At 37.8% G+C, this 68700-nt stretch overlaps 7 protein-coding genes and 3 long non-coding RNA genes across 21 annotated transcripts; 2 read left to right on the forward strand and 8 right to left on the reverse strand.

The window, feature by feature from the left end:
- Nucleotides 1–4678: 4678 nt before the first annotated feature.
- LOC124204986 (flocculation protein FLO11-like) lies at nt 4679–11249 on the reverse strand. Its single transcript, XM_046602253.1, has 3 exons — nt 10623–11249; nt 9819–9989; nt 4679–7400 (listed from the first exon to the last, which is right to left on the reverse strand). Exons 1-3 carry the CDS (start codon nt 10732–10734, stop codon nt 5140–5142), a joined length of 2544 nt encoding a protein of 847 aa, XP_046458209.1. The 5' UTR covers nt 10735–11249; the 3' UTR covers nt 4679–5139.
- A 5442-nt stretch (nt 11250–16691) lies between these two features.
- On the reverse strand, nt 16692–19539 carry LOC124204987 (fidgetin-like protein 1). Of its 2 annotated transcripts, XM_046602255.1 has the most exons (12): nt 19314–19539; nt 19078–19220; nt 18841–19019; nt 18607–18789; nt 18323–18536; nt 18066–18254; nt 17943–17987; nt 17765–17882; nt 17594–17708; nt 17422–17528; nt 17138–17351; nt 16692–17064 (listed from the first exon to the last, which is right to left on the reverse strand). In XM_046602255.1, the coding sequence occupies exons 1-12, from the start codon at nt 19484–19486 to the stop codon at nt 16942–16944; spliced, it is 1803 nt and encodes a 600-aa protein (XP_046458211.1). In that variant the 5' UTR covers nt 19487–19539; the 3' UTR covers nt 16692–16941. The 2 variants fall into 2 exon arrangements, with proteins under 2 accessions (XP_046458211.1, XP_046458210.1); XM_046602254.1 differs by having other exon boundaries at nt 18607–19019.
- Nucleotides 19540–19719: 180 nt separating this feature from the next.
- Nucleotides 19720–20329, forward strand: LOC124204993 (NADH dehydrogenase [ubiquinone] 1 alpha subcomplex subunit 6-like). The gene is made up of 2 exons (XM_046602271.1): nt 19720–19908; nt 19988–20329. Exons 1-2 carry the CDS (start codon nt 19773–19775, stop codon nt 20230–20232), a joined length of 381 nt encoding a protein of 126 aa, XP_046458227.1. The 5' UTR covers nt 19720–19772; the 3' UTR covers nt 20233–20329.
- A 27-nt stretch (nt 20330–20356) lies between these two features.
- Nucleotides 20357–20668, forward strand: LOC124204994. The gene is made up of 2 exons (XR_006879179.1): nt 20357–20551; nt 20613–20668. It is a non-coding gene; the product is annotated as an uncharacterized LOC124204994 (long non-coding RNA).
- On the reverse strand, nt 20579–21934 carry LOC124204990 (tRNA (adenine(58)-N(1))-methyltransferase catalytic subunit TRMT61A-like). Its single transcript, XM_046602267.1, has 4 exons — nt 21450–21934; nt 21098–21364; nt 20852–21036; nt 20579–20788 (listed from the first exon to the last, which is right to left on the reverse strand). Exons 1-4 carry the CDS (start codon nt 21802–21804, stop codon nt 20657–20659), a joined length of 939 nt encoding a protein of 312 aa, XP_046458223.1. The 5' UTR covers nt 21805–21934; the 3' UTR covers nt 20579–20656.
- A 300-nt stretch (nt 21935–22234) lies between these two features.
- LOC124204988 (brefeldin A-inhibited guanine nucleotide-exchange protein 2-like) lies at nt 22235–29089 on the reverse strand. Of its 8 annotated transcripts, none has more exons than XM_046602259.1 (22): nt 28769–29089; nt 28523–28710; nt 28318–28464; nt 28076–28255; nt 27872–28001; nt 27518–27806; nt 27215–27449; nt 26800–27148; nt 26604–26736; nt 26225–26542; nt 26008–26155; nt 25836–25944; nt 25227–25778; nt 25007–25129; nt 24818–24945; nt 24340–24745; nt 24161–24270; nt 23970–24099; nt 23481–23895; nt 23040–23416; nt 22576–22961; nt 22235–22513 (listed from the first exon to the last, which is right to left on the reverse strand). In XM_046602259.1, exons 1-22 carry the CDS (start codon nt 28893–28895, stop codon nt 22373–22375), a joined length of 5121 nt encoding a protein of 1706 aa, XP_046458215.1. In that variant the 5' UTR covers nt 28896–29089; the 3' UTR covers nt 22235–22372. The 8 variants fall into 8 exon arrangements, with proteins under 8 accessions (XP_046458215.1, XP_046458218.1, XP_046458217.1 ...); XM_046602262.1 differs by having other exon boundaries at nt 25242–25778; nt 28769–29087; XM_046602261.1 differs by having other exon boundaries at nt 25227–25775; nt 28769–29075.
- Nucleotides 29090–29791: 702 nt separating this feature from the next.
- Nucleotides 29792–31036, reverse strand: LOC124204991. Of its 3 annotated transcripts, none has more exons than XM_046602270.1 (5): nt 30678–31036; nt 30528–30614; nt 30256–30449; nt 30189–30201; nt 29792–30115 (listed from the first exon to the last, which is right to left on the reverse strand). In XM_046602270.1, exons 1-5 carry the CDS (start codon nt 30739–30741, stop codon nt 29943–29945), a joined length of 531 nt encoding a protein of 176 aa, XP_046458226.1. In that variant the 5' UTR covers nt 30742–31036; the 3' UTR covers nt 29792–29942. The 3 variants fall into 3 exon arrangements, with proteins under 3 accessions (XP_046458226.1, XP_046458225.1, XP_046458224.1); XM_046602269.1 differs by having other exon boundaries at nt 29792–29882; nt 29918–30115; nt 30189–30449; XM_046602268.1 differs by having other exon boundaries at nt 30189–30449.
- Nucleotides 31037–31330: 294 nt separating this feature from the next.
- LOC124204989 (transmembrane protein 104-like) lies at nt 31331–34571 on the reverse strand. Of its 2 annotated transcripts, XM_046602265.1 has the most exons (12): nt 34275–34525; nt 33990–34140; nt 33820–33927; nt 33633–33754; nt 33384–33546; nt 33126–33314; nt 33031–33061; nt 32758–32963; nt 32598–32691; nt 32392–32531; nt 32089–32317; nt 31331–32014 (listed from the first exon to the last, which is right to left on the reverse strand). In XM_046602265.1, the coding sequence occupies exons 3-12, from the start codon at nt 33856–33858 to the stop codon at nt 31554–31556; spliced, it is 1674 nt and encodes a 557-aa protein (XP_046458221.1). In that variant the 5' UTR covers nt 33859–33927; nt 33990–34140; nt 34275–34525; the 3' UTR covers nt 31331–31553. The 2 variants fall into 2 exon arrangements, with proteins under 2 accessions (XP_046458221.1, XP_046458222.1); XM_046602266.1 differs by lacking the exon at nt 33990–34140 and having other exon boundaries at nt 34275–34571.
- Nucleotides 34572–35217: 646 nt separating this feature from the next.
- On the reverse strand, nt 35218–36304 carry LOC124204995. Its single transcript, XR_006879180.1, has 3 exons — nt 35961–36304; nt 35524–35888; nt 35218–35450 (listed from the first exon to the last, which is right to left on the reverse strand). It is a non-coding gene; the product is annotated as an uncharacterized LOC124204995 (long non-coding RNA).
- Nucleotides 36305–38281: 1977 nt separating this feature from the next.
- Nucleotides 38282–40012, reverse strand: LOC124204996. The gene is made up of 3 exons (XR_006879181.1): nt 39781–40012; nt 38517–38696; nt 38282–38428 (listed from the first exon to the last, which is right to left on the reverse strand). It is a non-coding gene; the product is annotated as an uncharacterized LOC124204996 (long non-coding RNA).
- Between the last annotated feature and the right edge of the window lie 28688 nt (nt 40013–68700).

Genomic DNA, 68700 nt, shown 5'->3' on the forward strand with positions numbered 1-68700 from the left:
TGGACAGCACAGATAGTGAGATTCAGTTAGTTAAGCCGCCTTCCGTCTCACCAGCAAAGTAAGTTCGTCCGGCTCCAAATGCCTGTTCAAATTTCTTTAGACAAAAGTGTGGAATCTGAGGAAGAAGACAATCATATGTCCAAGTAGAAGAAAACTAAAGGTTACCCTTTAAAATTCTTTTATAACAACACAGCTATTAATTTCCATTATCCTGCCATTTCAGGTACGGATAATGTAACAGAGACAAAGGGGAAACAATGGAAAAGAAATGTCATAGTTGAAAAAGAACCCGAATGTGAAATGTGTTGCCTCTACTCACAAGGAAAAATTGTTTATAAATTACTGAAAAGGTAACTTTTTTCGCCTTGGTCTTAGGACAACAACTTTTTCTCTGTTATTCGTATTTGATTCTTTACTCTTGGGCATTAAACGTTATGTCCGAACTATTGCCGAGTATGTTGTTGATGTGAAGCTAGAACAGCGAGATCAATGGAAAATTCTCGTAAGTCTTAAAGATCAAGAACGATCATGCTCCCAGCAACGATTCAAACGATGCTAGACCTAGTGGTCATAAACGGCGCCTTGTAGTGAATAAGGATTTGAATATGCCACCTCATAAGATGGAAGATTAAGTATTTGAACAACAATTTGATATGTCTGAAATAAGAAAAAATGTTGTAAGCCGCCGTGTGTCTTTGAATGCCATCAATGTATTATAAAAATGAATCTCTTTTCCTATTAGATCACTGTGTTAAGAGCGTTTGGAGGTGTCGACATAAAAAATAATAATGTGTCATACGTTGGGCATGGAGGGAAACAATGGAAGATTCCCTAACGGTTGAATTCACATGGGCTTGCCAACTGAAAAAAGGAAGCAAGAAGGAGACGGGTCTGTTTCTCTATAAATCTAAACTGCCGAAAACCATCTTCGGTAAATTATTTTGTTTTCAGCATTTATGTTTAAAATAGTTTTTTTATTATGGTTTTCTTATCGTGATTTCTTATATATATACATATTGCTCCAATTTTTTATTTAATTAGAGACTATGAAATATGGTGATTTTAAGGACGTCAAATTCTTACACTAGGGGGTATCAGCCGTGATTACGTAAGAAGAGTGGGAGATCGTGTGTGTTTGCCTGTTACCGTAAGCTACCGGCTTATTTGTTTTTGTTAATTTGTGTGTGCGGAATCTCCTGGCTGATTTATTTTTTTTAAATGTGTGTTTGTGTGTGGAGTCAAAAGACGGATTTATTTTTTTGAATGTGGGTGTGTGTGTGTGTGGATTCCCTCCGGCGAATTTCTTTGTTTTATGTATGTGTGTGTGGATTCCACCGGCGGATTTTTTTTCAATGTGAGTGTGTGTGAGGATTCCACCCGGTGAATTTGTTTTGTTGAATGTGTTTTTTGGCTTGCTGGAGTAAAACTCCCGGGTGGCACTGGGAGTTTTTTTTTAATTAAAAGTAGTAAAACTCCCTTTGCTAAAGTTTTTTTTTAAATCGAAAGTAGTAATACTCCCGGGTGGCACCGTGAATTTTTTTTTAATTGAATATTTATTTTTGAATGTTATTTTGAATTTACTTACAACTTCTAATTTAATTTTTTAATCGGACTCTATCTCTGCTTCTGCTAGTTCTAACTCCCTCCACTGTTGTTTGGAATGCTTACGGCTAACCGTTCCCAATTTCTCCAATAGTTCTGCAGACGTATTTTTTCCCCTGGTAATCTTTCCAAGCTTCCCTGAGCTCACTCTGCCATGTGGTAGTATTTAAAAAAAATATTTTTATGTTTTTTACCTTTGCCATGAAGTCAATTTTTCTCGCTTCTTCTTACATTTGATCAGATTCGGGGAATTATTAGCCCCTTCCAGCTTTATTGAGTTATGGTAGCCTAGTACATCCAACCGTAATTCAGATTTGTTTCTTATTTCTTAACTGTACTTCTAACCTTCACCGTTGTTGTTTGTTCGGCGATGTTGCATGCACATAGACCAACTGCGTGGTGGCCACACGGTGCTAGTTATCCAGGTGCTAGTAATCCAGTACAAGCTTCACGAGGAGATCGCTGTTGTTGGGTTGGCTCCTGGTGTAAAGTTTACGCAATTTCACTAGGAAATTGCCTTGCGGAACGTGTCACTCGAGGAGGGTGGGTAGGATCTGGACGAACCCTTTTGGCCAAAGGCTCGGTTGGCTGAGTGTCTACTTCCTTTTTTGTTTTCCGTTTGCGGCCAACAACACCAACCTGTGTTTACACAAAGAAAACTTGACACTTGAAGTCAAATACTTCATTGTTTTTCTTCATCTGAACGTATTCGGCAGGAGTTAGCCTCGAAGGCAAACAAGAACGATGAACCAACCTGTTGCAATCGAAAATTATTGAATACGTTTATTGACATAAGTTTTGTGACATAAATTAAATATAGATCCATAGTTTTTTATGTGGCCTGAATGTCGCCGGACAGTTGCCTGAACGTCTCCCGTGCAAAGGCACTTTCAGGCCCTGGCCTGAATGTTGCGGGCCTGAACGTCACGGGCCTAAACGTCCATCATCCATCGAATCAATAGTGCGTTAAAGAGACAACATAATAAAGACGACTCTGACAATCAGCAAAGAGACACCGAATTTGACAGCTGAATTCAAATTTTTTGAAATTTCTTGTCATAATATTGGCAGTTGTTGACAAACAAATGAAAATAAACTCCATAGATTTTTCTAAAAGTTAAATTAATGAAACTAACAATATATCACATAATAGTCTTATATCAGGGAATATGGTTGATATGAATGACGACTAAAGAAAATCTTAGTGATATCTTTTAGTTTGCATTATGTAGTCATCTTATAAGCCAAGGGTTCATATGAATGACGAATAAAGGAGATCTTAATTATAAAATTTTTAGTTTGAATTATGGTAGTCACCTTATAAGCCAACCATATGAATGACGACTACAGGAGAGCTTATTGATATCTTTTAGTTCGAATTAAGTAACCATATTCTGGTCTTAATAGTATCTAAAAAGTCATCTAAAAAGGTAACATAAAGACAGATTTTGTCTGGACACAGCTGTCTAATGAAGGACATTTTTCAGTCGAAAAAAGCGAAGTCGAACCAAAAAAAGTGACATTTAGGTCATCTTTTTGCTATATAAGCCGCAAGTTAAGCGCGGAACGTGGGTACTGTACTACAACTGATGAATTGTGCTATAATAAGCTTAACGCCGGCTCTGACAGAAAAGATTTTATATTGCAAGTCTACATACTTTCAAAATTGTTACGGCCGACCTGGCCAACCTTGGTTATATTATACGCACACGATGCAATACAGAAATACAACGCGATACTTAACCAAATGTTTACAGTGCAACACTGTACAATGTTTAGTTCTCTGGATCTGGTTCCTTTCTCTACCTCTTTCTTTCGACTCGCCCGTTCTCCATTCCTGCTTGTACAACTTTGCCTTCCCCGAACTCTCTTCTTTCTCGTTTTTTCAACGTTTAGTCCTCGACGTATGAGCTGCGTTACTTCACCCGACCAATCTAGTCATCTCCGGTCTCCTTTATGCGACCTCTCTTCCCGGCGCGTAACACAATGTAACAAGGAGGACGTTTGGTCTGTCTCTTGTTTGGTATACAATATGGGGTGTATATATGTTGAAGAATCCCACCAAAACGGGTCAAGAAAGCAAATGTCTACAGTGGCAACAGTAACACAATTCAAGACAAATAATGCGCAATAAATATATATATCATTCGTGTCTCCAGAGGACTTACATTTATATTTGCGGCACTATTCGCCTCCGAGTCTAAATCCAGCTTCTCTTGCGGTTCAAGAAAGCAAAGTCGAGAGATTGGGGGGATTGAATATATTGATTAATATAAAAGACAATTTGATGACGTAGTACTTCGCTCCTTCGGGTCTCTAATGTGGGCAATGTGACACAGTTCAGTTTGTCAGGCAAATCGTTAAGACTGATAGGACGACATTCTTTTTTATCAGGGCTGCACTTCACTAGAAGCCGGTCGTTCAAAATAGCTGCTACTTCACGCAAAAATTAAGCGTACTTGCAATCACCTCCTCGCTGGGGAAGCGTAGCTTTACTCTCTCCTTTGAAACATTCGATAAAGAGACATGAAGCTCATTCACTCTTATTAAACTCTCAAGAGCCCCTCTCATGAACCCCAAATGCGAAGCACATAGCTGCTGGAATTTCCATTTGATGACAAATGATAAAGTAGTGATAAAGTAGTGCTTACTGATAAAGTAGTGCTTCCGTGAGGGATAAATCTTGTCTGATCTAACTTACAGGCAAAACTAAACTCTTTCTTCACGCCTAAGAAATTGGCCCCATCATCAAAATGAATAAATTCTGGCTTGGAATTTAAGGAAAGGGATCTCTTTAGCATCAGTAGAAAATAATCAATTGAAAACGATTTCGCTAGGTTGATGACTTAATAAAAACACGGAATCCAGGAAACCAAGCTTCATTTCTGCGTCTTTTCTCGTCTTGGGCCAGAGCTCAATTACTGTGTCGTCCATTCGAGGCCTCACCCTGCCATATCAAGGGCCCCGTATGGAAGGGTCCATACTTATCGTATATAAAACGTAGTAACCCATATTATATGGCAAGCACGGCGGTGTTATCGGGTATAATATTAGTCAACAAACTCAATATGCTGTCACAAAGATTATAATTCGTTTTAACAAATTTTGAATCGTGACTACTTTTACACAAAATAGATTATCATTTATCATATATATCCCATTAGGGCAAATATTCTCATTATTTTATTTATATGTATTTTTTTGTTCATGTAAAACTAATAAATCTTATTGATTTTCTTTACGGTAGTGTAAATTTTTCTTGCTTTTTTTATAAATTGCAGTTAGAGATTTACAGATATTTAGAGTGACTGATTAATTGATGATCCGCGATGTTTTTGAGAATTAGCAAATTATTTGACGATTGTTAAATTATTTTTCAAGGTAACTACGTTTCAATCATTTAAAAAATCAAATCGTGAAAATGAAATTGGTATAATTTAAATCTTTTGTGTTCTTTTCATTAACCCGTTTCCGTGGTCGATCTGGCCGTAGTTGATTCGGCAACAGTCGTTAGTGTGGGGTTGGAGTGGATTCAGTTTATTCCGTAGTAGAAGGTGGGACAGTTGTAGTGGATTCGCTGATAGTTGTTGATGTTGGGGTAGAAGATGCAGTTGATTCCATAGTAGAGGATGAATCAGCGGTAGTTGATTCAGTTACAGTCATTGACGTTGTGGTAGACGATCCCATAGTTGAAGATGAAACAGTCGTGGTTGAGTCGCTCACAGTAGTTGACGTTAGGGTAGTGGATTCAGTTGTTGATAAAGTAGACGATGAAGCAATGGTAGTTGATTCAGTGACAGTAGTTGACGTCGATGAAGTGGATTCTGTTGATTCTGTAGTTAAAGATGGAACAGTGGTAGTTGATTCGGTGACAGTCGTTGAAGTTTGAGTAGTCAATTCTATAGTTGAAGATGGGACAGTTGTAGTTGATGTTTGGGTAGTGGATTCAGTTGGTGACATAGTAGACGATGAATCAGAGGTAGTAGATTCAGTGACCGTCGTTGTCGTTGGTGTAGTCGATCCACTTGATTCCGTAGTTGAAGATGGAACAGTTGTAGTTGAGTCGCTGGCAGTAGTTGATGGTGGGGTAGTGGATACAGTTGATTCCATAGTAAAAGATGAATCAGTGGTAGTAGATTCAGTGACAGTCGTTGACGTCGGTGAAGTGGATTCTGGTAATTCTGTAGTTGAAGATGGAACAGTTGTAGTTGGGTCGCTGACAGTAGTTGACGTTAGAGTAGTAAATCCAGTTGATTCCATAGTAGAAGAGAGACCAGTTGTGGTTGATTCAGTGACAGTTGTTGACGTCGATGAAGTGGATTCTGTTGATTCCATAGTAGAAGATTGATCACTGGTAGTTGATTCGGCGACAGTCGTTGAAGTTTGAGTAGTCAATTCTATAGTTGAAGATGGGACAGTTGTAGTTGATGTTTGGGTAGTGGATTCAGTTGGTGACATAGTAGACGATGAATCAGAGGTAGTAGATTCAGTGACAGTCGTTGTCGTTGGTGTAGTCGATCCACTTGATTCCGTAGTTGAAGATGGAACAGTTGTAGTTGAGTCGCTGGCAGTAGTTGATGGTGGGGTAGTGGATACAGTTGATTCCATAGTAAAAGATGAATCAGTGGTAGTAGATTCAGTGACAGTCGTTGACGTCGGCGAAGTGGATTCTGGTAATTCTGTAGTTGAAGATGGAACAGTTGTAGTTGGGTCGCTGACAGTAGTTGACGTTAGAGTAGTAAATCCAGTTGATTCCATAGTAGAAGAGAGACCAGTTGTGGTTGATTCAGTGACAGTTGTTGACGTCGATGAAGTGGATTCTGTTGATTCCATAGTAGAAGATTGATCACTGGTAGTTGATTCGGCGACAGTCGTTGGAGTTTGAGTAGTCAATTGTATAGTTGAAGATGGGACAGTTGTAGTTGATGTTTGGGTAGTGGATTCAGTTGGTGACATAATAGACGATGAATCAGAGGTAGTAGATTCAGTGACAGTCGTTGTCGTTGGTGTAGTCGATCCACTTGATTCCGTAGTTGAAGATGGAACAGTTGTAGTTGAGTCACTGGCAGTAGTTGATGGTGGGGTAGTGGATACAGTTGATTCCATAGTAAAAGATGAATCAGTGGTAGTAGATTCAGTGACAGTCGTTGACGTCGGTGAAGTGGATTCTGGTAATTCTGTAGTTGAAGATGGAACAGTTGTAGTTGGGTCGCTGACAGTAGTTGACGTTAGAGTAGTAAATCCAGTTGATTCCATAGTAGAAGAGAGACCAGTTGTGGTTGATTCAGTGACAGTTGTTGACGTCGATGAAGTGGATTCTGTTGATTCCATAGTAGAAGATGGAACAACTGTAGTTGATTCACTGACAGAAGTGGATATTGGTGTAGTGGATTCAGTTGATTCCATAGAAGACGATGAATCAGTGATAATTGAATCAGTGACAGTCGTTGACGTTGGTGTAGCAGATTCAGTTGATTCCATTGAAGGAGTTAGAGCAGTGGTAGTTGATTCGGTGACGGTCGTTGATGTTGAGATAGTAGATTCAGTTGATCCCATGGTAGAAGATGCATCTGAAGTAGTGAAAGCGGGTGTAGTGGTTGAAGGTGAATTAGTAAATCTGTTTGTTGTGCTTGAATGGGGTATTGTAAGAGTATTTGCAGTAGTAGTTGGAGATATTTCTGCAATTGTAGTGGGTCTAAACTGCTGTATAATGTTTTTTATTAAATTTGTGATAATTGTAGCTAGCGATCGTGGTTCAGAAATTAATGTTGATGGGTAAAATTGTGCTCCATGTTTACCTATATTACGGAAAAATTAAATTAGATTTGAGGTAAGATTGAATTTTGACAGAGAATACTTTTAAATACAAATTTTGTCGTGGTACAATTCTCACCCTTGGTAATTCCACCACCCACCCCCTAAATTATTGTTTAAAGCCTATTAAAGACTATTATTAGCCTAAACTACAGCCTGTTTTAGCGTTACAAAATAAAAATTATGTATTTCGGTTTAAGCAACCGTTTTGTAGAGAGCAACTAGTTTTTTCGTAGCCGTTGATTAAACAAAAAAAACACGTTAACGCGAAAAACTCTGGTGTAGTCTAGGTTTGCATTTTTACACGAGATTTACAGTAATTAAAAACAATTTTCAGTAAAATTTCGCGTTTTTTCTTAAGAAAGATAAGCCCGCTGTATCTTTTTGATTTTTAGTTCACAAATTGCTTACAATCATAGATATTATTTTTTTCATGAAATTGCAAGGAGGTAATTACAGTGTTTCAAAAAACATGGCTGACCCAGTAATTCAAACCAATATTTTTTTATTTATACTTATCTGAAATAATTGACAAAATCAGAAAGATACAGAGAATCTATTAAAAGTTTCCCAGGTGAGACACCACAATGTGTATCTCGTAGGGGATTAGCCAATACTTGGTCTATGGAGTGTAGTGGAGAAAAAGAAATCATTAAAATAAATAATAGTGTTTAAATAAAAGTAAGAAAGAAAATTGTAAAACAAAGCCATTCAAATAAATAAAGTGGAAGCAAATAAAGCATAAAGAGAGTAGTGCTTTTCCGTGCCCCTAAAAAGAATTGGAAATATTCTGAACAACCTTAATCCCTGAGGGTAATATTCATTCTTATGAATATACCGAAGGTTTAAAGTTTCTAAAGTGGCTTTTTTAGCAGCCTGGAAAGGCTAAAAAAACCTTTTTCGGATAAGAATCTTCAGATTGGTCCACTTTCATACCAACTGGTTTGTTTGTATGTAATTTGAGTTTTCTCTGGAAATAGTTATAAGTTATATCACTAGTTTTAAAAAACTTTTTGTAAACTTCTTGGCGTATTGAATTAAAATTCAAGAAAGGTTTTTTTTACTGTGTGATTATATTACTCATTTTATCTTTTAACATTGGGTTAAGTTTTATTCGCTCGTCCATCTTATTAAGCCACGAAACCCTTTCTGTGGCTGGGGGAGGTGGTGGCGAAGCCCGGTTGCATCCAAAACGCGCTAACATTCGTTCAAATTTTAAATGTTAAAGTTTGATGTGCTCTTTCTATAAGGTATTTTCCCCATTTTTAGCAGGTTATATTTTCCCGCTTTTGTTTGGGATCGTGGAAAATTATTACAAAATTTTCAACTTTCAGCAATTTCAAAAACATTTTTCAGAAATATTTATTACTCATTAGTCATTACCTAATGCCAACCTGATCCAAATTTTAACCCTAGTCCATGATTGTGGCATCTCATACTAGGCCAATAAGGCTAAATAATGACACTAAAATTAATAAAACTAAAGGCGATGCAAAACTGTAGTTTTTTTTGCGAACCTTGACCGGAGGCTTAGCCAGAAGGCATCTAGTTTAATGTAGGCTTGTGCTTTTCGATTGCTTTTCCATCAACGGAAAATATACTAACTACGAATTGGGTGGTATTTCACTATTCTCCTATGAGTGATAGAACTATCAAGCTATATTAAATATTATTTACTATTAGAAACTTTGCAACTGTCAAAAGTTTATTATGTTTTATGTCACATCTAAACTTATTTAAAACTTTTAAAATATATTGTCACGCGTGTAATTGCATAAACGTTAAATAGTCGAAGTATTCCTAAGAAATGACGCTAAACTGACGACTATTAAAGACGTATGGCGAGATATAAGATCACCTTGAATCCCTATGTAAATGAGCCCCCCTTTATTCCCGTGTGTGGTTGTTGTGTGCCGTCTGTCCCTCTGTTGAGTCTGTGTTTGGTTTGGTGTTGGGCACTGTCGTCCAGTCGCATACATGGTAACGACAGTGCAAGTACTTTTAAGGAGATTGGGCTCATAGAGTAGATGAGAGAAAGCCACAGCCTCATGAAACTGCACCACTGATTAGCAACAGCAGCGTGAAACCCACGTTCAAACCCGCTCCTGAAAACATAAGCTATTGTATATACTCTGCTGTGAGTTATGAGTATGGGAACAATTAAAAAGGGAAAAGAATGAGAAGCAGGAAACATTGAAGGAGTAAGTGGAAGATAAATTTATACAGCCCGAAATATTTTACGTAGAAAGAAATCAATGGCAAGGTTTTTTGTGATTAAAGGTAGCTGTCTAAGGACTTCCTAAGTAATCACCATTAATAAATTAATTTAAAATTAAAACTTACTTCTAAATTATTGATAACTTTAATGTTATTTTTCAAATATTTTTCACGATAAAATTTACCGTAATTAAAGTAGAATAAATCCATGGGAAGGAGCCTGTTGTGCTCAGTTTCAAAAGGCTTGCGAATATCAATATATGCATTTTGGTAACTAGAAGATGCCGCTGCTGGTGCCAGAAGCCATAACCATCTACTGTCGCCAAACAATTTGCTAGAAAATTTCATCCAGCTTTCTGTAGATTATATGGAAAAAAAAATTTAAAAAAAATGTATTTCATGTTATTCATGCTTCAAGGGGTGGATGTTTATTAATCGATAATCAATTTTTAAATATGTTGTAAGTCCGTTAATAGGGCTCTTCGGGATCTGTTTTCTTTAGCCGTTTTATCTGGCAACGCAGCATGGCTCTAGACTTTTTTTAGCGTGAGAACGAGGAGAAGAGGGAGAATGGGACGAATGGGAGGGAGGAGGGCGTACGAAAAGAAAGGGGACCCACGTTTCCTCTTCTCCCCCATTCGTCCCATTCTCCCTCTTCTCCCCGTTCTCGCGCTAAAAAAGTCTAGAGCCATGCTGCGTTGCCAGATGAAACGCCTAAAGAAAACAGATCCCGAAGAGCCCTATTATCCCCCTAAGCATATTTATCGTAATACTTTTAACTGTCATAGTTATAAACTGTTCATAAACTGTTTATAAACATAAATTTCAAAAAATATACTCATCAAGATAAAATAATCTTTACTTTTGTGTTTAAGTCTACAAGATATAAAAAAGGTATCGATGTAATGAAATGGCACCTACTTTTTAGAGACAGAGAAAAACTATTAAAATAAAAATGTCTTTAATAAAACCACAAAAGTTTATCTCACCAGAATTAAGGTAACCTGCTGTTCCCAGTGGAAGAAATTCGTAATAAGGCAATAACTGCCGGGAATCTTTGTCACCTGTTTGTCCAAGATATGTTGGTCTTCCATCTCCCATCCTCGGTGCTAACACTAACTAAGCAAGAATTTTTTATATGATAATTTCTCAAGGAAGAGCGGATGCCTGCAGTTCATTTCAAAAGAACCACTTGCGCATTCTAGGGGTTCACCACTAAACAAATATTCGTACCCCCTGCCAAAAGTACAGAAATATTGATCCAATCTAAACAAACGTAATTTAAGCAAACTACGCAGATTACGCATTTTGTAATCCAAAACCTGAGTGGTGAACTTCTCGTGTGCATTTTTTAAGAGTGACGCGCGCTGTGTAGAATATGTATCGTAAAAGATATAGTTGAAAAATATAGAACTTCATGACTTCACAACTTTTTTATTAATTAATGTTCTGTAATAAATCCGAATAAATCATTTTTCTCCAATGAATTTTAAAAAACAAATTCCCCCTTTTGGGTTAAACGCAAAACGTGAAAAACAAGAGACCTAGGCGAGACCGGACCCACCCTGGACGACAAGGTAGACAGCGTTTACAACACAAGTAGATATTTAACAAGCAATCCAACACTCAAGCGCACCAAATCCATAGACCCCCCTTTTTTCCCATTCCGCTATGGGACCTAAAAATCTGTAATAATTCAGGCATATCCAGTTTTCTACTCCGGATTTACCTGTTTTTGCAGAATTCAATTTTTTTACTTTTGCAGATGCCAAAGCTACGCTTTCCTGGCCTTCACTTTAGACCGGGGGACATACTGTAGGAGTGTAGGCCCTTTCATATAGTCTAGTGGCCAGCAATATGAAGCCCGAGGTGCAGAGAACTCGTATGCTTCGGCTGTCATCCACCAGGAACGCGAGAGAGAGTGATAAAATATGGCGACTAGGCTGGGTGGGAAACTGGTCAAAATTGCACTTTACTAGATTGGGAATAACTCGGCCAATCTAATCCGGAATGTAAATTCCTTTTGGATTGGTATTTAGGGATGGCCGAGCAAACTTTTGGGAGAATTTGTTTTTTTTAAAAGGTTAGCATTTACCCAAAAAGCGACACCAAAGACCCCCCCAATTTGTTAAAATTTGAAAAAACCCAAACTTTAACATTAAATATCTCCCGAACGACAGTGAATATTTAAATTCTGTAAAAACAGGTGATTTTGGAGTAAAAAACTGGATATGCTTGAATTATTACAGATTTTTAGGTCCCATAGCGGAATGCGAAAAAAGGAGGGTCCATGGATTTGCTGCTCTTGAGTGGTGGATTGCTTGTTAAAATAAAATATTTTAAATAGCGGGAGTGCAGTATTGACATTCAGGCACTAAACACTTTGTTTTCTTCATCTCTGAAATAATTCAAATAAAACTGCAAAACATGCGAAAAAAATCCCCTGCTCAGAATTTTTTATTCTATTAGGTTGCTATCTTAACTCTATAAATATGGAACGCGAAAGTGACAAAAATTTAACTGCTGAAAATTTAAAAATTACTGCTCAAAATTCACTCTACTCTCCCCCCGACTTCTAGCTGGCGGTCCAAAAAATTTCGTTTCTACGCCTCCTTCTGGGAGGAATCATAAGATATCGATTGAAATCCATGGTCGCTTAACAATTGATTTGCAAAGAGCAGTTGATTTTGAGCAGTTAATTTTTTTGTCACTTGGCGTTCCATAAACAAATATCTACAGTCCATAAACAAAATTTTTTTCATAGAGGATTATTCTCTCGATTTCCCCATAAGTGTTAAACGCGTAAACTGGAATGAACGGTCCTACACTCAGAATTTCACCAGAATTTGTGGTAACATATTTTAAGCATTCAATAAAAATTAATTTGCTTACAGATAGAAACAAGTAAGCTAATAAATATCATTTAATTAAATTCTGATCGATTCTGATTTTCTTATTCTTATTACCACCTTTTTCCCGCATGAAAAGGTGCGCTTAAATTAAAATTAAGTTCTACTATCCTTTCCTAAGCAAATTAAGCGAGTTTTTTTTTGCATTTTCTAATAACAATCCTCATTCCTACATAAAGAAAGCTGGAAACCCATACTTATACTAAATGCGATTTTTTATGAACTAAGCTAACTAGGTTCCCATGATTATTTTTATTTTGACTATAGTGTACGAAGATTACAGGCTACTCAGTTGCTGTGACCTGTTTGCAGCCCATATACCAACGTGACTAATATTAACCAATAGGCCTATAACATAAATAAGTTGCTTGATAACTTTACCAGTAACAGAAGAAACGAAATAACGAACATCTCTGATGTATTACTGACTTTGGGTTCCCGGATGTTCTAATTTGACGCACGTTTTCGAAGCAAACAACAAAACAGTGTACTTTAATCTTTTTAAATCTTATTAAACATTAAAATTGAGAATGGTAGTGATAAGGAATAGACGGTACGATGTCATCCGCTTCTACACTAGTCTTCGACTGTTTCGTTCATGGAATATTTAGGTTAGATTTATGTGTTTTCAAACATTGTTTGCATGTATTTTTTAAATATAAAGCTACGTGCTTCTACGTTGGTTTGAAATGTATTGCACGTTATAAGATGCTCCGAATATTACATGAATATGAGAGCATCGTGTATACTGGTTTGGAATGGTTATTCGTGTTTGATGCATGGCAGTACTCAATTTCCGTAATATTCTATAAAATTCAACAATGACATTGACATTTGTCGTTGAAAACAGCGTGAGAAAATCTTAATCCTAGTTCTCGACCAGCCAAAATTCTCTTGGAAATTGCCGGATACACGACGTGCAGAATGACGTGCTTCTTTTTTTTATTTCCCTTATAATTGTTTATTTATATTTATACTTTTTAAGGGTACGCGGAACAAGTTGGATGCTATTTCCAGTAAAGCGAACTCGGTCATCAGTCATTGAGTAAAACGGGAAAGATGTCGCAAGGCAATATTTTATCATTCTTTATTTTGTGGGAATCTGCTAAATAAATTGAAAACCTAGTCCAGTACCGGTAGTATTGTTCCGTTATGGTCGCATTTTTCTTTTTTTCTTTATTTGTTTTTCTATGCGTTTTATTCTTTTGCATAAAAAAAGTTATAGCATAATATTAAGCTATAGTTAGCTAATACATATGGCAATTGAAATGTCCCGGCAAAAATACTTGATCCACAGCCGGCCTGATCTCAGTCCCTAGATGATACGCTGCGTCCTTCTTTTATGTATATTTCTTTGCACTCTCTTCACATACACACGTCCACCTTACCTTGCAGAGTCTAGGCTACGGAGTATTACAGGCTACGGAAAATAAAGATTTCTATAAATGTGCAGAGCGGGAGGACAAAAACATCCAAAATAAATAATAAACAATAACAGAAATTATTAATTAAGCTACGTGATGCGTGAATTGGAGAATAAGTATAGCCTAGTGATCCTATTTCTATTTAAAATATGGTATTAATACCAAATTTACAATTTTTATGCTGACGAGTGAAACCGGATGGCAACGATTATGCTCTAAATTCTTGCAGATACGCGAGCGAGAGGCTGTTGGGATCCTATTTATTGGCTTGACGGCCGACCTTCGTGCTGTGCTCCAGTCCTGTCTCGTGTCCCGGTCCTGTTGAATTTGATTGAAATCTCTAGATTATTGAATCTCAGGCGTTCTCTTTCAATTCTTTTAATTTTATTGATTCGCTCAAATGCAAATCAGTTCTGGCGATCTCACTGGCCGAAAAGAGGTTATCCTTGAATTGGTCGTGGCTGTTGGTGACTCCTTTGAACGGAGAGCACGCACTGACCAATAAAAGTGTTTACTTTTTTTCTCATTTTCATCATTTTAAAAGTCACTTGGTTATTAGTAATATATATTTTTGATTGCATAAGTGGGTCCTGTGTATAAAGCATGGTAGAATATATAGCAGTGTAGAATCGGTAAAATTTTGAAAAGAAAAATGACAAGGCCACCAGGAGGTTCAATATAGCAAGTCTCGACACTGGAGTATCCTCCAGGGGATAGATTTTACCAAGATCTCTGGCAGAGGCTGGAAAACTGATAAAGGCACCTGTTGGAATTTAAAGTACTTGTTTTTCTTGTCGCTTCTTCAAAATTTTGATTTCTTCAACAGTTGAATTATCCGAAGTGGAATTAACTCTTTCAGTTGTGACATTCGACATTCACCTCCGATCTCCGAAGTCGCCTCCGAAACTATTATTGAATCCTGTACCGCTTCCTCCAACCATTTCTATTCCGCATCCTAAACAGCAAATGGCCCAACAGATGATGGGACTTAATCAGCAACCACCTCAACCAGATCCTCCAATCGCTCCACGCATTAATTCTCCAATGAATTCACCAGCTCCATCTCCAATGGTGAGAAAGAGGGATATTTTACTATTTGTTTTTGCATGTTTTTATTTAAATTTTTTTATATCAGATGGGCTTTCCCTCTCCTCAGACAAGTAATGGGGCTTCGCTACCCGTGTCGCAATTTAATCAAAGGAGTATCCAGGATGAACGCGGTGGTCAAGGCCATGGTGAACATCAAATGAACTTAGTTCCATCAAACAAAGAAAGGCATATGATGAGACGAAGCGTGGATAGACACCGTATGAGAAGGCAAATGGATGCTGTGCCCTATCCGTCCAAAGAGGCTTACGATTCTTATGTCGTGAATAATTACCGCAATACGATAAAGTTTATTGACATACACCCCTCATCCAGTATATACCACCTGATACCACCACGACTGCTGCCGCTCCAAAATACGAATACTACGTCCCACGTTATTGATTGCCATGTATTATTTTTTCAGGCGTATAAGTATAATATTTATGGATTTAAACCAGTTTCTTTGTTTAAATGTCAAGTTTCAGCTATCGCTGCCAGATCGCTGCTGTGGTCTAGCAACAGTGAGTATTGACTTGTTTCTCACTTGATCCAATTTCGACGACAATAATACTCTGGCCATAGCAACAGTGATATAGGTTATTCTATCAATATGTAAGTAATCCTGGTTACCATGGAAATGCATCAAATCAAAACTCTACAATGTGTTATACTATTCGGGTATTGCTGTTGGGTGTATAGTTTCAAGGTTGTTGTACTGTTTGCATCGCATGCGCAAGGATTAATCATGTTTCATTCCGAGTTCGACGCGTATCGCTAGAGATTTGTCAAGTTTCATTTGGTTGGTCAATGTCATAGTGACAAGATGGGTTTTAAATCGTTCATCTTTTCTTTGTTTATACTATCGTTGTTAAGGCCGTCATTTCAGCACAATGAACAACTTGTTCAGCTGATTCTCAGTTGGGAGGACGAAACTTGTCCTGGAACGGTTGTCGTTTTTGATAAACACTATTGGATGGAGGAGCACGCTTTGATTGACCAATTGGTTCTGCAATACTCGCGACCCCTTACACTTTTGCAAAGTTTCAGCAACTACGGACTGTTGCCGGATGACGATTCGTGGACCGGTGCAGGTGGGTCTCCGTTGGAAACACTCTGTAACAATATAATTATTTTCAATCGCTATCCGGCTGATTTAACGACCGTCTACCGCCAATTGACTGCTCGCTATCCCTACATTGGGCAAGTCTTGGTCGTAACCCCAAGTGCATCGGAGCAAGTCGAACGATTCCTTTATGAATTTAAAAATCACAAAATTATGTTGGTGATCAATCGACCTTGGCGTCATTTGGAATTACGCAACTGCTGTTGGGGTCCTGATCGTCGAATTCGGCGCGTTGATCTTCTGCCGGATTCAAGCGTTCGCTGGGAGGAATTTGGGCTTCGCACTTCTAGCAGGATAGCTGATAACGGACCGAAAGATGAAGATCAATTCACTGACCCATCTGTTTAGCTCTCTATTTAGTACTGAAAGAAGTTGAGTTCTGTTTGCACGAGCCTAAAAACAGAAACACTTGATTTTGATGTCTTAGTAAACAAATGTTTTATCTAGGTAGCAATCAACATTGTAGATGTCGCTGTTTATCTGAAAAAATGTATCGAGTATCTACTAGAAAAATTACTATTCAATTATATATTCCAAAGTTGATTATAAATACACAAAAAGAGACGGAAAAGATGAAGAACACGGATGAGAACGTAGAAGACGAGGTATTAGAACGCGAAAGAGGATAAATTTAATTAGATTGCGCGAAAAGGAGGAAACTGGAAGATAGAAAAATCCCTTCCAGAGACAGTGTGGCATAGTAATGGACGAAATCATATTTAATCTTTTTTATTGGTTTATTAAACACGAGGAAGGAAATATTTTATTTCGCTGCACTGCCGTAACGCCTGTTCCAGTCTTCGTAAAGGTCTAAATCTTGACTGGACACGCTAGCACGAACCTGACATAAGGCTGCGTCGAAATCTTCGTTGGTTATAGGGCGAACCTTAAATACGTATTATTTTCCTTTTACAAAATTGCTACGTTAAACACACACATTTACAACCGTAATAACAAACCTGGTCAGGAGATATGTGCTCAATATCACCCAGAGCAATGGAACGAATAGGTCCATAAGCAGCTTCTTTGCACAAGTGGGTCATATCTGCACAGGAATAGCCATCAGTGCGATTGCAAATATCAGCAATCTCATCTTCGCCCAGAACATGACGCTGCTCGGCCATTAAAAGATGAATAATTTGTTTTCTGGCTGTGAATTCGGGCAAGGGTATACTATTTAAAACAAGATTAAATTAAAGAAACTAGGGTAACAACGAAAGAGCAACATTCTTCGAATCCATACTATAATCGTTTAACTAATCGGCGCCGGGCAGCTTCGTCTAACTCCTGCGGTCGATTTGTTGCACCAACTACTAAGAGACGATCTTCCTGGCTCGTCGTTGCTCCATCCTTTAATTATAAAAATGTTGTGTATCACTTCAGCCTATAATGAAAATATTGGCAGGGAAATATACCAGTTGGACGAGGAATTCCGTTTTGATTCTGCGCGAACTTTCGTGTTCCGATTCAGACCGCTGCGATAGTAAAGAATCGATTTCATCAATGAAGATTACCGAGGGTTGATTCACTCTAAAAAAATTTCAGTTAAATAATCTGAATTATGACTTAAAATTTGTTTCGATAACCTTGCAACCGCAAATAGTGCTCGGACCATTTTTTCTCCCTCACCAATCCATTTGGATGTCAATGAAGATGCGCTGATACTGAAAAATGTTGATCGGGATTGACTGGCAATGCATTTACCTGTTAATTACCGAATTTTTAGATCTATCTATTTGTCTCTAAATAAGTGAATTAACGTACCGATTAAGGTTTTCCCTGTACCAGGTGGCCCGAACAATAAAATACCTGCAGTTTACATACTCTTTAAAAGCTGCCAAGCAAAATAAATGTCAAGTAGAAAAGGGAATACATAAAAAAACTTACCTCTGGGAGGACCTCTAAGACCAGTGAAAATATCTGGTCGCAACATTGGCCAAACAACAATTTCCTGGATAGTTTTCTTGGCGAATTCTAGACCGGCTATATCGTCCCAATTCACTGGCGATCCATTATCCATGATTTCATTCTCAATTAGCTCTACCATCCGTGGTTCAATATTTTTCAACCTTTCGTCTGTGAATAGTATCTAGTTAACTTCTAGTTTAAATAATAAAACAGTTTTTTAAAAACACAAGCTTTACCAACAACTTTTTCTTGTTCATCATTATTCCCAATTTTTTTCTTGTCTACACCGTTGTTTTCGCCCTCGTTTGATTTGGCATCTTTAATAGGAAGAATGAAAGGGCTATTTAAACCACGACGTTGGCCAAGAGACTTGGGACGGCAACCATAGGAAGGCGCATTCGAAGTCGAATTATTAGTTCCTCCCGCATTTTTTTTCTTTTGATCAAAAATCTTTGAGAATAGTTTTGAATTGGTTTTCATTAGTAATTTAAATTATGTAAGTGTATGTCAGTAAACTTACTAATTGTTCTTTGGCTGTACGGAATGGAATATTAGGTTTAACTGTCTCATCAACCTTTACTTCAGATTTCACAGGGTACCTGATCTGGGGATTTATAGTTGAATTTTTCTTTGCTGTAACATCCTCAGCTCTTCTTTCAGACACATTAAAACATTTCACTTGCGGATAAACTATTGGAGGTTTCTGTGTTGAATTGGATTTAAATTCTGGTTCACATGGCTTTAGTTTAGTAACCTGTAGTTGAGTGGATTTTTCCTCTTCATTCTTATTTTTTTCAAGTTGTACTGAAAATTCTAGTGTTTTCTCAAATTCTTGAATATTCTTCATTGTTCCTTCAGTTTTACTCAAGTCATTTTCAAGTGTCTGGAAGATACTTGTGTTACGAAGATCTTTTAGACTCCATTGTTTACTCTCTGAGATGTTTACTTAAAAAATTTAGTATAAGCTTGGAAACTAAAATCTTAGATTTACCATTTTTAAAAGAGCTTGCAAGTGCCAAAGCACCTTTTGAATAACTGTCTAATCCTCTAGAAAGGTCCTGTTCATCCACAATCTGGAAGTATTTGTGGATGTATGAGTTATACAGAGTCAAAGAAACTGCAGGATCTTCATCACTATAAGTATTTTTTAAAAATTAATTAGGTAACCAAATAAAAAATTAATTAGGTAACCAAATATAACCAATATTCTGAGATAAATAAACATACATATCTCCAGAGTTTGTTGAATAATAGAGCTGGGCTGCAATTTTCCGTTGTATGTCAGCTTTCTGGCTTGGGTTGAAATTACCACTTGTGGTTTTAATGTCTTCAAACATCAAAGACTCGAAAATATGTTGAAAATTTGCATTTAATTCACTCGTCTGATTCAGATTCGACATTGTGTCCACAAATTTATCCTGTTTGTTATGTTTCGTATTTTTGAAGCCGCATGGTTTTGTAACCAACGTTGCAATGTACACAACTGATTGAAATAACGGGACGAAATCGAATAAATTTTATTATTTTAAAAGTTCAAAAATAAATATATACATGTAATTCTGGGCACTAGTAAATTTTAATTATTTAAATTTTAATTCGGCAGCATTTGACATGAAACAAATTTGGTTACTGTTTAGAAACCACCTTCACTCCTTTAGATCACAACATTTCTGTTCTATTATCAAAATGGCTTCAACTGCTGGAACAGTTATTAAATCTGGAGTTAAACAAGTGAGACCACTGCTATCTGTCGACAATGCCGAAGCTCGCAAACGGGTCCTTAATTTGTATAAGGCCTGGTATCGTCAAGTCCCATACATAGGTAAATGATCTATTAACAAATTCGTCAATTCTATTGCAACAAATTATACCATTTGACTAAAACCCTGTAAATTTCGCAGTTTTGGAGTACGATATTCCGAAGAATGAAGCCCAATGTCGCGCTAAGCTGAGGGAAGAATTTGAGAAACACCGACATGCTAAGGATGTAAGAGTTATTGATATGTTGGTTGTAAAGGGCCAAATGGAACTTGTTGAAACTGTGAAGCGGTGGAAGCAAAAAGGACATGTTATGAACTACTTCAGGACACCCATCAATCCAAAACCCAATGATTTCTTGTCTAAATTTATTGCTGGCAGTGCCTGAGGATGGACCTGTCTGAGATACCAGAACATCTGTATAGCCATCTGTAAGGTGGAGTTAGTGTATAGATAATAATAAAAGAACAGCGATGTTGAAGGAAGAGAATTTTCATATTTTTCTTTTTTAGTATTAGATTCACAATATTTGCTGGCAATTATCACTCCACCACCATGTAAAATTTTTGCTGACAACATAGGGACTGAATTTCGGATAATAGAGAAACCTGAAATGGTTTTAAATGTACATGTCAATAATTGAAGAAAGGTCATTCAGTACTAGTTGTTTTGATTACAATTGGAATAAAAACCCAAATGCAATTGGAGTAAGTAAAGTATATTGATGTCTTTTGTAAGGTTGAATATTGATTGATGATGTATTTTCAGAGATGATTAATAACTTTACACAACAATCTTTTAATACAAGTTCATCATGTCTGGCACTTTTCTGACTGACGCGGCCACGTAGCAAAAGTAAGATAACCGGTGTGTCCTGCCATTTGTAAAGCTGGAAGTACCGCTCTAAATTTGCGATCATCTTTTTTCTGATTACCTTCACAGTTCTGTTCAAAAAATACACCATAAGTTAGGTACTCACACATTTTACACGAGCTAATTATAAATACCGTTTCTGGGGTATTACAAAAGGAGAAATTGTAGTCATCAATCTCAGGTAAGGTGATGTTTTTTACTTGGTACTCTCTCTGGAGGCATTCCATTGTCTCAATATATTTGAATCCTTCAGCCAGCAAACCTTCACATGTCTTTTGAGTTTGCTCAATACATGGGGAGAAGGTACAGATTCTTCCTCCTGGAAATCATAAAGGATGATTACATACATCATGACAAGCAAAATCAAATGGAAAATAAACCTGATTTTTTCAAAGCCTTGACAGCATGAGGAATTGCAAGCCATGGATTTGGAAGGTCTAAAAAGACTGCATCAGCTACATTTTCCAAGTCAAAACCATCCTTGCAGGCATCTCTCTGTTTGGCAGTAACAAATGGTTCCCATCCATGATCTGAAAATTCCTGTGTCACAATCTCAACTCTCTGTTGATGGAAATCAAAAGTATGCAAATGACCAGTGGGTGCAATAGCTCTTAAGATAGCATGAGAGAGAGATCCACTTCCAGTTCCTATGATTGATAAAATGTTTTGATAAAATTATTGGGATACTTATTCATTCAATTAAAAATTTCAATGAAAAATTGCACATAATACCTGATTCAACAATAACCGAGCCAGCTTTTAAATCCAGTTGCATTACAATCAAGCTTATATCAGGTGTGTAAAGGATTTGAGTCCGATGTTTAAGGTTTAATGTCCACAGTTCAGGTGTTGGATGAAGAAGATAACCCCAACCACGAGAAAATTGCACTTTATGTCCGAACTTTTTCCCTACAAGTTCCTGAACTTTTAAGGCACCATATGCAGTTTGAAAAATGTTTTCAACCATATCGCCTTTTTTAGTAGCAATTAGGGGTTTAACTTGTAAAGCATACATAGCTTGTGGATTTACATAAATAATAACAGTGTCCCCCTCTTCAACTACACATTTGGTGTTGGCGAAGCTCATTTTCTAAATGATCTTATTCTTTACCTTTCCTAACTAAAAAATGTGTTTGTATTTCAATTTTTCTTCAAGAAACATCCAAACACGTGTATTGGGATACTGACATGAAGTTTTACTTCTTGGGCACCAGATGGACTGGAGTAAGGGAAATGCAAACTTGGCGCGACCATGGCGCGACACTTAAAATGCGGTGGAAAATAATAAAATATAGCAAAAAAAAAACAAAAAAAAAACAGCTAGTATAAAAAAATCTAAACTTTAAAACACGGAATGGAGTCTGGGCTTATTATGTCATAATCGTTCATTTCATTCGATGTTTACGACGTTAGGTTTAAAAAATAAATCTAGTTTTTGTATTATCTTCTATTCTAATATCGTTTGTTTTAAAAGTTGTGTAACTTCTGAGTGTCAGTAAGAAAATATAACGATCTAGTAAACTTCAAATTCTTTTTATTTCTTTATCAAGGACGGTGAAGTGATCACTCGATACGGGAACTGGAGGTTTACATATGAGGGAGCAACTAGGGGTATAAATTTTCAAAGTACTAAACAACACCTAATAGATAAATATTCATGGAGCGGCGGCAATGACTCGGAATACTTGACCGACTTTGAGAAAAATCTTTCTAAGCAATGACCGCAATTCCGGTTTTAACTCGAAAGACACCAACTCACACAGAAGCTGATGCCACCAACTGACGTGCGTTTTAAACTAAAGAAAAATATACACACATTAATTAATAACAACCCTTGATAATTAAATTTAACTGTTACCTTTTCGTCAGTCAGTTGATTTATCTTCCACAGGAAAAGGAGCATAAGAGGTGACCATGCATCACGATGGCTCTCGGTCTCAAGAGTAACGTAGTACTCGAGGGCGTCCTTACCCAAATGTGTCAGTTTATCAGCTACCTTTCCCCATTCGTTTTGTCGCCCTTCGTCGTGGTAAAGGCGGAAGAGGATGCGCATGGCGCAAGCAAGACTTTGCGTTTCCTGTTTCAGCAAGTTTGGTCGGACAGGTCCTCGGAATCCTGCCTTCCATAATACATTCCTCTGCGTCGAGTTGGTGTTGAACTGGCGAGCAAAATTATGCGACTTTGCTAAGCAATCGACCATCAGCAACAGGTGCTCTGTAGACATGAACTGAAACATTCCTTGATCTATAAAAATAAATAGAAACAAAACGTTGTATAAATACAAAGATTGTAGAAAAACAAAACAAAAATATCACGTAATACCGAGATCAAGGTCTCTTTGGCTAGCCGAAATGCTTTTGGCAGAGGCGAGCAAATCCGCATCTTCTTTGCGAGTCGTAGAAGGGAAAAAAACGATGTTGTCAATGGTATGGATCAGCTCCAACTGGACTTGACACTGAACTAAAAGACCATTGAAGAGTCGCTGTGTATCTTTGACTCCACTATCCGTTTCAGCTGGCGCCGAGTGAGGGCTCCACGTCAATAGGGCATCAGGTAATGTTAAATGGAATATGTCATCAACACAACCACAGATTCGTAACCAAGAAGCATCACCCAGCTTGGGTCCGTTACTAATCACCAGGTTTTCCAAGCAATTGACACCTGAGCGCGCTAGTTGCTCATTTTCCTGGGTCACGCACCTGCACCAAAAATGTAACATGTATTCTATAAAAATACTATGAGCTTATGCTATTAAAAGCTTACCACAACAGCTGAGCGATAAAATCATCAATAAGCAATGAACCGATCAAATCAAAATATTGCGTGATAACATCGACCATGGCGTAGAGTGCGTGGTTACATGTAGTAGTAAGCCAGTCAGATTTTTCAGACAACTGATCCGGCAATTTCGATTGGTTGAAGATTCGAAAGATAACTTTAAATAAATCCTTCCACCAATGTGACCGGAACGTTGAACCGTATTGTTTAGCCATTTCGAAGAGAACAGTTAGAGCGCGAGTACGCACGTCTAGTTTGCAACGTCCGATGATGCAGCTCAACTCAAACAGAATGGGAAACCAACCACGGACCCATAGGCGTTCTTCCTCGGGAATTAATCCCAAGTTGGTCACAGCTGAAGTTAATTGGCTGTTGACCATGTCGTCTGCCAATTGGGCACCTTTAAAAAACACACAGATAGTTTAATATGTTGTTAAGTCAAGTAAACTTTCAGTGCATTTTTTTTTCATTTACCCCCATCGCGAAACAGAGCTGGTTGGTCGGCAACATGCCGACCGCACAGCCTTATCAAACGGATAGCCTCCATGTTAGTATCCGGGAAAAGTGGATTGCAGGCGAACTCGCTTAGGCACTTGACGCAATCCTATCGTATATCCAAGATTAATACAGACTTTCCAGTGGCATTATTATGATAGTATAATTACCTGGAAGCTATCGATCATTGCCGCCATGTTAGTTACGTAAAGTTCTGTTACAATTTTATTTATTGTTTGAAAAGCCAGCTCCACAATTGCTTCGTCGTTGTCGGATGCGGCTGTAAGATTTCGGAACAAAAGAGTATGAATTGATTCTTAAAATATGAACATTTCTATCATACAATTACCTAGTAGAAAGACACAAAATATGTTCTTCCATCCTGATTTGATATTATCTGATTGGCTATGAACCATTTGGGTGACACAACGAACCACCATATCGCGAATTGTGGGTGATCGATTGCGTTTCATGATGTGCTCAAATGGCCTGAGAAAATCTTTTTGGAATCGAAAATTTGCCAGTTCTCCCTTTTCAATGAATTTCATTGCAAGTTGTCGAAGTGAATCGACTGCGAAGAAAGCGATGTTCTCGTTACTACTCGTTCCCACTTTGTTAAAGTGGTCGCCCAAAACCTCCCAAATACGCGACCATTGCAAACGAATACGTCCCATATTGTAATAGGAGATTTCAACAATTTTCTGCAAACTGAACATGCGCGGCTGCGTAGAATGGGCCAACTCTTCAAGTGAGATCTGTTAAAAAAAAGGTGATTGAAATATCACAAAATTCATACCGGAGGCTCAGAAACTGTCAATAATAATTACCTGGCATAAAGCGCGGACAAAATCGACAATAGCATTTCCGTCCAACCGGGTAGAACCAGTGAAGATCCGATCCACTGCTACCACCACGCTCTGAGAAATAGTTTCCCCAATGGACTCTTTGACACTAGCTGCATTCAGAAATAGATATATGAAATATTTTAGGGGAATGTTTTTTTATGAAATGCTTACGTTCGAGGGAGTTTATACTGACGCTTGGCAGATCAGACAGATGTAGATTATTACCCGAAGAAGAGATACCTGGTAAGTTCAAATTCAAATTCATGGCGCCCAAATTCAAATTCAAATTGTTGCCTTGACAAAGAACAGAAACAAAAAACAAACTTAGGCCACATATACGGGACAAGACAAACAGTAAGCCACATATAAAAAAAAGCCAAAATATTTTTACCAGCTAAATTGGCACCTGTTGGTGTAGTCGGAGTTCCAGTAATAAATTGCGGTCGAACTCCAGTGCCTATCAGCTGAGCCAACTCCAATTGGCTAATACATTTAAGGATGTCAAGCCACGAGTGTCCCAGGTAATTTCCATCAGTATGGGCGACTGTTATGAGAGTCTTGATCGTATCTATGTTTTTAGTTTTTATCTCAGTGATCGGAGAGTTGGCAGTCAATAGAGTAAAGCGGGCCAAGGCTTGAATGAAAGCATCTCGTTCAAGAGCCATATGAAAGATGCAGGCTATGCGGATGGCACAGCGAATACCATCCAGACACAGAGTTGACACTTCCAGATCATCGCAATCTTGTAGTCCTACACTGAAAGAGGCTAGAAAAGGTGTCCATGCAACTTTGAACATGGGTCGAACATGCTCCGAGTGCGTAGCTGATGTAAAGGGCGAATGAACGTGACTGACAGACTCCATTAATTGGCGTGCAGTCGAAGACAAAGCTTCCATTTCCATGTTCCACAAAAGACGACGTTTCTTTTCATTCGCTGTCCCTGCTAATTAATTACTAAAAGTAATCCCTACTAATTGAATTCTTATTTACTGAGTAATACCTGACTTGCTAACTTTGTTGCCTAAAGCGTTGGACGCATGAGCCTTCATTTTGATCTCGTTTCCAGCGATCTCATCGTAAATCTGACTAAGATACTCTTCAGGCAGATCCTAAATTATTATCAACAAGACAGTGATGACGGGAATGTAAAATAATGTTACGCTACGAAACACCTTTGAATCGTTGATGCCACGATTGTTCTTAATGAACTGTTCCTTAGTCATCTTGTTCTTGACTTGTGGGGAATGAAGATCTGTCGTTAGCATGATGATTGAATATGCCAGAACGTAGGGAGCATCAGCACTGGCGAATAGTCTAAGACTGATAACAAAAAATCAAAATAAATTGTATACTCAACATCACATAAAAAAATATCATGAGTTAAGAAACCTTGAATTGCATTCACAATAACGAGCAGCAAACTTTTCCATAAGCCTGTCAATTTTTTGGGCTTCACCGGGTAGTCGAAAACCCTCCAGAAAGTGACGCAGGGCACTAACGAAATCTTTTTCGTTGAAATCCAGTAAATCAACGTAGGCGTACATAACCTCCTTATTAAACTTGTCGGGTTCTCCAAGAAAGTCGCCGACTACTGTTTTATCCAGTCGTTCCTCCGTCACTAGAAAACGCGCCACGTCAACTGCTTCTTCCCCAAGAAGCTTCTGCGACTGCAAGTATTGCAAGCCTCTCCTAGATTTCCGATTAAACCTGTAAAGGAAACATCGGCATTACAAAAATTCATTTCAAATAAGAAGGACGAGAGATTTACAGCACGATCCCCTGTTCCCATATTTCCTTTTGCTGCTTGATGGCTTCAAATTGTTTTGGAGTTGTCATAGTGCCGTTGACGTAATTTTGGCTTTCATTTTCATCTGTGTGGTTTTCTTTTATTTTCTCGGCGTCTGTGTAAGAAAGTACGTTATAACGATAATGATTTTTTGAAATACTTGTTGTAAAAGACGAACCAATGTTAGATTGCGCATTAGGATTGACATACAGCTCACGACTCCATTCAACCATACACTTCAAAATTGTCACAAGGCACTCGAGGCCTTTTATCCGTAAAGCCTTTTCTTGAATTGGCGTCGTCCTTAGGTCTACAACATGCCGCCCTTGAGCGATCTTCGACAGTACATTAACTAAGCGCTCAAAGATGTTGGCAGCAGACAAATCGCAGTCATAATTGACATACAGGTCTACCACACTCTGAGCGTCGGCACAGATACGCGTTAAAGCTTGCATAACTAGCCAGTGGTGGTCAAAAGTCGAACCAGGATTTTCTAGAATGTTGAGAAAGATCTCCCGGAAAAACACCTAAAATCAAATCAAGAAACACAAATAAATTAAACTTGCACAAAAATAATCAGATGAGCTACGTACTTCAATTTGTTTTTTAAGTTGTGCCTTAAAGTTGTTCAATAATGCGAGAAAGAGAGCTAGGGAAAGCTCAGCTACTTCGGTTACGCTAGAGGCTCCGTCGCGACTGAGTGCTACGCACAGGCACTGCCGGACTACAGATAGAAAAACAGGATGCTCGCGAAAAACTGGGCCGGCATTTTGCACCACTGATAAGAGAAGTTGTAGAGACAAAAGTTTGGACCGCAGCTCATGAGATCTAAAAACAAACAAAAAACGTACTAGTAGAATATCCCAAAATGAATAACCAGGTTTACAGATACATACTTCGGATCTGGAATGCCGTCGGGCAGAGGTTTCATGGCCAGCCGACAAAGTGAACGAAATACAAGATATGCGTCTTTTTGCAAAACGTGCGAGAAGCTATTGGACGTCCCAATCGGTTCTAAGTCTCCACCACTGGAACTAGTGCCACCAATAGTGTCAACACTGTCTTGCGAGGGCACTCGGGGCAGCGATGATGAACACACTGAAATAATAGATGGAGGAGCTCCTCCGTTGCTCTGACCTCCTTCGCTTTGCGTGTCTCCTTCAACTTCTTTTTCAGCGCTGGCATCTAATATAAAAGTTGAATTACCAATATGTAATAAACTTAATGATTATTTTTAAAATGTATCAAACCGTTGACGGCTGTTGCAACGATGTCGTCAACAATTGAAGAAACTATTTCGATAGCTTCTAGTTTAGTTTCTCCAACTTCGGCTTGTTCCAGATTGTTTTCCTGATTTGGGAAGGCTGCTTCTTCTTCAATCTAAAAATAAACAAAAACAAAAAAACAAAACAATCTAATCAATCCATCAAATGAAATCAATTGTAGAAACTCACAGCCTGATTTTCCATTCTCATAAAAATAACATTCAACATTTGTGTCAATGTTGCTTTAGCAGTTGTCTGATTAATCAGATTTTTGCTGGCCAGATAGATATTGTAACAAGTTCGAACTGCCAGAAGTAGAGTCCCTTCATGGATTTCCACATGCTGAGATGTGACTACAGTTAATAAGGCCTGCACACAAAAAATTAAAATTAATAGAGAATCAGACATTCAACATTGGAATAGCTTTTTACTTTAATGATTTGCAACTGAACACTTTCTTCAGTAGGTGTTCCAGTGAAACATGCGCATATGGTTGCAACCACCCTGTCTATGAGACGCCGCTGTGGATTATGTGGATCAAGTGATGTTCCACTTAAATGGCCATAAGCAATGAGTTTCTGAATAAAGATGAAAAATATAGTCTTACAATCATACAAAGTTAGCAATGCATTTTACCTGTAAGCAATCTAATGCAATTACAACAACCCTTGGAACTGAGCACTGGCAAGCTAGTTCAAACGGAAGGTAATGTTTTTCTGCATTGATTACATTTGCAGAGTAATTTCGTGGAAGTGGAAGAGCAGCAGAGGTGCTATTTGAGCTCTTTTCATTTTCTTCATGTTTCAGTTCCTCTTGTATATCCTCTGGTAGTGTAAAACAAAATTAATTTGGGTTCAAGTTAATTCATTATTTAAAACTTACCTAGTGCTGTTTCACAAGCTTTCCTTAATTGAGCCAAGTGGCTTCGTTTGACTTCTTTGTCGGCGAGAATCTTTTCCAAACCTTTAACAATAAACATTTTGCTGAGATCCCCGGAAAGGATACGCATGATTTTCACGTGCACAAATGATACATTATTATTTCATAAGTAAGTACAAACAGCACTCGAACTCGTGGGTGAAAAAATGTACACGTTTGCAATAATATTCCTATTAGAAAAAGCCACACATCACTAGAAGGAATACACAATCAGTTTTAGACCAGCTGTTTTTGACGTGTCTTGTCATCAACTCCAGCAAGGGTGCCACGTATATATATTTGTCACGTTGCAGCATGGATTCGGATTCGGTATTTTGTATAGGGCTGTTCGACATCTTTTTTAACATTTGTTGCCATCGTGGCAACGCAGCAACTCATGTATTTTTGTCTGCTACGAGTGACTTGTGTTTGTTCTGCGAAATATGAATTTTTTTGAAAAATAGTGATAGAAAAGGGGGTTGTTTTGAAGTTGTGATGTGTTTTCTTTATACATTAGTTCGTTATAGTGTTAGTGTTTAACTGTCTAGTGTAATGTCACTGTCTAATTATGCCAGTGGACTTAGTATTGAGGCCAAAACACGTTATTTGGGAAAGTTATTTGTGTAGACAACAATTTCAAGAGAAAAACATTCCACGAATCGGGCATCAAGTCGCAAACTAATCCCCCAAAAAGAATAACAAAGCTTTGGAAGTGTGACACTTGCAAGAAAGCTGCTCGTGCCGCAGCGGCAAAAGCAAAGAAAAATAACTTACCGGTCGTTCCTAGTAACAGTCAAGTTCAGAGAACAGCACTTTCCAATATAACCTCAATCAGTAGGCCCTAGTGAGTGAAAAGATACAATTTGTGTACCTTCCTTTGTAAAAAAGAAAATCTCCATTTGTGAAAATGTTGTGTTTGATTAAATTATTACGAAGAAAATGGTAATCTGTTTGTGCCCCTGTTAACCAAGGTTAATACATCAAGTATTTATTGAAAATTTGTGGTTTATTACGAAAATTATTCACCTAAACACACTACAGTAAGGGTACAACAGATGAACACGAATTGTAAAGAGCGCAACAGACCCGTGACAGAATTGCTATTCTGTCACGTGACGTAATTAAATTTCCCTGAAGCTCAGATCATTTCATTAGCATACACGAGTTTTTCTTCAGTAAGAAATAGTTTTTCTTTTAAAACAGTAAGTTGCAACATTAATTCTGTTACTTGATCAACTGAAGTTGTTAGTGATGAATCACCGGAAGTAAATTCGACGTCCCTGATGGATTGACTTGAATTATTTAATGCAGCTGAAAATTATAAGTAATGAACCAAAAAATTACTTTCATTAATTACAAAATAACATTTTAAAACATTACTTACGCAATGCATCAAAGGTGGTTTCAACCGTTATGATAGTTTCATCATCGGCAGTTGAAGTCATGTCAAAAGTTTCCGTACTTGTTGTTACATCGTTCAAGGATGGGATTGGATGAGAATCACTTATTAGAAGTGTATCTCCAATTAATGCAACATCTTCATCGAAACTGTTTGAGGTATCTTCAGTTGCAGTTTCAACATCTATCAATGGAGGTGTATCAGCCTTGTCAAAAGCAACATTGTTACGTACTTGATGATCACCATCTGTAATGACAAAATAGTTCATTCATTAAAACAACATATAGGAATGTTTTTTTACACATAAAATGAATAATGCAATACCTAGAAATTGTTTCGTCTTATTTGATCCCACATTTATAGAGGGTTCCCAATCAACATGTTTTTTGTGGAATTCTCCACTCGGCTTTCCTGTAAGCATTTCACAAATTGTAAGATAATAATCAATAATTGTTAGTATTAACCTATAAATACCTGTAACAAAGTGATCCGAACACACATAGATATTTTTCAAGTTGGTGTGGATGATGTAATTCATTCTCTCCAACCACAAGTCTCGTCTTATACCCTCCTTTGGTAAACTATACAGTTTTACACTTCACTTTTCAGGTTACGGCAATTTGACACTTTGCACCATCTACTCACTGAACCTTTTTTAGTATTCATTATTCAGAATACCTATCAATTAGATAATTTAAAATTTTGTGATTGTTTTAATCTGAATACAAACTTTCAAATTTCACAGAATAAACAAGTCACTCGTAGCAGACAAAAATACATGAGTTGCTGCGTTGCCACGATGGCAACAAATGTTAAAAAAGATGTCGAACAGCCCTATAAACGGAAACGGTGGAGGGGGAGCGAGTTTTCTCCCTGGTAAAAGCGATAATATATAAGAATTATTTAAAAAAGGTTCGTGAGATTTAATCTCAATTCTCTTAAAATCCTTCGTTTCGTATGTTAGAGGAGACAGGAGAGATACAATTTGTTTGGAGTGAAGAACCTCATTTTTGTCCTGTTTTGATTATATTCTGGTTATACTAATTTGTGTCGTGTCACATATTCTCTTTGGTAATAATTCATAAACTCAGCTAATATTTAGATTGTAAACATGTATCACGTCGATAGAAAAAAATCTTTGCATTTTATTCATTTCAGAATAATTGGGTTGCACTTGAGCAACTAAACACAATCACGCATATATGACAAATGACAACATTATAACGCTGAAAGATCTAATGTTAGTATGACATGAGACTTAGTAGTTAGTAGTCCTTGCGTCAGTACTAGTCCCAATCAAGTCAGGAAGAGAAGTGCACTTTGGAATAGATAAAAAAAGAGAAAATACGACTATTTGTCAGCCATCAAGTGGTTATAGGTGACAAAACCAATGCTGGCACAGGACCAAAGCAGGACGAACAACACAAAACAAGTATGTCTAAAAGGTGAAGCGAATGCGTTACGTACTGGTTCTAAAAGGAATTCTTTCTTTATCGCTTTTCGAGCGTAGAAAACCAACAATGCGGGTATAATATACTGCACTGCCGCACCAGCGTATGAGCCCGTGATTCCTACCAGGAATGAAATATCACTGGTGATAATCGCTAATACAGTTGGAGGAATTAGAGCCAAGAGAGGAAAAAGCAAACGACGAACAAAAAAATTGTAATCGGCTTCGTTTCGGCGCAAGAATAGTTGCTTTAAATTATTGCGCAGTGTGATTGTAATAATAGGGAAGGACGTGCTGAGCGTGAATACTGGAAACAGCGTCAGAAAGTAAAAGAGAGCCTGTTGGGCTGCAGTGACTGCCTCTATTTAATGGTTAACATGTGAAAACAAAAATTAGTCATCTCAATTGGAATTCTATAAATGTAGTATTTCAAACCTTTAGGCATCACAGCGTCAAGAATACTAGCGGTAAAATTGCTCGCGGGATCAGACGGACATCGATTAGGAACAAAGTTGAGGGTATAGAGGTCTTCCAAATGAGGGAATGCAAACATACCCGTGAAACCAAGCAAGAGGTAAAATCCAGCGATCATGAAGTAATCTAAGGCTAAAAGTTTGTAAAGGCCGCGTTTTGGAGAGATGGGTGTTACCAAAGAAGGTAACGACTGTATATATTTTAAAAAAATTATTAGGCCTATTTAACATTGAAGAACATATAATTTTTAATTTATGTAGTTACATGATGGCACATAAACGAGTAGACGCAGGCGCCGAAGAGGTTAGGCAGACCATTTACATTAGCTACAGGAGGATGGCCCTGATTCTCTTTTGGTGAGCTGAGCAATCGTACACAAGCCAATATGATCATTGCAATAAACGCTATTTAAGAACGGAGAAATTAAAAAAAAAATTACTATAAAAATCAGATGTTAAAGTTTATCTTACCAGTCCAGCGAACCAGCCCAGTCAAAATCTGGAGGAGCAACGTTTTTTGAACATTGAAAAACCCAAATGCCCCAATCAGGAGCACAAAAATACTCTGGTAATGAAACGATATTTCAGAGATTAATATCTGAATATTTAAATAAAAACATGAAAATCATACTAAGAAAAGCCTATATGCATTATCGCGAGTGAGATCAGATCCTTCCCAACAAGCCACAGTGCCGTTAAGTGTCTCGTTGCAGGGTACATCAACTGGGAAGTAAGTACACGCAGTGTCACGCAGAGATTTGCCAACTGCTGCTCCGTAAATAGCCAAGTCACCGTATAGATAAATGGTGATGCAAATGAAGAATAATATGGTGCCACCTTTATATTCGCAAACAAAAGACAATTTAAAAAAATCTTCATACGGATTATTAATATTTTTATTTACCTCTGTTGAAGAACAAGTGAGCTAATTTACCCTGTAAAAAAAAATTGCGTCAAATGTTTTTTATTTGATATGTTTACTTTTGTTTTGTTAATTACCATTTCAATGGTTTCTTGAATGTCACACTCTTCCAAATCATTATCATGCGGAAGCACAATAAAATCCGAATTTTCGTTGATAACAGATGAAGTTGTTGGATGATCGTAATCTTCAGATTGTATGACTGAGGAATATAAATTAGGGCTGCTACATAAAGACCGCGTCTTTCGTACTTTAACTCGTTCTAACTAAAACCGCAAAAAATTCTAATGTATGCACATAACAAAATACTAATAAACGAATTCAACAATCAATACCAGACTTTTAGCAGGAGATTCAGACTCATCCGAGTCTGAATCATCTTGAGGGTAACTCGAGTGTTCTAAACTTTCTTTTTTAATTAACTGTTTTGCCCGCTTACTACGCAAAATGGCATTTGCAGCGGCCATAGATTCCACCACGAAAGTTAGAGTAATATAACTGAATGTAATCCATAATTACTGACATCTTCTGATAAAACTCACCATCCATACTTATTTATTAATAAATAATTAACAGGTTTTTACCTGATGGCTGATAAAGCAAGAATAACAGAAAGACTGACAATCCATCCTGCATTTGCAAAAGCAGCTGGCAAAGTTAGAGCACCAGTTCCCACAATCAAATTAAAAACATAAACTAAGCCTATCTGTAAATGTAGGGAATAATGTTTTAATTGAGTTAAAAATTGCAAATCAGTCTATTTTAATTTACAGATGGTGGGTATGTGGAACTTTCTGTATTTCTTGCCATTTTGTCCAATAACAGGAATACCAATTGAAACCATAAGCGTTCAATGAACTGAGCAATCTCTTGGATGACCTGCATAATAAAATTAGTTTAATTAAAATCACTACTTGAATGATTTAAATGAACTTAATTACAGTGTATTTTCAGGCTTAGGCTTTTAGCCAGATTACTAAGATCATGTAATGGCATTTGGAAAATTTTACAATACATAGCTTTCATCACTTAGAAGGGTATTTTTATCCAATCATTGTGACACTGTGACAGTATGAATATGATTGCATAACTCTAGAAACAAGTTATATTATATTATTATAATTTTTTAAAGAAAAACCTGACTTCTATATTAGATAAAAAAGAATTTTGAAATATAATCAAGAACAAGTATGCAATAGAGAAAATCTGAAAGGATATTTTATTACCTTAAATTCCCAGTGTCAGTACAAAAAATGAAGTGAATGGATGAGTCAGTGCCACAAGAAAGAAAGAATATTAGGAACAAAAAAGTGGGTGGAGCACTTGTTCCAAAAATCTCAAGTTACATTTAAAAATTTCAATGGCACTAAGTGGCAAATACAGATTACAACGCAATTTTTTCCAAAAAGATAAATAAATAGAATGACGTTTCCCTAGATGTTGCCAAATCATAATTTTTGAACCCGTCCTCGGCGTCCTGCCGTCCATGTCCAACTTTAGTCATGGCAGAGCCATAGACTCCTGGTCGGTTCACGGCTGTGTTGGCTTCCCTATCCCGGTTTTAGGGTAACAGTAAGCCGATTTGGAAACTTTAAAAAGCGCCTCTAGTGAGTGTGTCAGCTACAACGTCCAGCTACTTTTGAGAGCCTAGATGGCTCTTTTTAAAGTTTCCACTTCACAATTCTGACAGGCCCCGCCCTAAAATCTCTGATAATCGGCTTACATTTACCCTTAAACCGAGATGGGGAAGCCAACACAGCCGTGAACCGACCAGGAGTCTATGGCTCTGGTCATAAGGCGTATCAAGTAAGTAATCCGAGCAATCGCGATTCCATAAGCATACACGGGAAAAACCCTCTACCGGGAATCAGTTCGAACTAAATTTCCCGTGTCAAAGTCAAGTCAACAACGAATTTTCAGAAAAATCGAAATTTTGAAAAATTAAATGCTCAACAGCATCAAACACTTCAATGACATGATGACATAAGCCAATGGTTGAAATGGATATCTCAATGGTGGTCTAATGGTCAGCAGCCCAGAATATTATTCAAACAGACTCAGGTTCGAATCTCGATCAAGCGAAATTTAAGAACTTTCTGTGATATGGTAAAAATTAAAAGTCCAATGGGATTTTTACAGTAAAAAAAATTAAAAAAATTACGTGCGATTTATTATGATTACGATTTCACTTTTAGATTTATATTTTTTTAGATTTATCATAACAAAATTTATTCGGGAATAAGACCGCGGCAAGGTTTTGTCGAGACGTTTGACGTCTTTGTTGAGACGTTAAGAAAATGGGCTTACGTTACAGCTTAAGTTTGGCCTCCAGCAATACTGTCATATTCAACCCGAAGAGTGTACGTCCATTGAGGGCAGCCTTAGCATTCAAGGCATTATATCTATGTTCGAAGTGAACAAAATCATAATTGTCAAAAGAATAAAAAAATGAATGGAGAATGAATTTTTTTTAACCCTGAACTGCATCAAAATCACACGCAAAACCGGGGTGTTTTCAACAACGGGGACTGCTTTAACAATGGCTGCTTCAACAGTCGCGGGTTTAGATTCGTCGTCAACGAAAATTTCAACGTGAGTCGCAGATTCACCACCAGTAAGTTCAAGGACATCAGCAATCTAAACACGAGGGGCATCTTCAAAATCAGCAGGAGCTTGAACATGGGCAGCCTCTTCAAGACCAACAGCAGGTTCAAGACCGTCAGAAAATTCATCAGGATGGTCAGCTTATTCAACATCATCAGCAGCTTCGACAGCAACATCAAGAACGACTTCATTTCCAATATAGCAACTGCAATGCTGAGCTCAGCTGGAACATTATTCTGTAAGGTGCAAAAATTTAAAACTGAAAATGATGAAAATTACTTTGTTATTGTTGTGTATTGCAAACTTACTTCAATATGGTCAGTTGGGTCAACTAAGACGTAGAAGTTCCCACGACAATCCAGTTTTTAAATTTGGTTTTTACGATAAACCATCCTATTAAAAAATACAATTAATCAAAAACATCAATTATTAAAAAACATAATTTTACCCCCAAGGCAAAAGAGTAAGAACACTTACTCTCCGGTGTCTTGCACCTCTCTCCCGAAAATCGCACACGTGAAAGTCAGATATATAGAATTTGGTTCGTACTCATCAAAATTGTGCTAGAGTTTGGACATTTCATAAGAAAATGTCAAAAAAATTAAAAAAAGAACTGCATTCTTTCAATAGCACCCCGTCAGACGTTCATCACTCTCACCTTCATCTTTTGTTGATAATAATGATAATAATAATAATAAAATAATAAATGATTGGGCCAACTTACTTTGTAACTTTTAGGTGGACGGGGATCTATCCAGGTAAGAGGAGGACCACCAAATGTTCTCTGGTTTCTTTTGACATTTACAACGTAGGAATGTTCTGTATCCAGTACTTCGACTTTACCAGGCCTCTTCGGGTTGACTGAAGTGGCCACCTATTTCAAATCTGCCTCGAGAAGGGGGTGAATAGTTTTGTAGGTTGGAATTTCTCGATTCAGAATCTTGGGAATTCCGATCTGCTCAGGCAAACTAAAATAAATAATAAAATTTATTAATAAAATTAATCAATTTAGTAATTAATAATAACTACTTACACTACTGTCTAGAAATCTTCAACCACGAATCCACAGAGATCACAAAGAGTCCCAAAATCATTTTGTCTTTGAATCTTTTCGTGGCTACAAAAAGATTCCGTGTTTTTCGTGACAATGGCCGCAGTAGAAACTATATGTTAATACCACAAGGTATTGACTGATTAAAAAAGGGAAACGCTTTCATCGAGAAAAATTGGAGGAAATAGAGCATGACAGGATGGAAAATCATAGTTTCACAGGTAATTATCGTTTATTTATACAGGAAACAGCAAGTTGAAGATAAAAAGGTTGAAGGTATGGTAGATGAAGCCTAAAGGGTATAGAAGAAGCATCACAGATAGGTCTAGGCTACTTAACGTTACATGAGATGGAAAAAATGGTGTTGGATGGTGGGAAATTATTAATTCAATACATCGAAACGAAAGAAGCTAAACCATCTGAGTTCATCCCTAACGAAATCAACTTAATTCACGCAAGGTGTCCGTCTGTGAAACTAAGTCTTGCGGATTTCCGTCCTGTGCGTTCCTCACCTGTGCGTTTCCCTCTTGTGGGTGTTCCTCTTGTGCACCGGACAAACTGGACGACGGCATTGGAGCCAACAATTGTGCTTAGTGGTCTTTTGGCTAACTAAGCCGACTGACGAATCATACTACAGGAAACAGAACCTGCGGTTTATTCCATGGATCGCCTGGAAATCGGTAAAGGATTACTCCCATTAGACCAGCTTATAAAAGAAAAAGAAATATAAGGTATACAATGAAGTAAAGGTACATGTGTGAAAATTTTATTGAAGGGAAAACGAGTGGGGTTCACTCTCTTCAAGTCTCGAGAAAACTAGAAAAGTCGGGGAAGGTCAGCGTAAGACGAAATTTTTTTTAATAAATCAAAATTATAAAAGTAAGAAGGGGACTAAAACACGTTTTTTAAGGAAACGATTTCTTAAGGAAAGATAAAATGGGGGGTTGTGTCACGTTGTGTTACCTGTATTTTTTTTTGCATTCCTGCATTATTTCTATGTTATTCTTTGACGTAGGAATATTGCCCAAGAACAGTTGGAGGTTAGGGACACTAACGTTAAACTTCAAGATACGCTCGTCTTTCATTTACAAATTGTTAACCCGTGTTGGTAAAAGTAACACAATCACCGCCTTTAATCTTCTCATTGAATAGAATTTATGGAATAACTAAACAGTTAAATCTCGTTTCCTCTCTTCTGCCTTCAAAGAAAAAAAAACTAACAAGAAATTAAAAGAATCTTAATTTTCAAACAAGATTGTCCGACTAAGGTAAAAAAACAACCAGTTGAGACCATCAAGTCAGCAGTCATCACAAAACATAATTAAAACAATTAAAATTTAAGATTAAAAAAAAATTACTAAACCTTATACATAAATTGTGACGAAATTCAAGCCAAATCATTAAAACATTGCAATTTTGACGGTTTCTTGAGCTGCTTTGACTGTCGTGAAGGTGATAAAACCATATCCTTGGCTTCATCATAAGAGAGAATTCCCAAATCGTACCACACACTTCTCAAACACGAAAAAAGTGTATTCTCATACGTATCAAAAGGAAAATTTCCACCCATGACATAAAGGAATCAGAAAATTAAACAATGTTAATATCCTTGTTATTGAAAGTAGTGATACAATTACCTTACATCCGTTAGGAGGACAAGTTACCCACTTTGCTGGTTGGCCTCTACATCTTCTTTCTTTACTCGTCACCTGTAATTTATACCCACTGTCGTCCAAAACTGGTTGAATTTTCACTTCATTAGGCCTCAGCCAACCCAGACCAGTTGGCTGAATTAATTTATAAGCAGTTTTACCACAATTCAACTTTGGGGATCAAAGGCAACAATGGTCCTGGCTGACTGTCAAAAGTTTCTTCTTCTTCAGCGTCTGCCTGTGTTGGTTGGGTCGAACGGATTATGTTATCCACCTCTTCACATACCCCAAGTTCTTCCAAAGCTTGGTATTCTATGTCACTCACACTACGGGCCATGTCTCTGTCAAGGTTTTTTTTTTAAAAAGATTTGAAGAAAAGGATTTTAAAAAATTCCCCTAACAGAAGATAATAGTCTGAAACGTTTTTGAAATCAGCGAAATCAGCAAAAAAATTTTATAACTTTTGTGAGCGGTGTGACGTAAAATTTATGGTTTCTTATCAATTATAACAAATCTTTTGAATATCAGTGAACCATGTTTAAATGGCATGGATTAATGGGGTGCAATGCTCGGAACGTATCTGGACCTATCTGGACATAGACAAACAATTTTATCTTCGCAGCCTTCGCCCAAGACGATGGGGACAGAGCAAATTACCGACGTTGCACCGATAAAATCAGTAACCACCACAAGTGGGAATACTCTTTGATAGTCCTTTGACATCTAATCCTGTGATACCCCCAAAACTTTCCTCATTATTGAAAATTGAAACGAAATATTCCAACTTCATCTGCCGAAAGTGATCTTTCAAATTTTGCTAGAATTTGCATGATGTGCAATTTTTCATTTAAAAAATGATTTTAATGATGTGGATAAAAAGAAAAGCTTAATAATCTTACGTTAAATCGGTTCCTTTTCTAAATTTGCTGATCTTTTGAATGTCAATGATTCTGCATGAACGCATCACAGACCCAGAAAACTCACTAATTTTATCAGACTTTATAATTTTTTACTGTTGCCATTAGTGCTCTTGAACGTCCGCAACACACTTAGTAATTCTACTGATAATCTTCTTTTAAAACAGATATTTTAACTCATACGAAGTAAGGCTACTTTATAGCCTCAGGGTTCCAAGCGCAAAAATACAAGCCCTAAAACCATTAGGTTATAATTCAAATGCCTTTTCCGTCATACATTATACATTTGGTGAGCAACATTTGAGTTACATCAAACTGGCTTGAAACTATTCTTGAATTATCCCCCAATAATAGTGAATTTGTTTTTTTTTAAATTGTTTAGATCAACAAATCATATGAGCCTTTCCCTTCAAACATGTATATTCACCCTTCACCTTTCTTCATCAAATGATGTACCACGTCTTTAAAACACTTGTTATAATAATGTTGTTATGACAATGAAACTTACCGAAGGCATGTTGTATTATACTGAAAATCACTAATAAATGATGAAGAGAAAGTTTAAAGTAGTGGAAGCGATCACACCCATTGTTGACTAAGAAGTTTCAAGTATGAGTGGCGGGGTTTTCTGTCGTAAATGTCTGCTGCCAACCACTGAAACAAGCCTATTATTTTGTAAGGTAGATGGCGCTGACGTTTCAAACTTTTCGTTACTGAAATTTGCTTCAACAGGTCTTTGTGACGTGGCTTGCTTTGCGACTGCCAAACACCAACCAGTCGCTCTCCATCGTCAACACTTAAAATAAATAACAAAAAAGAAAATACGCACACACACACATAAAAAAAATCGTGAAATTGAAAGCTAGGCAAAAATTGGCAAACATATAAACAAATATAGAAAAGACAATCGAAAAAAACCCAGTCTTACCAATTAACAACATCACCGACATTGTTTGAAGAAATGGTAGAGACGCCAGTGTGAAAGGTAGACGATGGCCCTTTCTCGACAGATATCAACGATACCACATCGCCGTCTTTAAGAATTGCCGTGTATAGAAACTTGACTTTCACGCCATTGACAAACGTGCCAGCCATAGTGTAACCCGTCAGCCCAATTTTCCCATTCTCAAGCCTTGTCAGCTTGCAGTGCTTTGTCTGTGCGATCCGCTTGTAAACGGACCGTACCGCAATCTCAGGCGGAACAGTCACGTCGCACAAATAACTGCGTCCAACCGTGAACGTTGTAACACCTTCGACCGGCCTATAACATGTCATTAAAGATACAACCAAAAAACAACACGTTAGTCAGCGTGCCAGTTACGCACACACACACGCAAAAATTGGCATATTAAACATGCAAACAATTCTACAACATCAAAAAATTGTCACACACAAAATACATAAGAGCAAAAAATAATTCACCTCAAAGGAATTGGAGTGGAATACTGCGGGGAGTGCCACACCAGCCATCCAAATGGCACATCGTCGGCCAGTACAACAGCCATCACACAACTACAAATGCCTACCGTAAATGGCGTCGATGAATCAGAAAAAACCACACTCTCCAATCACAAAAATAAAAATGATTTCGATTTCAGACTGTTGATTAGAAAAGTGTTACACAAGTTTTTCTGGCAAACAATGCAACAAATGCTGCACTAAATCACTTTCACGGAGAAATACACTACTCACAACCAGTTACAATCGATGTCTCCGGATAAACGATTCCGTAAAACACTTAATCAATTTCTGCACGAGGCAGCACGAATCACGAACAAAAAATTGAATACTAGAGAAACAACGAGGCTGACCATCCAAAAACGCCGGACTGAAGAAAACAAGGTGCAATTCCTTAGGACGATATGTATGCTGTACTCTGGACGTCCGCACTTTCCCTCCTCCCCCTCTAGCCCTCTCCCTCTTCGACCCACCCGGGGGATCTCACTTTGAAACACCCCCTCAAAAAGCTGTGACGAGGCCTTACGGCCAATTCCAACATGGTGACGGTACCACCTCCTCATAGAACATTGTGCTGCCTTATTATGCTGCCTGGATGAGCGGCGTTGGCTATATCATGAGCGATGATGATTCCGTATATTATTTTTTGATGCCGCGGTTAATCCATCAAACATCTTCTCTCCTAAAGAATATCATTAATTTGGTCGCTTTCTCGACATACGTTCGACTACTCGAGAGAGACTCCCATACCCCAACTGGTAACGTGCTACTTGCTTAATACATCGAAAATAGGAGCACTCGAGCAGTAAAGAAAGAAAATCTCCGATTTCTCGGTCGAAAATACGCGGGAGAGCCCGTAACTCTATCCGACTTTTCTGTTACCCTAAACCCAAGTTTATATCTTGTGGAATAATGAATAGATAAAGGGACGAAAACATTTCCATGCAAAAAAACAATACCTGACTAGGACAACTCTTACAGCGATCCTACTCTTAGTGATGCTTACAAGAGTGACGGGAGAATAAATATCAAAGAGCCGGCCTGCTGCTGCTGCAATGGGCAATACAAGATACACGATGAAAAGCTCGCATGTTCTGCCTCTTTTGAGATGTACCCCAAACAATTGTCTCTAGGCGTTGTATTGAATGTTGTTTTATGATACGAAGGAGGCGGAGGAAGGCATAATAATAATTCCGGAGGAGCCTATACAATTTTACAGAAATGTGACGACAAGGACTGGAAGTAAAACGGAAAATCCGATCCAGCAATTCAATGGCAACTGCTGGATTTTAACATGAAGGGATAGCAATCAACGACAAACAACCATCAGATGGATGAAAACGGAGGGCTTCCGCAAAAACCAGAAGGCTTCGTTTGATACAATCTAGATTACATCTTACATCTCTAAATTGAATAAACCACAAGAAAAAGGAATTTGAAAAAAAGGACGATAATTTAAATTCGAACATAAAAAATGATATAAGCGGCTGCAGAGTGTTCGCCCCTTGGTTGCTGGTTAACTCGGTAGTCGTCGAATAGCCGTATCACTCCATCGCTAACTTTGCTTTGGCAAACGTATTGACCTGGAAAATTCTCCACCCCAAGAAAACCCAGAAAAAAACAAATCACAAAAGGTTAACGCGAAATCACTTATAACAGGTCACAAACTTTTACCAATAGCCTATTGGTAAAAGTTTATTCTAAAACCAAATTTTTTTAATTTCCAGTAATGAATGACATTTTATAACAAATTACCGGAATCGACAGTGTCACCAAGGTGAGTCACATGCGACTGAAGAGAAAAGTTGCTGGAGGTGCCGCCTGACATCTTGAACGGTTGCCAAACATTTGGAAAAACAATTAGCGTTTGATTTTTTATGCCATTCAAAAAATGTTTCAGGGAAATCATCAGCACACTAGGACCAAAAAAAAACCACATTAAATGCCACTTACGGGGAAAAAAAACGGAAAAAACCGAAACTTATTTACCGCGGGATTTTTTCAATCGACTTCACTATGATTGCTTTCTTACATTCAAAAGCGGAACAATCCCATTCGCACTCCTCCTGAGCCATATAAGCTTTCAAACAGTCACCAATAGTGTAGCTGTTCAGCGGAAGGGGCAAATCCCAAGCGAACAACAAGAAGTCTGATAGCTATCTGACGAGTTACCACATCTATAAAAGCAAAAATAGCAGAAATCTACTAGTATAACTCTTAGCTTATATAAATAAAGCAGAATTGATGACTTACTCCTGACAAATCAATGTATGAAGAATGGAGCCTTCAAAGTAAGTGCGCAGAACAGTTGCAATATCTGCGGGCACCGTTTCTGAAAAATGATTTAAAAGTTTGGCGAAAAATTCACTGGCGTCCTACTGCCCGCCCTCTCCGAAAGTCACGTCCAAAAGATGCAGATTTTCTATGAACCGACTACAAATAAGAGGAAAGAAATGTTGGTGGTTGAAGTTGAGGAGGGAATTCGTTTAAAATTTTGATCGACAACATTCACGACCTTTAAACTACAAACAAAACGTACCAATGAAGGTCGTCCACCAACTCTTCCTCATCGTCGTCTTCACTAACCCGCATCAATTTGACGAACAAGTCAAATAGAATGGGCAGTGGCGCTTGTACGTCAACGAGACTTGTTTCAAGATCGAAACAAAAGTCTTCCAGTGAATACAGAGATCGTAGAGTAGAGTTCACGTAGCAGCAATTATTAATGTTGCGGTACCTTAAATTATCCGAAATATGTTCAAAAAAAGGAAGAGAGAGAGAAACAGTAACAGACGGAAATAGAGAAAAAAAAAACAATTGAACTTTAGCCGGTTTCCACATTCTTCACTTGGTCAGGTATTCAAATAACTCACCCGCACGTGTCAGTAATCTCCGATGACGTTGAAGCAAGTCCGTCGACACAAAACTGGAAATCATAATATTGGCACCACACGGTGCTACATCTTGGCAGAAATGCAGGTAACACAATGTCCATCGCCATCTGATAGCGGCACGTCGAGTGCAGCGGACAAGTGCGGTCCATTGTTGACGTTTTCAGGAGCGGTGAACACTGCGAACAGCGGATGCAGCACCGTCACTCTACGTCAAACAGAAATCGTTTCAAAAATTATACAATCACTATACTGTCGTATACACGAGAGTTTTTTTTCTTGTTTAGAGGAGTAGGAGGAGGACTGTAGTGATGTTACGTTTAACTTAACGGATAACGTAAAAAATGCGTTAACGTACTGTTTCAAACGACGCAGTAATTATCGTACTAACTTAACTTATCAATTTCAAAGCCACGTTAACTTAACGGATAACGTAAACGTAGTCGAAATCCTATAACGTAACATCACTAATAAAAACCAAAATTCTCTCCTGCAGAATCTTCTTTGACTCCATCCCCAGTCGTAAAAATGTCACTAGGCGTCCGGAAGCAACAAGCCAACGAAGCTCCCCTCTCATCCTCGATAGGAAAACTTTCGCCTTTAGCTTAAGCGGCCAAACTCGCAACGTCTTGGCCAAAATGGAAAAAAAGGAGACAAAAACCACAACAACAAACATGGAAAATAAATTCCATTTTGGCGCAGAGAAGAAGAAGAAGAAGGAAAAGGGCGTCAGAACGGCCTCATGTCTCGTCGAATTGTTTGGCGACCCACATTGGGGCAACTACAATATCTGTCAGTGCGGATTGCGCCAACGCAAATGAAAACGTTTCAATCGGAGCATTTCGCCGCCGCCGTCGTGTTCCAGTGCCTCAGCTTTCCTTGAGATAAACAAAAGATGTACACATTTATAACAGATTCAAATTCTTCTCCTTTTTGGGGATGGATTTAGTGTTTCATCCGGCCCTTTTTAGGTAGAGAGAGAGAGAGACTATTGAAAGTGAACTAATAGGCAAAGCAAGATAGGCAAAGCAAAATAAGGTTAGAGAACTGAAACTTGGTGACCAAATAAAAGAAATGATGTTTTATCATATGTCTTCGGTTCGCTACGGAGTTATTAACAGATCACGAGAAAAAAATTGTTTGCCTATTTTTGATTTTTTGGCAGTTTTTCGGATTTTTATCAAGAAAAGGGAAAACAAATTTAAGAGCTCAAACTTGGTATACGCTTTTCTTAGAATATTAAACACCCTAATACAAAAGTTTGTAAAAATTAAAAAAATAAAGTCAAATATGAAACACCTAAGGTACATGGTATCGTGTAGATGTGTAGATAATCTTACACAACAATGGCCATCACATTCCATGTTCCAACAAGCCTCAAATTTTAAGAATTGTGTTGATTGACTATAACACTGACACACAGAAAGTTTAAGTGTGTCAGATGAACTTATTGAGATGTATGAAATAGGAGAGTCCCCACCGAAGTGTTCTCCTGGTGGACTCTAGGTTAAATTAATTGATTCAGTGAGTATTCCAGGTGATTTGATGATGTTTGTTACGGTTAAAATACCGAGAGAATTTAACAGAAAGGAAGCAGTTAATAAAATTTACGCAGGGAGAGAGTGGATGGAGCCGCCAGAAGTAGTACAGACGGCCAAAGGCAAACTAAAAACGTTTTTTTATGTCTACTTTTGGTTTCATTTTTCTGTTCAACTTCAACTGAAAAATTAACAAAAGAGTGATTTTTTGCGACAATTGTACTACGTAATTGAACTCTGAAATTCAACCAGTATTGACGGTAAAATGCAAATTATCGATGGCGAAATTTTCAGCGCCCATCCTCTTTTTGCAGACGAATAATAATTGTGAAGTTTTACAGAACTGAAAACAAAACTTTGTGTCATCTTTTATAAAACGGTTATCAACTTGTAAGATTATATGTTAAATTATACAGTAAATTATTTCTTTTTATGTCTATTTAATAAAAGGTACAATTAGTCAATGACTACTGATGAAAGAGTCTTGTTTTTTTTTCTGTCCGATCATTCTGCGAATTTGTTTGATTCTTCTTGCGAAGAAGAAAAAAGTTCGATTGACGAAGACGTAGATGCAGACAGTTTGTCCTTTATTACTTCAGTTGAGATAGAACGTCACCCAAGTTTCTTAATGTCATATTTTTATATTTTGATCCAGACTTCTTTAGATATTTTAGATTGACCAGAACAAATTTTCAATTGCAATACAACAGTTTTAGGCAGAAAATCAATGTTATTGGGCAGTTTTGCAATTTTATTTTTTTAATATAAGGAGATTTCATTAAGTTGCCACACAGGAATGAAATCCCAGCTATTTCAAGACAATTCCGCAGAAAAGTGATGTTCCCAGGGGTATTATGCGCTTTAGATGGCTATCACGTTCCTTTCCACCCAAAGTCCCCCAACAAAACACCTTATCGTAACCATACAAAGATTTTGTTCATTTGAAGGATAGGGAATGGCCGGATAGGGCTATAAAGTGGTTCGAGGTTGCCATCTTGGATGGGTTTTCCCAGTTTGGTGCAACCTCAAACATCAAAGCATTGGCTTGTTTAATATTTTTGGTGGAAAAAAAATTAAAGTGAACAATTTTTGTAATGAGTGTAGTTTAAAATGCCTTAAATTTCAATATTTTATAAAAATCTTGAACCGATAGCAAAGAATCGGTTGATAGAGCTGTTGTCGTCGTTGAAAAAATATCGTCGTTGATCTTTGGAAAATATCGTTATGTCATTCCAATGGTTCCTGCAGTAACGTGGCCTAAGCTAATTGACTATTTCCAAAATGAAAAAAAGTCGAAATACTGGAGATCCAATGCAAGTTCAAAAGAAGAGATCGTGTTGCCATGGAGCAGAATCTGGATAACCAATGGTTTAGGAACTTTAGTGGGTTAGAGCTGGCAAGCAACACAGTCGTGCTGAAAGCCAAGGTATATTCATCAAACTATTCTTCGTGTAATGTGAATCACATTTTATATTTCATTTATACATTAGGTTACAGCGTCACAAACATTAAGTACAACATACTATCTTGGGTAGCCTGTACCAAGGACGGTATGGTTCAATTTTCTCATTGCACATGTCCAGCAGAGTAATATTTCATCTAACCGTTTTGTTATTTTAACAATATTATTAGTCTACATAATAGTTAAATTGTCTTCCAGTCTAGGTGAACATGTAATCATTGTATGTAATCACTATAATTGGTTGGATCGAGAGCACCTATGGCAGCAGGTTTCTTCATTTCAACAAGATCTTTCGAACACTTCCTAAGTGTTCTTCTGTTGGATTTTTAAACGATGACCATGACGTTATTGGATTTAGATGAGTACCGAATATGCCAACTCTACTGAAACATTCATATGAAATTTAATGTTTATTAAGTAAGGACATAATGATGCTGTCAAATGTCTTTATTACTTGCTTTGAAGTGTTGTCTATCCAAGCACATTTTTCTTCTGTGAAACTAGTGTTTGTCTGAACTTCATGAGCTGATATCACTGCATGCAGTAGGGTTGCGACATGTGTGCACATTTCACCTAGACTGGAAGACCCTTGGGCAGCTTCAGTTATGTTGGTAAGAAAAAAAATATGTGAGTCATCGTTTTTGTATTGATTATAGAATATCAAATTTAGTCCCTAGAAGATACGTGAACCCGTTGTTATTAATTGATGCAATCATCCACAACTTTTTTTTTAAAACAGCCAAATTTCCTTAAAAGTAAGCCCCAGAAGAAGTTATTGTTTAATCAAATTCGGCCAGACAGCGCAACGTCACACCCAGGACTGGTATGAACAAAAAGCGTGCCTTCGACCATTAAGGTTAAAAAATTTACTTTTATTCATTTGATAGTTTTGAAAACATTGTGGTGCATCCACCATGAATTTGAAATTGTTTGCGTGGTATCGTTATCGCTCATCATCTTCGCCATCGTTCAGCGTCCTCCTAAATGGCTCATCGTCATCCTTACGGCAGACCAAATCGGCAATTGGACTTTCCATCCATCCTCATGGCACGTAATCCCTGGTTCGTCCCGGCTTCTCATTTGAACTCTTTGAAAAGACGTAAATTACTTTAGTAGATTTTGTCCGACTTATGGTGGTTGGTCAATTCTCATCAGCCTTTGTATTTTCTAACAAAGAAAATGATCCCACCATGGTCAGTTTTGCATACTGTTATGTTAAATCGTCGATTCCTTCATATAAAGCAGTCAATTCGAATTTTTCCCTTTACCGTCGTGCATATTTTCAATCGTAGATACCAAACAGGGAATTTCACCTTAAAATTTCATTTTTTTGTCGATACTTTATTGGACCGTCTTCTTCGTTTCGCACTTATTGCTTCGCCAATACTTTTATGGGGTCGTCAATTACGATTTAAATTTTTGTTTTGCGCCCTTTTTCAGTCTTCACCTATCTTTACCTTCACGATACCCAACAAAGGACAGTCGATTGGAATTTTCTATTTGTTCGTTTCGAAATTCATCGATACTTTTATAAGTCCGTCGACTTTAACTTCATTTAGACTGATCGTTATATTCGAAGTGAATTCCACTGTGTTTTTTCTCTTACATCGTTGTCGATACCTTTCATGGCCAACAGTCTTAATTTTTGAATTTTTATTTTGCGACATTGTTGCGGATTGGCATCACGCAATGCCAGGATCGACCGTCACGAAAGGTACAAGAGGGAGCCCTGTTATTCCACTAGCTACTCCTCGCGAGGAATCCCCATTTGAATTTTGTTTACTTTTACCTGATTTATTTCTTCAATACAAATTGTAAGTTACTGGATTGTTTTTTCTTGAGTGAATCTTTTATTTCTGTCTGCAAAAAACTCTTAACCCCCATAATAATAAAAAAAAACATTCAGTAAAACACTCATCATTTCGCGAAAGAAGAAAAGCGGTGAAGCTCAGAAGTAAGTTGATTTGTACCAAATTAGGGCTTTATAGACAGCATAATTAGGAACATCACACATGTTAAGGGGTAGAATTCCGAACTATTGACTTAAATTAGTCTAAAAATTAACCTAGAGTTAGTTTAGCTAACTGTAAAGTTTTGACTTTAAGCGACTAAAAGTTTGAACTACTTATCAGTTCGATTCCGAACAAAAAAGTTAAGAATATTTTGTTTAACTCAAAGAAACTTGACTCATCATTACTTTGGTTTTTAACTAACCTTTAGAAGATAAGAACCAATGCGGGAGGCTCTTACTGAAGACAACTCTATAGTAAAATGTAAACTTTGAAAAACTGGTCTCACACAGCAATACAACGTATCACAAATAGTTTCTGTGAAAATAAAATGAGCGGACGGGATAAGCGAAAAACCTCTGTTGCTGCAACTAGGAAAGGAAAACGGGATCCTCGGTTACAGAAGGAATTAGAGACTCTGTTCAAATAATTATAAACAAGGTAATATACTGCTCCATGTTTTTCAGTTGGATAAATTATTTGATTCTGAGCAAAAGCTTTATTGAGTTGCATCAATACGTTACGTAGTTACGTTAATAATGTAAGCCAAATAGACAAGCAGAATATTTGGAAGGGACACCCAGAGTGTTCTGAAAAATCACTTGACGCAGTTGAAAAAAATTGCATAACTTCACAAAGGCAGCTAGGACAGCTATCAGGAACTACAATTCTGGCTTGCCAGAAACAGGTAATGAAGTTCGATGGAAATTACGCACTTTAACATTCTTAATTTACTTCCCCCTCTTAGGAGGAAGACCGTTAGAAAGCAATGGGGTTTAATCCCCACTATACTACAAATACTACAAGCAAATTTTAGGCCTTGACAATCCATCTGTTGCTGCTACTGTTATTCCCGTAAATTTTTTTCTTTATTGTATTAAAGCTAATTTTTACATCCAACTTCAACTACAGGGAGCAGTGGACACTGATGATGCACTTATAAGTAATGAGAACAATCAACTTAGACAACTTAGACAATTTAATTCAGCGACTTAACAAAAAGCCACCGAAGAGAGTAATATTCTTTCATGAACATTTTTTATTGATATACTTATACCAATTGTTTTAGACTTTAAGACGAGTCATATATAGTGAAGAATCGATTGAAGGAACACCACTTCAAACGACGCCTGTACGTGGGCAGTTAGCTATAGGAGATGGCTGGGGTACTGAAGACTTTTCGTAAGCTAAAACTAGTCAAGTTATCAATAAGTGAAAATCCTATATCAAGAAAATTTCTGTTGCTGCGAAACGATCTCATTCCACGCCAGTCCCGAGTTCTTCTACTTCTGTCGAAATACCTAAAAGTGTTACAAGATCTAACTCGACTGATTCTTCTGTCGAATGTATACCACCCTCGGCAACCTCGGCAATCCTTAATTTTAAAAAAGAAGAGAGATTCGTTGACACTGAGACAAACAATGAAAAAAGCTAAATTTTCTGTGCGTAATTCAGCGGTCTCACCGGCCAAAATCAGACTGAAAGAGGCCCGTCTTCGTGTCATAACTTTTGTAATGACAGTAAGAGAAATGTTAGACGAAACCCTATCAAAAAATTTAATTCCACAAAATCTTTTGGATGTACTTTACAATGTGGAAGAAAACGTTTCAGTTTTGTGAAAAATTCCACTAGTCTGAGTGTATATTTGGCTCGTTGTCCCAGTTGGTCTAAGTTATTCCGCTGCTAGGTCTTCTTCAACCTCAATGTCCACGTCGTCATCAATTCCCCAATCGTCATACAGTGGCATTTTCAAACTAATAGCAAGATTATGAAGTACACAGCAAGCTACTGTTATACTAAATGGGAAAACCATTTCTTTTGGTTTATAAAACATAAAGCAGTATACAAATACCAAAAAACTCTAGTGGGGGGGTCATCCTTACCTTAGAGTGTAATACGTTAAATCTCTTCTTTAATATTCCAACGCTTCTTTCAATTACGCAACGTGTTGTTTTGTGGGTGAAGTTGAATTGAATCTGCAACAAAAACTTGGCTTTCAGGGAAAACATTTCTTATATAAAATCATGTTCCAATAAAACCTTGTAGTTTTCTACTGGGTCCGTGTAAGGTACAAATAAATAAGGCGTGTTGGCATAACAACTGTCACATAGAAGAAATCCTGAACCAAAATGGCCAGCCTCAAATTTTCTACCAATTGAACTTTCTTTTAAAATTGAAGAGTCGTGACAGGACCCGGGTTTAGTGGCACAGATGTTTAGAAATCTGTTATTGTCACAAATACCCTATTGGCATCTATTGCAGTACAGAAAAATTTACCTGCACGTTAATTGAATGGTTTTTCTTGCGATTTTCGTATGCTTTCTCAATCAACACAGGCCGTTGGAGTCTAACATGCGTTCCTTCAACACAACCTATTATACCGGGTATGCGAGAAATATCCGAAAAATCGTTCTTCACCTATAAAACCAATGCGTTCAGTGGGCTAATAAATTATATATGAAATTGCTGTTTAATTAATCTTAGTCAAGTTGTCAGTAAAATAAATGTGTTTGCTGGATATCAAAGACAAAGTAAGATATACTGCATTTATTGATCGTGAAACCGAAGACTGACTGTTACAAAGAACATTACTGACAACTGGCTTCAAAGTTCTAGTAGCATATAATTGCAAAGCTATGAGAACCATGTCAAGAAGACAAAGGTTCCTCTTTGCTTTAGTTTTCCTTATTTTCGGTAAAAGATGAGCAATCTAACTCTATACCAGAGATGCTTACCAAGAATATTTTACTGTATTTTCAGTGTAATTGAATATTGAATAAAGTAATAATACCTGTAATATATTCGATAGAAGGTCGATCGAAACGAAAGGTTGTTATCAATTTCTCTTCACAAAAATATGAAAACACATCTTTCCTAGTACTGTAAAATATAAGGAGACATCTTCTTCAAACTCGGCTTTGTTCCCTTTTTACATCACTGTCACTATCGGAGTATAACATAACACTCGAGTTTGTTATATTTCCAAAATCTAAAAAAAAATCAAATTCGTCGATGTCAGTCTCCATTTTGTAAACAAACTGATAAATATTACCACTGTTTAGTATCATTCTAGTGTCATGTTACTCAATTCTGGAAACAGACTAAAAAATTACCTAAAAAGGTTCTTTTATTAGTCAGAACTTTATCTTACTTATGGACAAGACTTTGCTTACATTTTAAGTCCAACTTCAAAACTAAATTTATGATTTTGCGTTCGGAATTGGGCTTTTCGGAAAGTTTAGAAAAATCCCTAAGTTTAGTCCAAAAAACGCCTTATGTTAGTCTAAGTTTAGTCTAAATCCTCTGGTTCGGAATTCCACCCCGGATGTCCCCAGATGTTTGTTGTTACATGTCTGTCAACGAGCTTTTGACTCCACTCATGGTTTAAATATTGTTGGAAATAAATAATAAAATAGCTAATAATCACGGAAACTGCGCTGCAACCTGTACTGAGTACACCGCGTATTTCAATATTCTTTGGGAAAAGCTAGTCGTCAGCTTTACGTTGGTATAGCCTTGATGTGAGTCTTAAGGGGAATGGGAAAGGAAAATCGTCGAACAACGTCTCCAACGATTCAGGACGATTTATAGACATGAAAACGATTGTATGGTATATCTTTTTCAGTAAAGTTTGTACTTTTTCCATCGATTGCATAAAAATTGTGACTTCTTCACAGAACTTTGGATTACCGGATTTTAACCTGATTGATTCTGAATCAATGCTAAGCATCCCAAAATGAGACGTCGTAGGTAAGTTATTGAAAGTGAAGTTGTAGTACAAATCAGGTCAGCATTTGATATTAATTCACAATTAACCAATTTGTAGATACCTAAGGATTAGTTTCGTTTCCTATAACGGATTAAATATCTTGGACAACCGTTGACCACACAGCATTCTGAACATTGGGGTTTGAACGAAAAGTAACACTTGGCGTTTGTATTAATTAGTGCCGCTCTATTGCAACACGTTGCATTAGCCAAAAGTAGTAGCACTGGCAATCCATCGACCCGCATGGCCCTTCGAACTTCAAATATCCAAGCTCTGGTGAATAAAATAATGCCAAAACCCCAGCTCATGCTTTTTCTTAGGGAATCTGGAAAATCAGGAGTCATTCAAGCATTTGTGGATTTTAATCGCAAGTGGCTTTCTACGGCCTCTGTAGTGGTATGTGTGTTGTCAGGCAAGGCAACCGTATTGATTGGAGGGTGCACTCTTCATTCGGCGCTTGAAATGTCTGCGAGATTGGTTGATTCCGAACCAGCGCAGCAGCAATCATTGCTTAGCCTGAAATTGGCTTGTTTATACTGGACGAATTCAACATGATCCAACCGGATTTGTTCGACTTTCTTAAAAGACGATTTGAGAAGCTTAAATGCAACTCAAAACCATATGGTGCTATACATCTTGTGCTAGTGGGTGACCCTTCCAACTTCATTTGGTCGGAGTCACTATTTATAAGCTTCTTACTCGACGAGAAGACGATATGGACGACCATTCACTAGATTCTAGCATATATGTAATTGAATAAGGCAACAATATGCGCCAGACGCACACGCGCTGGTCAGATTAAAAAAAAACGATGGCGCGTCAATCAGCCAGCTAAGCGGGATATAGATAACGTCAACGACAGGTTCATGAACCCCACGAGTACAAACAAATTGCTGCGTCCTTTGGGCACTGTTATCGCTGTTTCAGAAAACAAATCGAGGGAAGAGGAACTAAAATTCTTCGAAATAAAGATGTGGTCAAGTTAAGCTCCCATTCAACCCAACAGCAGGACTGGCGTAACAGAGGATAACTGCTTATAGAATCTCGATCAAATCAACAGGCCACCAACAGGTCAATCCAAAGCAAGAAAAGTACATCCAATCGTTAGAACGAAACGACTTTTCTGCATCACTGGCGCCCCCTATATATGATCACTACAAATACCAATGTGTCTAAAGAGTAGCCAATGGACTGAATCCAACAAAGAAAAACATTTTTTCGTGATTCAGCGACGATTCGCATTAGATCGCGAGACGGTACAAAAACCACTGCAAGAGTTGTCCCTCAGACACGCAGATCAGAAGACCTGATAGCGTTTACTCTTCCTGTTCTACATAACTAATAACAATAAATTTTCCGATAAATCTGACTAAGCCGGAACTACTTCCTCAAACTCAAGCAAAAGAAGGGAACTTAATTAATTTGACACTCACCGGCGAAATCAGTCAAACAAGACCACGTAACTCCTGTCCGCCAGTAGAAAATATTCCATGTTCAACAGAATTTTCTCTTTAATAAATAGAGTTGGAGCATTTTAGATCACTGGGATGATGGAGCAGAACAAGTGCACGTGTGAATAATTTATTAGTCACCTCACCTCCCTCTTTTTCAGTACTTTTCCCCATCTGTTTCCCCTTGTTGTTTGCGTGAGAGGTGGTTCGAAATTTCCATCTTGGATATTTATTAATCCCAGGTTGGTGCAGCCTCAAACAAGAAAGCATTGACATTTTCCATAAGAAAAGGGTACGAAATGAAGGAAAGTCAATGAAGGAAAGAATAGAGTGGGGAAGAAATGGTTCGGTCCCCCTTTTTTCACTCTCCCAATGTCTTTCCATTTTTGGATTGGATGGACAGACTATTGTCATGATTCAGGTTGAAATTTTCTCTCAATGTAAAAAGCAGTCGTTTCCTCTGCCAGACGGCCACGGTTTATTAATGAACAGTGAATGCAAGAACAAGTGAAGAGGAAATAGTAAGCTACAGTAGGCAGCAAAGTGTCCGGACACCCGAGAGACCCTTATGGGAAACTGCTGTTTTTGCAAGGCGAAAAAGTGGTCAAATTTTCATTCGATTTGAATGAAAGTTTTTTCGTAGGTTCTCTCGAGTGCCTGGACAACCCAAATTTTTTGTTGAATTTTAAAATAATGAGAAGGGTAGATTTTTGTCCGATGTAAAAGTGTGTGGACAGTAGAAGGGTCCATATGTAAATGGGCCTACTTTAGGTTCAAATTGTGACTCATTGGGAAATGCTAGAGAAACGCAAACGGTCTTAAAAAAGATCTGCGTTTCTTCTATGGCACCCGTGAGTCACGATTTTTAAAAAAACAATTAGTATTCTTTCCCTACCCACTCTCAAAATTGATAGATGGAAGAAAATAAGAGAAACGTTTATAATTGATTATGAATACTTTGAAATGTCCAATAAAAAGAATTTATAGGCCAAAAATATCTATAACATGACATGAAATTTGCCGATGGGCACCAGACTTATCTCTTGTGGGTGTTCTTTAATTAATATTTGATTAGGTTGTCCGTTGAAGCCAAATAACAAAGCAATTTAACGTAAATTCTAAAGGAGAAGAAAGATTGGCTAAAAAATTTCGAAAACAGTCGTTTACGAAGATGACGAAAAATGTAATAAACCCCCAACATGCCCACGGAAACGCAAAAAGACCACAAAAAAAACAAAAAACTGTTCTACAGAACCACCAAATCGGTATTCAAAACGGCTAAGGAGAAAAAAGATCAGCTGGAAGAAGTCTATGAGGATCACAATGAAGGTGTTGGACCAAACACGAAGAAACAATCTGGCTCCAAGATATATCAAGCAAATAAGGAATGCGCAAAACGCCTCAAGACAACAAGTGGCTTTTCTAACGACGAAGCTAAAAAACTCGCAGTTGTAAATGGTTTCCAAAAGCCACGACCTTTCCCTTTCGGGGTTGTCGGGAAAGGTATCCTTGATCTTATTGGTGAGTATTATGACGCTTTTATTTATCGGGGAACGTCCCTGAAAATATTAAATATAGAATTGCGGTGAGATGCACGGCATCCCGACATATCATATCTGGGGGAGGTCGAAATTTCGTCCCTGACATAACATATCCACCCCAAGAAATATTTCGCAAAGCCGTAATAATTACCCAAACATAACATCCCCTCTAAATTAAATGTTCAGCACAGCACCGAAACAAACGACCCACTATTAAATTATGTACGTAAAGTAGTGACCTTCGACTTGACATCCCAAATTGAAATCATACGCCACTAAAAACAACCCACAATAATACATTTTTAATTGAAATTTGTTAATTGCGCTTTAAACCTTGGCAGACTGTAAGTTTAGTTCACTTAAGTGTATACAAACAATTTTTAAAAAATTCCGTCGTCATCTTCATTCATGGTAGCTTAGCTAACGTGGTTTCCTCTGCCAGCAATGCAGGCGAGGACGTGTTATATGTTTTCCTATATGTTTACCCGATATGTGTTTTCTACCTCGGTAAAGCTAGCAAATCCCAAAAAGCTCCAATTAGGAGAAAACCAAAACCAGGAAAACCTGGTTAAACTAAAATCAAATTGCCTCGACAAAATGAAATAGCATTAGGTATGATTTGCTTTACTGTGGTTCTAGTGTGCTTAGGACCTAGCTAGAATGTTATATTCATCCATTTTTAATGACTTTGTCATCCATAACTTTATCAAAACAGGTGTACCCATGGAAAACATAATGACGAAGGATGTGCCATTACTGATTGGGCCCCAAACAGCAGCAACCCCAGTTCCTTTTACGGCCTCATCATTATTTGGATCGTGTTTTCCCGTAACGCCTTTGCCTACCGTCACGACGACGCCGACAAGTAATAACGGCAGCTCAACAAGGTTCACAATCCCAACGATGGCATCACATCCTCCAGATTCAAATCTTAACACAACGGCTACTCAAACGATCAATCAAATCGAGTCTGCAACATCAGCTACAATGGACCTTCAACCACCGGATGGTATTACACTTATTTTACGTTATACAGTAACAATATATTTGTCATATCATGTGATATATGTAGTTAATGTTACATGTTTTACTTAACATAATATATTTTATTTTGATGTTGCAGTTCATCAGAGAGCTAGCGTCATAGTGTTCGTGCCATCCTCGTCAAGCGTTCATTCTTTGGCCCCTTTGGTCAGTGGATCACCTTTGCCTCCCTTCGCGACGTGTTTACTGCCCCAACTGTCGTCAACGGAAACTTGTGTTCAAACCGAAAACTCTAGCAGAAGTCATCACGAAACCCCGTAAGGAAAATTTTTTCTATTGCATTTCTCCTTTGTAAACGTTTCACTTGATTGTGTCATGATTTTTTTTTTTCGTTTTTCAGTTTATACATTAGGTGTAGTCGAGTACTCACCCATCTCTGCCAAGAGACTACCAATGCCGATGTACAGTTCAACCGAGTTCAACACCACTCCGCATCTGCGGCAGCAACACTACAATCCGTACAACGAGCGGGCCTACTCGGTCCAGAACGTTGACGGACAAATTTACGTCAACAGAGACGACAACGACATGGTTCATGCGACACAACATGGTTCATGACAGCCAGGCGCCGCAGTCTGCTACTAAAGAAACACGGACGGGATTCGTTTCAATGCAGGAATTTTGAATTAATTATATTTTGGCCGCAATGTAAGAAGCGTTTCTTAAGAAATCGCGGACCAAATCAAACTCCTAGTTGGAATCTTCGATTTTACCATCTCTTTCATGTATGGTCCGATAGATAGTTTAGCCTTTGTTGCAATAAACCCCGCCTTCAAAAATAAAAAATAAATTGTCTGAATAAAACGCTTCCTTTTTCTTCTTCTTCATTTCGATTCTTCCCTTCTCTCGCTCCGACTTACCTATCCTTAACGGATACATATATGTTGTGTGTTATGTGAAGACACCGCATTTGTGTGTCTATAAATTTTTTAAACTAGAAAACATGTGACAAAATCATTTGAACCTTGCCTAGAGATTAGAGAAGATTTTTTACTTTGCTATCCTTTAGTTTTAATTTATCTATCCTACATTTAATTTCATATGAATATGCAATAAAATAATTGACTATGACACGCTATGTTATATATTAAATATTTCTAATCAAATTTTATTTTTAGATTAATAAACATTCAATGCAATTAAAAAATTTAAAGCTGAGAGTGAAATGTATGTCATAAAAATGGATTCGTTACGTTTTATATACCAATTGGTTGTTTTTCAAAACCTGGAGAATGGGAAAGATTGAGGAGTTGAGGAGATAACCAAATCACAATAAATAAGGATATTCGTGGTTTGTTTTATGCAATTATAGAAAATTATCTTTTAAGCACGGAAACTTTATCTAGACATTTCTCTTTAATTGCAGCAAATTAACGATGAAACGAAATCCATTATACAAAGAATGTCTATGGCTTCCGCTATGGACGCTTACTTTCACAGGAATAAAATAGCAATAATAAATACTCTAATAGACAAAAGGAACCTTATGGCTTAACATCTAGGTTACTATTTTGGTTTTATTTTTCATTTATGAACTCTAGCTGATTATTTTTTGTTTAGATGGCATATACAAATTGGATAACACTGTTAAACTACCATTATACTTCTTGGTCAATCATCCAATTACGAAATCAACCCCTGGAAAAACTAATCAATTTTCAAAAAAATTTTGTGAATTTTGCTCAAATCTGAAATTGTTCAATTACAATGCAACATTACATAACCATAATGTCAAAGAACATGAATCTCACTTTGCAAAATCAATTCAGAAATATTTTGAGTACGTCGATTCATTGATGGACGAAAAAATAAGATTTGCAATTGGCATGATGAAACTACAAATGATTGGCGAAGATGAATACTTTGTATTTCTTAAAGATAACTATAAGGCAAGAAGTAGAATAACTTATAATTTCAAAACAACAATTTAAAATTTTGTTATTTTTAGAAGCTACTTGGAGATCTTTTAGACAACATGTCTACCGGTGCCGGATAAATCCCATCCAACCAAATACCAGAAATTATTCATCCACCGTAGTCGCTTCAACGTCTCTCGCTTAACGCCCTTTTGATAGCAGCTCCGGTGTTACCAAAGCCACTTCTACGCTGTGGGGTGCCGGATCAAAACCCCATCCAACCCAATACTGGAAATTATTCCACTGTTTATCGTTCATCTATTTTTGGATTAAAGTCTGCCACATCTACATTGAAATTTTCTGACAGTGAAACGTCTAAATATACTGCAACACCCTCTTCTGGCCTTGGAAAAAATTCTATAGCATCTGTTTCAGTCTTTGTAGCCGCTGGATCGATCTCTACAGACGATGAATCTCTCTCTAAAACACTCTCAATGGATGAAATTGTTTTACATAAGAAATTCATCATTCAGCAGTACCAACAACTTTTTCGGGATCAACAGATTTTTAAAGAAAGAAAAGAGCATTGGGAAAGAATCGCGTAAGAAACGGTAAAGTTCGAAGAAAGGGAAAAGAAAAGAAACAAGAAGAGAAAGTCCAGGTGCTAGAAATGCAGTTGCAGAAGAAACAGGCGCAAAGACGACATCCTCCGATTAAATTTGATCAAAAGACAAAAATCCTTGAAGCTTTACAAAATAACCCGTAGTCTGGGATTCTTTTTATGGGTGACGAAAAAAAAATCAACATTTCCATCCGAGGAACAAACAACAAGAGTTATTCACGTATCATTTGGGGCATCAATGGGAGAATACATTGCCACGATATTGGTGGTGTGCAAAAAAAAATCGCACTAACGGAAAGTGCCTCGTTTTCATTCCTTTAACTTTAGGGGCCGTCCATAAAAGACGTCACACGCCAAGGAGAGGGGAGGGAAGGGGGGTAAGCCTATTGTGAAGAAGTGGGACGAAGGGGGGGGGGGCAGGGGGTTTTCAAAAATGTGACGTCACACAATCGACACTAACGCCATCTCAACAAAAACAAAAACCAAGACAAAAAAGTCGTTTTAAACTTAATTTTAGCTCTTTTTGTTTTAATTTTTAAGGGGGGAGGAATCAAATGTTAATAATATATTTTTAAGAGGGGTCAGAAATTTGTGACAAATAGCGACGGGGGGGGGGTCGAAAGTAGTAAAAAAAAGTGTAACGTCGTTTATGGACGGCCCCTTATTCAATGTTTAACGAATTGTTTAAAGGAGACCAAAATGTGTAATGTAACGAATTTTCTTTTTTTTTCAAATTAGAGAAAGAACTTTTGTCTTTTCTCTTCTTTTAATTGTTTTTTATCCTTTTTGAATTTCAACTTATTTGGAAGGTTTATTAGCTTTTAATTTTTTTCTTATCCTCTCCGCAGTCCCTCAAGTCTCTATCTATTATTCTATTTGCTGCTCTTCTTTTCAGAGTCTCTATCTTGTCATCCCTCCTACACATCCCTTCCTATCCATCCCCTTTGCTTTGCACGTCCGGTTTATATACGGTGCCTTTAAAAAATCCTACAAGAGTCTCCCACTTCGAGGAATCGAATCGTCTGTCTAATCAGTTTCATTCAAATAATCTAACGATCACCGAATTCAACTCGGGAAACAACAGTAAACCACCTACCAGTAGATTTCAATAAATTGTGTTCTAAATTTTTCAGAACCCCGAGTGACAAAACAGTGCACCATGAACCAGCAATATTCAATTGCGAAACGGATTACATAGTCGATCGAGTCCACACAGATTACCATGGCCTTTTATCAAAAATCAGTTTAAAATCGACCGTCATCTCGAACTTGATGTCAATTACTTAATAGCATTAAAAATTCAAATTAAGGTGATGAAAAAACCTTTCACTTTTCTTCTGTTTTGTTTTTTCATAGGATAAAGACAAAACTAGGTTGAATTTAAAAAAAAAGGAAATCAAAATTGGTCATTTTCGAGACGAAACGAGCGAGAGTGATGGGAAATTTAGATGACCAAAGCCGATTAAGATGACGGACGAGATCTATTTGGTGAAGTAGGAGACGTTAAAATAGTAAAATAATAAAATTGATTTTGGGTTCTTTAGTTCCTTTCTCTGATTTTCTCGGATGTGCAGGATTTAAATTAACGGAAACAGATAAGATTTTTGCTGAGCGTTAAGTGTACAAAGCTACTCTATGTTTGTGAATAGATATACTTTAATGAAAAGAAACTACTTTTTACTAATCAAGTAGTAATCAAAATTGCCAAGTCTTTTCTAATTTTTTTTGTGTGGTATATCCTATCTTGGAAAGAAAGCCAGTAGAATATTGCCGGAACTCTGACAAAAAGAAGATAGCCAAGTAACTTGTGTGACGAAACAATTGTATTTTATAAAACTAAAAAATATAAAATATACAGTGGGAACCGAAAGTATCCGTACGGCTGAGAGGATCAGTAGGGAAAACCAGTTTTTCAAAACGCTCCCATTAATAGAATTCTTGGTGGAATTCAATGAAATTTTTTCCTAAAATAAATAAAGGGTTGTGGTTTCATATAATTTGTTTTTTGAATTTTTCAATAACGCGATATGTTCTTTTTATTACGTTGCGTAAGTATACGTGCGGCCGAGAGGCTTAGTAGGGAATGGGCATACTTTTGAGGCCTGTTATTCTGGGAGCTGCGGTAAAACGCGATTGATGACGAAATAAAAAAATTGCCTCATTTAAAATAATATGTTCCAAAATTTAAATTTGTAAGCATGTAAATCGACTTCTAAAAGCCTCATTTATTGTTCTAATGGCTCAACATCATACAAAGGTTCGCCATTAACGATCATTATTTGCGTCAAGTTGACACATGCACGAAAAAAAAAAGGATGCAAAGTTAAAACATGACGAAATACATCTTTCATACTGTAAAATTGTTTACTCTTTTGTTTGTTGTTTCTTGTCTAGCTAGGATTTTTTTTCAGTGGATCTCCATTAGGATTTACAAAGTAATTGTTATCTCGGTAGCCCTTGTCAGCCAAAGCCTTTTCGTCAATTTCAAGATGATCGATGAAAGCATCACGAGCTAATCTCAAGTCGGGCAACAGACCAGCAGACGACGTACTTTCTTCATAGGTTTTCTCACGCGTGAAACTCGTTTTTGGTTCAGTCTGTGCATCTTAAAATGTCTCCGCGTTGGGCTCGCGATTCCAGAAACAAAGCTCACGTTATTCTCGAGAAAATGTTTCGAGACGGTAGCATTGAGGCCACTACGCAACCCAAATTAATCTACGAATCTAATTCATTGTTTCAAATTTTCTCTTTGTCGGTCTTTCGCACTGTGTTTAACGAATTAAAAAGCTCCAGTGGCCTCTTATGTAAGTGTTCCCCTTTTAAATCTTTCATTTTTCATATATTATATATTTTCTTTTATGATTCAGTACGGAAACGTAGAGCTGAGGAAGAAAGTTTACATGATGATAGCAACTCTAGCAGCCCAGGCATCACAAAGGCCCTGAAGCAACTTGCAGACGACAAAGCTGCTTATTCAGTCGAGAATCCAGATGCGCAGGTTACCCATCATAACCAACCCATTCTCATGTCGGTTTAAAAAGAGCCCCTCACCCAACAAGAAATGTTTATCATCTTGTTTGCTCTTCCTATCGGCGCCACCGAAGTTCGTTTCACATTGGTCGGTAGTGGACTGGGATCGAGGCTGGCCATTATCGACTACTTGTGGCCTCCTATTGTATTTGAAATCGAAAACTTGTTTGCTGAGGAAATCAAGCAGGGTGAATTCGCAGATTTTCATCCGAAAATTATTGCCCTCAAGGAAGATCTCAAATTCACTCGTGAGTACCTTAGTGAAGCACCAAAAGGATCCATTGAACTCGCCCTTCCCATTCCTGTTCAAACGGCCAGTAACACAATCAAACGCTATGGTAAAAAAAGAAAAGACGGAAGCCAGACTATGATTGTCGAGTTGACGGCATTCCAGACCAGCTATACGGTCGACCCGAAACACTGCAAAATAGAGTTTAAGGCAACGGGCCTATAATGATTTGTAGTTCTGCTGTTTGTTTTCAAAAAACTTGATTTGTTTATTTATTATAATTGACAATATACAAGTTAGAGTCCTTCAATATTCTTTATCTATGTCTTTAAGCTTTTTTTACCGCAGCACCCTGTATCTACATTATGTTATAGGGTGGGAACACGAAAAACTTGGCGGAGGAAACCCCATTGCACCTTGCGTGCGCGTCAAGTAATACAACAATAGTCCTTGATATTTGTACTCGGGGAGCTAGAGTGACAGCCCAAGATAAGCCCAAGATAACAAGCAACGGACACCTTTGATGACGGCCATCATGTCAGGAAATCAAGGGTCCGTGCTAGTAATCTTAAAATGGGAATTTGTGGTAAACACGGACTTGCTAGCGTTGACAGACGACAACAATATGAATGCGTTGCAGTATTGCATACTGTTTAACGACCAAAGTACGGCGGCGAGAATAAGAACAATAGAGCTAGCTTTATTGAGAAACCGTCAAGTAACCCCGCCGACTAGAACAATTTAGTTTAGGCCGGGGGAGGAAGAAATTGCGATAGAATATGAAACGGTTGATCCATTCGAAACACCCGGGCTAACCCTTTATCTCAATGCAGGCGACACTTCGCCACCGATTTACATAACCACCGACCCCCTATAAATCGCGGCAGACGAATAGACAAGACCGATTTTAATTTAGTTGGATTCGACATTAATTTTAACAGCGAGGGCAAACGTATGCTCGTTTTCGCCCAAGTTCTAGGCCTAGTGGTAAGAAAGATAAACTTAAATAACGACATAGTAACAAGCAAACTTAGGTAGCTTTTGCTAATTGGGAGTGAGGGTAAAATGTCAAGTTAGAAAAGAAAAAACGGTTAACTAAACTAGAATTGTTGTAGTGTTTCTCTCGTTCTTCCTCCTCTTGTCTGTGTATGGCGTCCTCAGGAGCGGTCATCATGGAAGGCCTGATGATCCATCGGGACGGAAAAGAAAGGGGAAATTACGTTTGAAATTATTTTTACTGCCCGATTATCCAACGGGACGAAGAAAAAAAAGAAAAGAAAAATTACGTTTGATTAAATTTTTGAAACGTTTTCGCAACGGAAAGAGACGTTTTCTTACAGAAAAGAAAAAAATTTTGAAACGTGTTTCAAGAATGTTGCATTAAATTGTTGAATCGCCGAAACCATCAGACGCGTGCCCGCTATGACAGTGAATTAGCCGAGGCACCCACCGCCAAAGCTAGGGCGCTGTCATAAGACAAACGACAGAGTGTGTCAAGGCGTTATTATTAAAGGGGAAAATATTAAATTCAGCCTACGGGAAAGGGGGAACGTTATCCCACGGGCTGCCATGAAGGGAGGGTGGAAATGGTGACGTTCAATGATGAACGTGCTATGATGAACGAACGCAACTGATTGGAGTTAGTGGTGAACGGATGGCGACGTTGGTAGATCTTCAACATATAAACGCAAAGTTGAATCGGGAAACTGAAATAATGGTTTTCTTGAAGAAAACCATTATTTCAGTTTGTTCAAATGCAGGGGGAAGAAATTTTCTTCCCCCTGCATTTTTTCCCGGGGGAAAAAAATTTCTTCCCCCTGCATTTTTTCCGGGTTATTTACTAACCCGCGTAATATACAGCTCTGACTGTGGGGCGAGATTTCACCTCGTAGGGAAGGGAGAGACAAATAATTTAAGAAAACAAAAGTGGGAAGGGAATGCAGTATTACTAATATGTTCATCCTGCCCTGAGGCATGGAATAAGTTGAATTCTTGATTACAAAACAAAACAAGGTGAAGAAATTACCGAATGGAAGAGTAAATTTTCCAACTTTTCCCGTAGTAAAACAACATGATCTACCAAATTAATTCTACTTATCCAGCGAGTCGGTTTTAACCTTGCGTTCTGTTTAGAAAAAGCATTTTTTTTTCCAGTCCCATCTCAACAAATTTAATATCGACGTCCCCCATCGCCTTAAGCGATTCTCTGTATCGGAAAACCCTATGTCAAAATCGTTATTGACCGCCACCAGCTTCGCGGAAATGACACCCGCAGGCCTACAAAAGGCCCGAAAACCCGAAACCAATCTTGAATCAAGGCTTCCTTTTGAGACCCCCTTGTCAACCCCTTTTTTTGTGTCGCAGAACTATTCAACCGCAAATGTGGTCAATGTCCTCGGCAAAATCATGAACTTTTTGGCAACTATATTGATACAGTTGTAGCTGACTTTACTTTTGCGTCTCGTTTTTTTTTCTTCTTCATGTCGTGGTAAAGGTTCTTCCCAGATTTGCTTGACTCCTTAGCACTTTTCCCCTTTGATGACTTGGAATGGAGTTTATCCTCCTTTTACCCCACCCAACCTTCCCATATTACTATCAAGTCTAGTTCGACTTCCGATCCCCTCGTTTTTTTTCTCTCACTGCTCCCCACTTTCACACCCAACTCCCCTCCAGATGTTTTTTTTACACCACGATATCGCATTTTTTTTTCCTCTCAACTTGTTCTTTCTCCCAGGACCGTTTATACCCAATTTCGATTCCAAATAATTTTTTTTTCACTATCGGCTATAATTTTTGTTGTGATCCCCTCCTCCTCCCAACCCCGAAGTGGATGAATCGGGAACAGAAAGCTACATTTTGTTAAAACCCTTTAAGGGAAAGGAGGGAACACATGTGGTTGCATGTGGTGGGGTTGACGGGGATAAACCAATGTATGAAAATGTCGTCAGGTCCCTCGCAAAGAATAAGCAATGAAAAAAAATCAGAAATTGTACAACGAAAAGAATGGAAATCCCCAATGAACTGACGAGGAGATGGACACGTAAGGTCCGTATCGTATCTGGTAATCATAAATTGAAACAAAGCGGCAAAATAGGCCATATCGGTCAAATTCCCGCACTTTCAAGTTTTGCAACGTATCGGAAACCAACCAATTGTTTCATTCCTCGCATTTTCTTTCTTACGTTCTGGAAATGTGCGGTATAACCGGACATGTACACGAATGATATCATTAACAAAAGAACACCTAACAGTCCAATCCGTGTTCGATTGTCGACAAATTAGACACTGTTCTTTCCCATTTTTGCATAGGATAAAGACCAATCCGCTAATGTTTTCTCCCCGAGCCTCCCAGCATTGACCACATTGGTCACTTATCCAAACATCCTAACTTGGGCTGTACCGGTCTATCTTAGGTATTAAGTTTGTTTCAATCCTTAATTATTTTACTCTATATTGACCTGCAATATTCGCTTTTGGTTTAATTCTAGTATTGTCGAAAAACAACAATGCATTTTATTTTCCTTTCACTCCGAACTTATATTCCTTCATATGTACCAACTTTGTTTTCTCACTTCAAATAGCATACGTGCCTTATCCATTTCAATCCGCCTTCCACCCCGATTTCCCCCACTATCGCATTCTTATGACACTTTGACCCGTGGTATTTCACCCTTGTCCCTCTCTTCCTACACTTATCCGCCACTATCAACATTACAATCTATATTTTGTTTCTCCCTCTTTCTCTCTTTGTTTTGTGCTTGTTGGAACACTACTGGGATTGTTTTTCCCGAATATGTTCCCAAGCTCGTTTATCAATATCACCTTACAACAAGCATACCCGTTTTCTGCCCCAGTTTCCCCCACGCCCAATTTTTTCCCCTCCCTAAAACCAAGTATTAATTTGTTTGTTTTTTCTCCCCCCCCCTCATCCACCTGTCCTCGATTTATATATTTGTTTTTTCTATCGCCCCTTTTTCTTCCTATCCAACATTCCCCAGTTTCCAATTATGTTGTGTACTGCATTAAATGTATTAAATGTCGACTCCGAGAGTCGTCTCTAAAGGAGACGGCTCTGTAATTCCCCGGCGGCAGCCCCGCCCCCTTCAAGATGCCCGCCGCCAAGGACGTCACGCTATGACGTCACGCTATGACGTCACGCTATGCCGTCACGAAAAGGACGTCACGGCATCAGACAACGCTGGCTCAGCAACTCCCGAGTAAGCACTCGTCCAGGCCGGACTGGCCCTCACTCACGCTCGGACCAGCCGGCGTTACAACCCAGACCGACCGTGAAGACAGCCCGGACTGACCGGAAGACGTGCTGACAAGCGATCCCGCTGAATATAAGCCACCGCTTCTTCCCCTTATCTTGCTCTCTGCTGTACTCCCTCTTGACGTCTGTTAATATACAAGTTACTCTTCACCACACCGCGTCGTCTTCTTCCCCCTGTAAGAACAGCCTTTCATCTAGATGGCGCTGAAAATGAGGATGAAGTTGGTTCTCTCTATTGTCTTTGTCTGCCTACCGTTACTCTTCTGACAGCTACTCTATACCATGGACATGTATTGGATTGGGAATGAGGGGTTGCGAGTCGTACGGAACAACGCTTACAAGCGTCAATGGTCTGGCGTTGACTACTGCGGTGACATCTGACATCGCGGTGGCAAGGACTTGTAGATCGACGAACCAGGTGAATGCCATTATAAAGGAAGCGAAATCCATCGAGTGGGTGACCTTTAGATACACTGCACGACAGTCGAGGAAAGTAAAAATAACGCCATAGCGCTTCACCTTTCGACGAAGATGGTTTTGGAAAAAGGTCCCATTAGAAACCACATTAGAAAATGCCGGTTGATGTGATTGAAGCCGGCTTTCAGAAAAAGGACCCATCAACGGACGATCCGGATTGCCGTTGCGAAATTTGCACGTGAAGCAATAACGGATAATGCGCAGGATGCGTGGGCGGGGCCGTAGAACATGATACTGCTGTCGCAAGCCGTAAAGCGTTAATTCAGTTATTCAGCTGACGCATGTTCCAGCCGCACACGCACTTCCCGTATCAACATGGTGGAGAGTTGACTGGTTGGATCCAAGATAAACGGATGCTTGGCAAATTCGGGAATAGAATAATGTTGCAGCCTTCCACCAACATGCATGACTCTGCATGTGTCTAACGTTAAGTGTGTGTCTAACGTTGGACTGAGCGATGCCAATTTCGATGTTGCTGGTACCGGTTTTCCTTTCTTGATATAATTAATCTCCATTGGGAAATGATGGGCTTTATCTACCTTGATGATTAAGTTAGTGGCTTCATGGATATTGGCCGGAATAAGCCATTTTTGCCCTACTTGCGGAAGATTTTTTATTTTATTTCAATATTGATCATTTTGATGAGATTTTTAATGATGTTATTTAAAACCTCCTCTTTTTTTCACCGGTCATGTGTTCTGAGAGTGTATAGTTTTTTGTAAAATGTGTAAATGACTTCGTGAATATCTGGGATTACTGTTACTATTATCTTCCCAATTATCAATTGTTCTTTTTACAACACAATTTGTTCCTTTTATAATACATGCAACGGTACTGATTTCATTGCAAACTGACTTGTTTGATTTTCCTCTAATTTGCTTTCATTCCTCAATATGTTTGTAAATTTTTTTAGATTTGTTTTTAAAATAATAATATTTGCCTATTTCCCTCTCTCACCTTTCCACCATGTGTTTATAACGCAATATTTTTGTTTTTCCCTTTGAATACATTTTTCCTTTTCTTACTTAAATCTGGGTCATGAAGAATACTGGTATGAAGTTTCCATAGATATTTTTGATTCACTGGGTTGCATATGTTACGAAGGTTTAAAAAATTGTTTTTTTCTGTTTCTTGTAATGTTTAATTGTCGGGTTTATTTTCATGTAAAAATTCGTTTCTTAAATCTTAGTTTTGATCCCGTTTATGTTTAATGTTATATTTTTTATCATATTAATTTATAGTAAAGATAAATCAAATTCATAGTGATTTTTTTTTTTGTTTTTCAAAAATTTTCCCTTCCCTTCTTCTTCTCATTTTCCTCTGCTTCTTCCTCGTCTTTCGATTTATAGCTGTCCCCTGTCAAAAGTGTTTTGAGTTTGTCAGAAGTTTTTCTGAGTATTTTTCTTGTCTCACCATTTTTCATTGATTGCTTTTCCAGCTCCATATAATTTGAATTCCCTGGATTTTGGGAATTTGTTGTGATATTTTGAATATTTATAACTACTCTATATTTTTCAAGTACTGTTTGGATTTTTTTATGTCAAGAATTAAGTTCACCTGGTGCATACTATATTTGTACCTTTTTCCATAGACTCGGATAATGTTTAATTTCCCATATTTTATGAATGGTATTCCATGAGAGCGTCTTTTGAAAAAAAATGAAAACATCTGTAGGTTTTTAGTTTCGAAACAACAATTTAGTTTGATTGTGAAAATCAATAACAGTCAGCTGATCCGCAATTCCAAGTTTCATGAACCATCTATGGTTCTATCTAAGA

Source organism: Daphnia pulex, chromosome 10, assembly GCF_021134715.1.
Source record: "Daphnia pulex isolate KAP4 chromosome 10, ASM2113471v1".
Classification (NCBI taxonomy): Eukaryota; Metazoa; Arthropoda; class Branchiopoda; order Diplostraca; family Daphniidae; genus Daphnia; species Daphnia pulex.

Excerpts from the sequence above, each read along its gene's own strand:
- LOC124204993 (XM_046602271.1), top strand. The coding sequence starts at position 19,773 with ATGGCTTCAACTGCTGGAACAGTTATTAAATCTGGAGTTAAACAAGTG. Across the intron at positions 19,909-19,987 it reads TCGTCAAGTCCCATACATAG|TTTTGGAGTACGATATTCCG; the intron begins GTAAATGATCTA and ends TAAATTTCGCAG.
- LOC124204988 (XM_046602256.1), bottom strand. The coding sequence starts at position 28,895 with ATGCGTATCCTTTCCGGGGATCTCAGCAAAATGTTTATTGTTAAAGGT. Across the intron at positions 28,256-28,317 it reads TTCAGTTGCAAATCATTAAA|GCCTTATTAACTGTAGTCAC; the intron begins GTAAAAAGCTAT and ends TTTTGTGTGCAG. Across the intron at positions 26,156-26,224 it reads TATTGTGAATGCAATTCAAG|TCTTAGACTATTCGCCAGTG; the intron begins GTTTCTTAACTC and ends TTTTGTTATCAG.
- LOC124204986 (XM_046602253.1), bottom strand. The coding sequence starts at position 10,734 with ATGGGAGATGGAAGACCAACATATCTTGGACAAACAGGTGACAAAGAT. Across the intron at positions 9,990-10,622 it reads AGCAGGTTACCTTAATTCTG|AAAGCTGGATGAAATTTTCT; the intron begins GTGAGATAAACT and ends TATAATCTACAG. Across the intron at positions 7,401-9,818 it reads TTTATTCTACTTTAATTACG|GTAAACATGGAGCACAATTT; the intron begins GTAAATTTTATC and ends TCCGTAATATAG.
- LOC124204989 (XM_046602266.1), bottom strand. The coding sequence starts at position 33,858 with ATGGCAAGAAATACAGAAAGTTCCACATACCCACCATCT. Across the intron at positions 33,315-33,383 it reads AATCTCCTGCTAAAAGTCTG|TTAGAACGAGTTAAAGTACG; the intron begins GTATTGATTGTT and ends TTGCGGTTTTAG. Across the intron at positions 32,692-32,757 it reads ATGCATATAGGCTTTTCTTA|AGTATTTTTGTGCTCCTGAT; the intron begins GTATGATTTTCA and ends TTTCATTACCAG.
- LOC124204987 (XM_046602254.1), bottom strand. The coding sequence starts at position 19,486 with ATGTCGAATCTGAATCAGACGAGTGAATTAAATGCAAATTTTCAACAT. Across the intron at positions 18,537-18,606 it reads GTACAGCCAAAGAACAATTA|ATTTTTGATCAAAAGAAAAA; the intron begins GTAAGTTTACTG and ends CTATTCTCAAAG. Across the intron at positions 17,709-17,764 it reads GCACTATTTGCGGTTGCAAG|AGTGAATCAACCCTCGGTAA; the intron begins GTTATCGAAACA and ends AAATTTTTTTAG.
- LOC124204990 (XM_046602267.1), bottom strand. The coding sequence starts at position 21,804 with ATGAGCTTCGCCAACACCAAATGTGTAGTTGAAGAGGGGGACACTGTT. Across the intron at positions 21,365-21,449 it reads CTCGGTTATTGTTGAATCAG|GAACTGGAAGTGGATCTCTC; the intron begins GTATTATGTGCA and ends TATCAATCATAG. Across the intron at positions 21,037-21,097 it reads CAAGGCTTTGAAAAAATCAG|GAGGAAGAATCTGTACCTTC; the intron begins GTTTATTTTCCA and ends TATGATTTCCAG.
- LOC124204991 (XM_046602269.1), bottom strand. The coding sequence starts at position 30,741 with ATGAATTACATCATCCACACCAACTTGAAAAATATCTATGTGTGTTCG. Across the intron at positions 30,450-30,527 it reads TAAGACGAAACAATTTCTAG|ATGGTGATCATCAAGTACGT; the intron begins GTATTGCATTAT and ends TTGTCATTACAG. Across the intron at positions 30,116-30,188 it reads AACCACCTTTGATGCATTGC|CTGCATTAAATAATTCAAGT; the intron begins GTAAGTAATGTT and ends TATAATTTTCAG.